Here is a 72,089-nt window from a genome sequence, read left to right on the forward strand (position 1 = left end):
AATTCTCTGCTATCAGTAGGATATTGTCCATCTTTGTAGTTACCTATTCTTATTGCATCAGCTTTAACTTGTTCATCTTCATTTTCAATTTCTGCAGGCAGAAGTGAATCACTATTAAATGCCATATAAACTACAAGGTTTTGTTTATTCCACCTCTTGCACGTTCGAAAAATGTAAAAGAAAAAAGAGATAGACATCCTAATTTTATTACTAGAAATGATTTCAGATTGGTTTTATTGAAAGATTTCAAAACACACAGAACTAAGAAAAAGTACTATATCGATGAAAGTCCAATTCTATAATCAATTCAATAATCATCTAATTATGTATCACCTATTAACCACCCTTCCATGAGATCCTTTTATTGGTGGTACTTAATAGAGGTTTGATTAATGGTGAGTTGAATAGTATGCTTGTTCCTAAGGCTAAACCACAAAAAATGCACCCAAATTATTTTAGCGCTAACAAAAATGTTTTTGAATTTTGTTATCAACAAAAATGCCCTCAAAATATTTAAAAATATGCCAAAATGCCCAATCATGATCAAAGGCCTGTTCCGTTAATAGGAAAAATGTGACGTGCCTAATGGAGCATTCAACATGGCAAGTGAGACCCTGACATTCTCCGTTTGTCACATCGTTCTTTTCCATTAATGTAGAACATTTCAGTTCAAAGATGTGCATTTTTTTGTAACATTTTTAAATAATTTGAGGATATTTTTGTCAATAATAAATTTTGAAGACATTTTTGTCGGTGATAAAATACTTTGGGTGCATTTTTGGTGGTTTACTCTTGTTCCTAAATAAGCAGTATTTGTTTGTATGCACTATTAACATAGCTTCTACATATTGCCACAAGTTGGGCAGGTGATAGAACTTTGAAGGTATATCAGAATCTAACAGCACTTGACATTAATCTAAATGTACCTTTAACAGCCAGCTGACATATGCACCCAACGATTGCAGCAACTGATGAACTGTCTGCTCCACCAAAAAGGGGAAGCAGAAAATCAGATGCTCCACTTCTTTTTAAATAGTCCCATAACCAGCAATCAAGTCCAAATGCTATTTCCTCCTTAGGAGAGTGATACTTGATGTATAAAGCATATATCATATTCAATTAGCAACTTGGCAGCCTGAGCAATTGAAGGAATAATATTGTGACATTATCTAAAAGTTGCAACTCAAAATGGTAATAACGTGCATTACCTTTAGTGGAGTGGAAAGACAATGTTTAAAATTAAAACGTACACAAAGACTATATGGTACTTCCACTGAATGAACCTTAGTTTTATAGCTTGCTTGCTTTTGAAAGCTATTTACAGATCCTCTTAGGCTTGCCACCTACCAATACAAAAAATGGAGTTATGGAACCAAATCTAATATCAACAGTTGAGGATTAAAATGGCATTGCATGAATTATAGGTGGGAGGTCATGCAACAAATACCATGTCTAGATCCATTTGTGCAACCACAACCTCAACATCCTTTAAAGAAAATTGTGACCCTTGTGCAATGAGATCACCATTGACCACAACACAAGCACAACCATTTATTACGAGTAAATTTTAAGAAATGAACAAAAAGGCCACATAAGTAAAATCTTCTAAAGCTAGAAAAGAAGCTAAAATAACAGTTAACGTGTCCATATATCAACTTGCATATATTTGAAGATATTCATTCTCCAGAATATGCATTAGACACTAACTTCAAAACATTATATCATTGTATTAAGAGAAACATATTCTACCATAGTAAAAACGGTCACCATTACATCCTTGGTGATTGCTATACATGTATACTCCATCACGAGTGTAAGTGGCATCTATAAAAGCACGAAGATGAATATCAAGCTTTCTAAGTTGGTGGTGACTTTCACTGGCATTCATAAATACTTCAACCCCATTCAATGCAAGCTCGGAATGTGGGGGAGTTGGAGTAAACAGCTCTTCACAAACTTCATCCAAAATAGCTCTACAATTTTAAAATAAACATCATATCAGAAGTTAGAATGAGAATAAATAAATTATACATACACAAACACACAGCAGTTGGAACATACTAGTTCTAAACATGCATTTACACATTATCTAGAATTTGTAAGTAAACACACTAAATAACCCTTAAAAAAAACTAAACTAATAAACACTTTAAAAATATAGCTTGTGGTTATGCAACATACGTGTCCTTAAACTTCAGAAATCCATAACCAAATGGAATTGATGTCTGACCTAACGCCTCAGCTATCTCGCCAGGAAGTTGAAAATGGATAAGATAATCTCTCGGCTTCCACACCGTGAACTGTCGAAGTTATCTATAATTGCCATCGTTCGCAAGCCACATCTTTGGGCGTATCATGAAAATCTTGCGATTCAAACAAAGAACCTGACAATTGTAGTGCTCAGAGTCCTTGATAATAGGCATTCTAATGCTACACACAATTTCATCTATCAAATTACATACTAAGATATTGTTCAAACATTCCCATCTGAAAACTAAAACCACAGCATACTTCACAACGTAATCAAATCAATTTTCATCATTTTCTAATTGAAAAGAAAGAAAAATAGAAAAAAAAAATACACGAGTGAAGTTATTACGTGTGTGACGATGTCGAGTTTCAAGAAGTGGTCTTCATAGCCATAGCCAGTAAGCTCGAGCTCAGGGCTGAGTCTAATGACGGCTGATGAGCGGATATTTTATATCCTTTTTGGCACTGTTTTTACATAGTTTTTAGTATGTTTTAATTACTTTTTATTACATTTTTATTAGTTTTTATTCAAAAATCATATTTCTGGGCTTTACTATGAGTTTGTGTGTTTTTCTATGATTTCAGGTATTTTCTGGTTGAAATTGAGGGACTTGAGTAAAAATCTGATTCAGAGGCTAAGAAAGGACTGCAGATGCTGTTGGATTCTGACACTGCTGCACTCAAAATGGATTTTTTGGAGCTACAGAAGCTCAATTGGCGCGCTCTTAATTGCGTTAGAAAGTAGAAATCCTGGGCTTTCCAGCAATATATAATAGTCTATACTTTGCTCGAGATTTGATGGTCCAAACTGACGTTCAAACGCCCACCTAAAAATTCTAGCGTAAAACGCCAGAACTGGCACTAAAACCGGCGTTTAACGCCCAAACTGGTACCCAAGCTGGCGTTTAACTCCAAGAATGGCCTATGCACATGTAAAGCTCAATGCTCAGCCCAATCACACACCAAGTGGGCCCCGAAAGTGGATTTCTACAACATCTGCACTTAGTTACCTTAATTTCTGTAACCCTAGTAACTAGTTTAGTATAAATAGCACTTCTTAATATTGTAATCGCAGCGAGGAGGCTGGCCACACGGCCATGCCTAGAGTTTTTAGCTCTTTGAGACTGATCATCATCAAGAGGCTATTGTACACATTTGGAGGCTGGCCTCACGGCCATGCCTAGATCTTTCACTTATGTATTTTCTACGGTGGAGTTTCTATACCTCATAGATTAAGGTGAGGAGCTCTGCTGTTCTTCATGAATTAATGCAAAGTACTATGGTTTTTCTTTCAATTCATGCCTACTTCTTCTCCAAGATATACTCTTGTACTTAATTCAGTTAAGTCAGACTGAAGGGGTGACCCGTGACAATCACCCACTATCTTCAGTACTCGCTTAGCCAAGATCCGCGTGCCTGACAACCACAAGCAGTCTACATGATGTTCAACGTAGTCATTGGACGATAGCCGGAGTATATTCTCTTGGGTATCTAATACACGGACCGAGTCCGTGAGATTAGTATCTTCGTGGTATAGGCTAGAATAATGGCAGCATTCCTGGGATCCGGAAAGTCTAAACCTTGTATGTGGTATTCCGAGTAGGATCCGGGAAGGGATGACTGTAAAGAGCTTCAAAACTGCGAATGTTGGGCGCAAGTGACAATGTGCAAAAGAATCAATGGATCCTATTCTGACGCTAGTGGGAACCGACAGATGATTAGCCCTGCGGTAGCTGTGCCTGGTATTTTTCATCCAAGACGAGAAATCCGACAATTGATTAGCCGTGTAGAAACCGTAGTTGGACCATTTTCACTGAGAGGATCATACAGCTTGCCATGGAAGGAAGCACGCATGGTTGGAAGAAGGCAATAGGAAAGCAGAGGTTCGGAAGCAACAAAGCATCTCCAAACGCTTATCTGAAATTCCCTCCAATGAGTTTACATAAGTAACTTTATCTTATTTTATGTTTTATTTATCTTTTAATTATCAAAACCTCATAACCATTTGAATCCGCCTGACTAAGATTTAGAAGGTGACCATAGCTTGCTTCAAGCCGACAATCTCAGTGGGATTGACCCTTACTCACATAAGGTATTACTTGGACGACCCAGTGCACTTGCTGGTTAGTCGCGTAGAGTTGTGAGAAAAGTGTGGATCGCAATTCCGCGTACCAAGTTTTTGGCGCCAGATTATTTAGTGACAGCTTTGAAGTCCTTGATTCGCTGAGTGTTTGAATCGAAGTCCATGGCTCATTGATTGAGATTACAAATGGCAACCTTCAACAGCCTCATCCTCACGAACTTGAAACGGAAATAAAAAAAAATGTTTATTTGTAATAGAATGTAGCAAGTTGTTGTTATCGAATGTGTGAATTTTGTTTATTCTATTCTTTTTAGATAGAGTGTACATGTTAATATTTAATTTGGTCAACTAAACTTACATATAAATCAGTCACCACTCAGCAAAACTTAAAAAAAACTTACATATAAATCTTAATTTAGTCTCTTAAATTTTATTTGCATTAATTTAGTCTTTAAATTTTATAAATATGACTCAGTATTTATTTGAGTATCATTAAATTAATAAAAAAGTTTAATGAAAAAAGATTTTTTTTATTTTTTAATATTGACAAATTTCTAATAACAAAATAGAAGAACTAAAATATTAAAAAAAATATTTTTTTAAAAGTTACAATTTACATCTTTTTAAAAAGATCTTTTTTTTCTAAAAAAAATATTTTTACATAATAAATATACAAAAAAATATTTTTATATTATTATACCCAAATATAATTGATAGATAAAAATATTTTTGATATGAGATATTTAAACATAAAACTTTTTATTTTTTTAAAAAAGCTATTAAAAAAATAACTAAAAAAAATATTTTCGTAGAAACCAAGGTTCTAAATGCTCCAGACACCTAATCCTAATAGAAATTGAGTAGGGCATCAAGTGGATAGTGGATAGTGGAAAAGTGAAGAAGGAGGAAAAATCCATTTTTTAAGGTGGAGAGCAGTGGGGAATGAATCCCTAATAAAGATAGATTCATCGTCTAACCTTCTTTTAAAGCTCACTTCAAACTCTATACCTATTGTGTGATAGGGCCAAGAGTCCTCCGCCTTCAGCAGCTCATCAGACTTTATGGAACTAGCTAATGCTTCTGGTTATACACTGGCTCTTATGCCATCAGCTAAAGGACTTGTTCTGGAGCCCAACATCCCATGTCGGAATGGACACTGGTCTGACCCGCACCTTCCAATTGACTTTAGACGTGATGTTTTAGACACATAAACGGGTCTTACGTGGTGGATCGCAGAGTACTTTTTACTTTAGCCATGACCTTTTTCTCTTTCATGCCGTTAAACGGAAGAATGGAGCAGCGTCTCGCAGAAATGAATTGACCAGATCGATGGAATTGCATGCACGATGCTGACTCCTTGTCCACTACTTCTGATGGACGAAAGCGCTTATTTTATCCTTAAGGATAGGGAAGTCTACCTCAATCTAGGGGGGAGATATCGGAGTAAAGTGCCCTGCCTCTGGATTCCTTGATTGATCTTGTCTTATGAATAGATAGGAAGAGAATCTAATCAATAACCCATCATTTCTACCCGAAAATGGGACTACATATCAGATATTTTCAGGTGGGGCTGAGCGAGGATCAGATTCTGAGACTCGAAACAACTCAGCACTTGTAAGAGTTCTATCAACCAATAGCCTCATAGAGAAAGGAGTCCCCATTTGGATTATCTACAGTGGCAGCGTCCACTCTAAGAGATTGAAGCTTGGCCGATGGCAGTAGGAAAACTGTTGCAGATCAACGATTTTGGTGAGAAGGAAGCGTTATTCTCATTCATGAATGGACTCAAGCCTTGGGCCAAACTCGAACTTCATTGACATGGAGTCAAAACCATCACTGAAGCAATGAGGGAGGCTAATCCTTAGGGGATTGGAGGAAGTTTGGCAACCCATAATCTTTTTCAAAGAAGCTAAACCCTTTTTTATCCTGTCTCTGGGAAGGAATACCAGAAGCAAATGATTCTGCTGCATTGTGTAAGCAAGCAGACAGGCAGGAAGGTGGAAGAAGGAAGGGAGAATACTATCTTTTATGAGTTCAACGATGTGATCCCATTCCGACTTGCCTAAGAAGCTACCACCTTTGTTGAAAGAGGGGGGAGGGGTTGATCATAAAATGGAGTTGGAGCCTCTAGCTAAGCCACTAGCGAAGTCACCCATTGGAGTGAGCCGAGAGAGAAGCTCTTCCTTTGTTCAAGTTCTTAGTAGCAAGAAAAAAGATTATTGTGTGAAATTCATAACAAATTATAAGGCATTAACTATTCTCTCTTCTCTCTGAAGGCTTTTCCTATTCATATTCCAATCCGTTATCTTTCTTATATCTCCCTCTTTGGTTCTTGAGGTTCTCAAGTTTTAATCCCGATGTAATGGATTGGATTTCACCCTCGCGATAATAGCTATATGGGTAAATTGATTGACGATCTATCCAGGGTCTCCGGGCACTATGGTAGGACATGGATCAATCATGACGAAAATGGACTTCTCCTTAATGGTTTAGAAGAGTCCCCTTCTTCTGTGAGCCAGTTCCCTTGGCTTTTTCCCTTCTCGACAAAAGCCAAAGCGACGTGCCTACCGAATTCCATGACTTTGCCAGCCAAGCATTATGTTCCAACACCGAACCCCATGCTCTTCCAGCTCCCGGCGCAGCCTCAGACCTATATAAAGGGATTTCGAACTAAGCTAACGAAAGCTAATCTAAACATGCGGAGGGCTAGCTCTTCTGCCTTCAAAGTAAACCGGCCCATATTGAGAAAGGACAAGAAGGCTGCAATTGGAATGTGCAGGCAGAATACTGGGCTGCTGATGCCATTTCACTGAATGGGAGTGAGGACCCCATTCAGCATGCATGTGACCGTGTACTGTCACACTTGACCAAGCAGTTAGCTTGGAGGCTTTCATAGACCCTCTAGTTTATTGCCAAACATGGTACACTCCTAAAGTAGACTTGTCTACTTACTTTCTTTTAGGTTGTGTGTCATGTTTCAGGTATATGACGAATCTCTTACTCAGAATCTCCCTCACCTTTTTTACAAAAAGCCCACTTATTATTACCCAACTCATTAGAAGCTGCTCATCTGGTCCTTATTTTCCCCTACCTTCTGTAGGCATGTTCGAGGAGTAGCATGATTGATAAAGTATCAACCCAGGGCCCTTAGTCGACAAATCGGAATGAATTCTCACCATTCTTTGATTCCTATACCTACTTAGGTTAGGGGGCTAGATTATCAAAACTCTCCTTGTAGGGTTCAAATCACTTCCGAATGTCTTCTGAATCCTCCAAATGAATTTTGTTATCCTTGAATATGTCAGTTAGCTCTTTGAATATGTTTTCTTCCAGAATTAAGTAGGGTCTATTATTTTTTCCATCATTTTTAGAAAAGTCGACAAATTGGGTGGATAGGCAAAAGATATTCTTTCTTTTCTATCATTTTAACATGTATCAAAAAAGAATTGTGACATATCATTTCGTACGACATTTTCAAATCGAGCATTTTTTTATATATCTTAACGGCTGCTTCCATCATCTAAAATAAAAAAATGCCACACATGGAGACATCTTAAATAGGTAAATTGGTTTGGGAAGCCTGTTTTTGTGATCATTGAAAAACATCCATCGTTTAGGTTTCTGAGTAGCTAAAGTTAAGATAAAATACTTCATTCTGGAGTGACGGAAGGATCGTATCATTCGAGCTATTTTTTTTCATGCTTTTCCTGAAGGTCTGGAGAAAGCTGAAATCAATAGGATTTACCTAATCCTCCCTTCCCAAAAGGAAGAGCGTGAAATTATTTTTCCTTTCTGCAGAGCTGGTCAGAATGTGGAGATTGGATCTAGCCATAAGAAAAATACTTGGTTGTAAATCTGCCTTGTTGGCACTTGCTTCCACTTAGTCAATTACCTTCACAAGGGCTTAAGACGAAAAAGACAGGAGAACAGGGAGGACCTCGAAGAGTATCCATTTCCTTTAACAGATCTTGGTTTGGGTACTCTTTCTTCTTCCACTACTCTTACCTCGTTCATCATTGTGATGCTCCTTATCCTTAGACTTTCTCTTTGTTCTTTCAAGAAGATTGTGGGTTGTCAAACTTCCTCCAATCCCCTAAGGATTGGCCTCCCTCATTTCTTCAGTGATGGTCTTGACTCTACGTCTATGAAGTTTGAGTCTGGCCCAAGGCTTAAGTCCATTCATGAATGAGAATAACCCTTCCTTCTCACCAAAATTGTTGACCTGCAAGGGGGGTTATGTAACGATCCAATTTTCAATATGTCTAAATCATGCCGGAAACTGAGCACTACCAATTTGTCTTCCTAATTATTATCTATTATTTATCATATGAGCCTGATTCGTTGTTAAAAGCGTAGTTAATTTGCGAGGTATATTTTTTTAAAAACGTTTGGATTAATAGACAGAATCATTCATAATCAACTCACAACTAATAACAGATAAAACAGTTATAAACAACCACACATAAATACATCACAAGCAGCTAACAACATTCAGTGATCCAGCCTTTATTAGAGTATAGACTTTTAGTTAGAACAACCCTAGATATAGTTAGATAATAACTATATACATATACATACAGACAACATCCCAGGTCCTGACCTGTTCAAGAGGTCCCTAAGCTGGCACCTAGGCTAGCCTAGACTCTATACACACCTAGTCCCTCTAAACTACTAAAGTGAGGGAAAGTATGCTCTAAGTTTTCAAAACTCAAGTTAGGTGGAACTTTATCAAACGGTAGAACATCATTTGTTACTCCTCTGCACGATCAGATATTGCTATATGACGTCTCTCTGGTACCTCATCAAGTAGCCACACAACAGGAGTCTCGTACACAGGATTTAGGTTAAAGTTCATGTACAAACGGGGTGCAGACATTGGCTGGTCTTACAGTATATACATATAAACGGAGAACGATATTCACCCTAGCTTCAGAAGACTATCTAAAGCGGAATCCTCTTTGCAGAACCATCATCAACGAACTACGGTAAGGTACTCTTACTTCCATCTGAAGGGGGAAAGGAGAGAGAAGGGGTAAGAACTGGGGAGTTCTTAGTAGGGCCGGGGTTATTAGTTACGTTCATTAATTCTATGTTGTTTAGAAGACTAATAGCAGAATACAGAGAAGCAGTAAATAGAAAACACAGACAAATAGAGAAGATAGAGAAAACAAATAGCATAACACAAACATAAGGATACAAGAAAATAACACAAACACAGAGAATAGAATACAAACAAGGAGAGCATATATTCATACAACAATCATAACAAAGGAAATGCACAACCAAGTATGATGCATGTCTAGCCCTAGTGCAGGTAATGAGCTCATTTGTCAGTTTCTACCCGCTCCCGACGTAACCCGAAGCAGCTGAAACGGGTATAGTTTTCCAGTCAGCATAGGTACAGTTCTCACTAACTGACGTATGCGTCATATCCTTTGTAAGCAAACTCTGCCTTACAGGTGGCGGCATGCCAGCCGTGTATGAAATAATATCCTCTGCAAGTGATCCCAAGTTATCAGTTATAGGTATAGCTCTCAATAGCTGTGTAGCACTGGAAAACGTTATGTGGTCGTACCACTATTTATCTGACTACCTCAATGCAGCAGATGAATAAACAAATAACTCTGGAGTTGCCTTAATGCAACAAATGAACAAACAAGCGTCTCTTGGGTTGCTTCAAGCAACAAATGACCCTTCAACAGATCCTCTGCTTTTTATCAAACTACTCTTTTCTCTTTGTCTCTTTACTTTGTTCTGATATCTCTGTTTAACGTATGTATTTAAAGCTTATGTAAATTTCGGTATGAATAGTTAGCCTGTCCCAAGTATAGGTTCATTAAGTCTATACTGAAACAATTTAACTTTTCATATAATACCTAACCCTAGTCACAACTCAAGGACTAACTATGTTGCCCTAGTTCGTTCACTAATCTCTGTTTGTTTTCTGTTATTAAAACTTTACAGACTTTTTCTTTGGTTTTTATCTTTTCTTTAACTTTATATCTTTCATTTATCTTTGCCTCACTAACATGTTGTTACCACTCCCTAAGTGTTTTATGAAGGTAATTATGAGATTCTGCGCTTAAAGTTGTCTTTCTAAAACTTTTACAGAAAACTACCTTTTTCTGCATTATTTTATTATTTTTAATTAAATATTATTATTTAATATTTTATTATTTTTTTATTATTTTATCATTAAATTTTCGAAAATTACCCCACTTTAACTTTTAACCTTCAAAATTCACGTTTTACCACCCGTAACTTTTAATATTTCTACTTTAACCACCCTAACTTTTAGAAATTACCAAATAACCCCTCAAACACCAAAATAATTACTTCCTTGCCCTTTCTAAGATCTAAAAGGTGTTCTTCAATGTTCTTCATCACACTCAAAGTGTTCGTGTTCTTCATAAATTCTTTAGATTCTTTCTCTGTTTTTACCCGTTTTTCAATCTTTTCAGCAACCGATTTTTACCATAATTCAAAATAAAATTGCAGCCACTAAAGCCCCTTATTTCTCACTTGATTTCAACACAAATTCAACCCCAATTTGAGTCCTAGGGTTCGAAATTCCAGCAGCCACAAGAACATGTATTCATAGCTTGAATATCATCAAATTTCATCAAATTTTCACCAAAATTTCAACAAGAATCACTCATATAAACAATCAATTTCAAGCACAGCCAAATCATATCATAATTACACAACTCAAACACAATCAATAAAGATTAAATTCGTCAAACCCTACCTTGATTTGCTGCTCCAAATCCGATTACTCTTTGAAGTGTTCTTAAAGCACTTTTTCCTCCTAAAACACATCAAGAACAACTTTAAAACTCTAAACCATCAACTAAACGAACTTCAGAAGCATCTTAGGAAGGTTATCCTCACCTTAAAAGTGCAGGAAATCAAAGATCTTTGGCCCACAAGTCAAGTTAAGCATGATTCCTAAGGAAGAACATCAAGAAAACACATGTTTAAGCATGTTTCCTTGAAAACCGAATTGAAGAGGGAGGGAGACAGCCATCTCACCTTATTTCCAGCCTTGATAAGTTACATGGTTATGTAGAGGAAGAAGAGAGGATCATTTTGGTGAAATCGGAGTTTTGATTTGAGTTTTATTTCAGAAGAAATCAAGCTTTGAAGATTTAAGTGTCATGAAAGTTTCTTTCTTTTCTCTCCTCATTTTCGGCCAAAGGGAGTAAATGATCAGACTTGGAGTGTCTTGGGGGTGTAGGGTAAGTTGTGATTGGTTGGCTTGGAGGTGGGTTAAAATAATATTAAAATATCTCTGGTGTATAACTCCTAAAACTAGGTGTATCGGAACACTTGTAAAAACATCTCTAAAAATTATTTTTTGAGCTACTAGCATAAATTACACTAGTAACATATTTATTATGAGAATAGAACATGTATGATGAGGCCTTAGCATTGCTAAAGTCATCAGAGAGTGCTGGTGCTAAGCTGTACCAGTAAACTGTGAACCCTGTTAAACCGATTTTCTGTTTTTAACTAAAACAGACCAGGTAACCTTATAATATCATTCAATCATCTTCTAATACTAATATAATACTAATATTATATTATTATCTCTCTTCTATCATGAATCAAGTCCGGTTCGTCAAACTGAGACTATTTACAAAAACTAGAATAAAAACTCCTAACCGATATGGTTAAAAAACTAGGTTCCTCGTGATTGCGTTTTCGAGTTTGCCTCAGAAAAGGTTCTAGCTTAAGGATGACATAATGACAATGAGGATTGAGATGCTTGATGATACAGCAGAGGTGTTCCCTTTACTGATCTTCCGGAGAAATCCGTACTTTCAGAAAAGATCTCATGTACTCGAAAATCAGGGTTGTTACAGGTTACTCTTAACTAACTAAGCCTACAGGCTATCTAGCTTAAGGATGAAATTCTTTAGAAGGCGGGCGGTCAACTGCCTTATTATATTCCTTCCTATGAAAGAACTCAAGCTTAAGCAAGTCTAGTCCATTTCTTTTTAGCTCTCTCGTATAGTGTATAGCACTACTTTCTCCTATCATTCTCAAATCGGCTAAGTCTCATTATACGAAAGTAAAGTGCTTCTCTCTTTCAAACTTTCTAATTTCTTAGTCGATATTTACTCTTAGGAAATTCGTGAAGTATGATAGTTGTGGTACATAACGTCCTTACTAGATGCTATGTACATAGGTATACGCCTATCTTCTATGCGAGTCTTTCCTCCGCTGTTAGCCGCTATTGCCCGTAAAGACTCTATCTCTACAGCCGCCCTCTCCTTCTCCCTTTCATTACGAACAAAGCGATCCATTTTCGACATAGTCAAGCCATTGTCCCACCCAAGCCCTCATCAAAGAATAATCGGTAAACCAAGCTGAAACCTCTGATCTACTGTCAGCCATTTCATTTGGACAACACTTGATTAGTCTTTTTCTAGCTTGATTTCAAAGTAGAAAAACTAAAATGGTATATCTTAAAAAGCTTATTCCTTTGTTGACCAAGGAGATAAGCGCATAGTGGTTAAGGAAGATATGCAGCATGTTGATATAAGGGATGCAGTCAGTGGTAGCGTTGAGCCGATGGTTGTTAAATAGAAAGATATGGTGGAGAAACAATTGGATGATGAATAGGACAAGGGCAAAGTTGTGATTTTTTTCTCCAAATTGAATGAATGGAATATTCAGTATTCAAATTATCATTATGAGAGCGATGATTATGTGATTACAAAGGGGAAATAGATCTTGGTGGGTCCAGCTGCAATTGTCCAGGAAGTTGATTCGGATTGCTCACTATTGTGCGATTATGAGGGGTTTCAAAATGAGGATTCAAATGTTTATGGAAGGGAGCTTATTAGGCTTATTGCAAGTAGGCCCAATGTCTTGAAACTTAAGGATAGCAAATATAAGAAGAATAAGGCCCATTTGACAGAAGGTGGCCTTGGGCTCCCCAAACTGGTTAGGTCTGACTTGGTTGAGGACTTGACCCGGTTGAACGAAGAAGTAGTGAATTCAACGTGTCTCCAAGCTATTTCATGACGGCTGTGGAAGAGAAAAGATGAGGTGATTTGGGGAGAAAGTGCAGCCGCACAAGGTCGATGTTCTGCAGCGCAAGGTGCCGGGGGGTGCGGCAAGCGACGAGTAGGCTATCGGCATTGACGCAGCGGATCTGTGCCCTACAGCTGAGAGGTCTGGACGCAGTTGTGAGGAGCATGAATGGGACCATGGGAGGGTCACAACAGTACATCATTTTGAGGATAGTGAATGATGGAGAATAAATCTGAAATGGAATGAGATGAAAGGAAGAGAACCGATTGAAGAACACCAGGAGGGATGGGAACCCAGTGACGCGGAGGGTAGGACATTGGCGGCGAGGTTGGAAGAAGCATACGGTGATGGGGAAGGAATAGAAAATGAAGACCAAGTAATAGAAGAGACTGACACAGGGGTGGATATGAAGGAAGGTTCAGCATTGTACAGAGGCAACCAAGTCCAGAGTCGAGAAGAGGAAATGGCAGAGAATAAAGAGGCTTGGAAATTGGCTCTAGAATCAGAAGCGATCCCATACAATGATGAGGAGGACATTATGGCGATTCTCTGAGAGCAAAATGAAGCAATATCTATGAAACGGAGACAGTCGATGCAAAAAGAGAAAATCAAAATAAGTCACCCAAAAATTTGTAAACAGGTGTGTAATAAAATTTATAAATGATTTTATGTTCTTGAAATGTTAGGGGATTGGGAGGAGTTAAAAAGTTAAATATAATAAAAAGCTTCAAAAATAAGTATAGATTAGATATATTGGGTTTGATAGAAACAGAAAAAGAGGTGGTGAATAAATTTGATGTAGCAAGCATTTGGAATAATCATAAAGCTAGTTGGGAGTGCGTTAATTCAAATAGAGCATCGGGAGGTTTACTGTTAATATGGGATGAATTTGTTTTTAAATTGATAAATTGCTATAAAGGAGATAGGTGGTTATGTGTAGAAGGAGTGATAACTAAATATAATTTTTCCTGTGCGATTTGTCTGGTATATGGACCGAATGTGAGAGATGAAAAACTTTTACTATGGGAGGAATTAAGTTATATTATAGGGCTGTGTCAAATTCCTTTTATTACATGGGGAATTTAAATGAAATCGTGCATATAGAGAAAAGAAAAGGGTCAACTAGCTTGTCAACGTCTACTGAAGACTTCAGAGCATGGATAAATGATATGGAGTTAGTGGACTTGACACTTAATGATTGCAAGTATACATGGTTTAGTGGTCAATCTTGTAGTCGTATTGATAGAAGCCTGGTTAGCTTGGAATGGTTATACGGGTAGCCAGATACTCAACTTAGAGAAGGGACAAGAGGTTTATCATATCATTGCCCGTTGATAGTGGAAGATAGAAGAATAATTCAGGGTCCAAGACTATTCAGCAGCCTAGACTCGTGGTTCACAGATGAAGGCTTCCTAAGGATGGTGAAGGAAGAATGGAGGGGTTTGGGAGATGCACAGTTTCTGGATAAGCTGAAGGCGCTGTCAAAATCGCTGGGTAGATGGCACAAGCAGCACTTTGGGAATATACCTGAGAAGATAAAAAGTTTGAGGACGAGATCAAGAAAGTGGATGATATGGTTAGCAACAGGGTATATGATGGTACAGTATAAGCAAGAAGAAAGGCGCTAGTAAGATGTTGTGAGACATGGTATTTTAGACAAGATATACACTGAAAATAAATGTCCAGATCTAGACATGCCAAGGAGATGGACAGGAACACAAGATATTTCCACAATATCGCATCAGTAAGAAGAAGGAATAACTGGATTGAGTCTTTAGTGATTATTGGGAGATTGGTAAGGAATCATGCAAGAATTAAGGTCACTACTAGAGATTTCTATAAGAAACTGTACCAACAGAAAGCTTCGCCAAATATTAGCTTTCGAGACGGATATAACATGAACTTTATAAGAAAGTGTAGGGAGGAGATTGGAGTGGAATTTACTAAAGCTGTGATGACCTTCTTTGACACGGCAAGGCTACCAGCAGATTTAATGTTACTTGGGTAGCACTGGCACCAAAATTTATGGGCGCAAAGGAGATAGATGATCTTACCAATCAGTATGGTTGAATGCATTTATAGGGTGATATCAAAAGTGTTAACAAGAAGAATGAGGAGCGTAATGCCAAGCTTAGTTGGGGAATCACTGAGTGTTTTTGTCGAGGGCAGGAGGATACATGATGGAGCGTTAATAGCATGTGAAACTGTACATTGGCTAAAACTAAAGAGGAAGGCACCAGCAATTATCAAATTGGACTTCCAGAAAGCCTATGACAGAGTCAAGTGGATCTCTGTTGATATCGTGCTAGAAAAGATGGTGGGTTCGGTAGAAGATGGAGGGCATGGAACTCCATGTTGTTGTAAAGATATATTCCACCATTACCACCTCCACTTGACAAAAATCTCATATGACAACAAAACACATACCAAATATGGTTTGCAATTAAAAAAAAACAACTGAAAGGGTTCTTCAAGAGATTCAAGATCAATGCTGGAAGATATAAGACAACAAAGCATTACCTAAGTGTAGTTAGAACGTATAGGCTCCAGTTCAGCAGTAGGCGGAGCTGCTTCAATTTCTGCTAGAGATGAGTAACCAAGATGGACGGTTGCCCATCGCAAGAATGTCCTAAGGTCCTGTTTACTTATGCTATCAATAGGATTTATATCTGCCGCACTGTAATCATACTATAAAAGAGATAAACTTTGGTAACTGATGTGTAATGGACCACAAAAATGAGAAATAATAGCAAGCTATTCAAAAAATAATAATCAAAATCTGTGTAGACCTTTGTCAAGTAACCACGTAATCCTTCATCCACATTTGAGCTCCCCAAGACAAGATAAAACCCTGGTTTGTTGTGAACCCATGGCAATAGTGATGCTAACATGAACGCAGACACCATCCTGATTCAAGTTTGTATGCTTTCCAAGCTTAGATTCTCAACGTTAGATCCTCCATCTACCTGTAAAGGCATACAAAGAAATTATTTGACCTATAACAGCATGAAAACATAAACAATTAAACAGATCAGATTTCCAAGCTTTTAGTTAGGATAAAAATGGTTAGATTCCCCGCAATGAAACTAAGTTTCTGCCAGTTTGACCAATCAGTAGCTTGGTCATAATATCAATATGGAGATCTACATATGACTATTTATATTTGTAACACTTATTTATCTCATTATCAATATACTCTTGGGCAGAAGTCCAAGTGTATGAAAAGACAAAGTTCTCGTACTTGCAAGCTATGATTAAAATAAATCACTAATCCATACTTCATTTACCTTATAGCGTGGTCTCTTTCCTGTAAGTGTTTGGATCAATGACAAAAACACAGATACAACTCCATCAATGGAAAGATCAAGGTGCCATGAACCAATTTCATCAGCCAACACCTTGGTCCATGACCTTGTCATGTCCAAATTACAAGGAAATTTTTGTTTTATCATTAGGATAACATGTGAGGGAGGAAGTAGACTGATCTTTATAAACATTGATGATTATCTATAGAAATAGCAGATATAAAGTCAGTTGTACAGACAAAGACTGAAAAACAGAAGGACATTAAATTTATTACTTACCTGTTTTCAGATCCCATAAAAATAATATAGAATATTCGCTTGGAAAATTCTCTGTTATCAGTAGGATATTGTCTATCTTTGTAGTTTCCTATTCTTATTGCATCAGTTTTAACTTGTTCATCTCCATTTGGAATTTTTGCAGGCAGAAGTGAATCACTAGTGAATGCCACATAAACTACAAGATTTTGTTTATTCCACCTCTTCCATGTTTGAAAAATGTAAAAGAAAAAAGAGATAGAAATTCTGATTTTATTACTAGAAATTGTTTCAGATTGATTTCAATGAAAAAATTCAAAACACACAGAACTAAGAAAAAGTACTATATCAATGAAAGTCCAATTCCATAATAAATTCAATAATCATCTAATTATGTATCACCTCTTAACCACCTTTCCTTGAGATCCTTTTATTGGTGGTACTTAACAGAGGTTTGATTAGTGGTCAGTTGAATAGTATGCTTGTTCCTAAGGGTAAACCACAAAAAATGCATCCAAATTATTGTAGCACTAATGATGAGTGGATAATTTATACGCTTTTAAGCATTGTTTTTAGGTAGTTTTTAGTAGGATCTAGTTACTTTTAGGGATGTTTTTATTAGTTTTTATGCTAAATTTACATTTCTGGACTTTACTATGAGTTTGTGTGTTTTTCTGTAATTTCAGGTAATTTCTGGCTGAAATCGAAGGACCTGAGCAAAACTCTGATAAAAGGCTGACAAAAGGACTTGTGATGCTGTTAGATTCTGACCTCCCTGCACTCGAAATGGATTTTCTGGGGCTACAGAACTCCAAATGGCGCACTCTCAACGGTTTCAGAAAGTAGACATCTAGGGCTTTCCAGCAATATATAATAGTCCATACTTTATTCGAGATTAGATGATGCAAACTGGTGCTCAACGCCAGTTCTATGTTGCATTCTGGAGTCAAACGCCAGAAACACGTCACGAACCAGAGTTGAACGCCAAAAACACGTTACAACTTGGCATTCAACTCCAAAAGAAGCCTCTGCACATGTAAAGTTCAAGCTCAGCCCAACACACACCAAGTGGGTCCCGGAAGTGGATTTCTGCATCAATTACTTACTTCTGTAAACCCTAGTAGCTAGTCTAGTATATATAGGACATTTTACTATTGTATTAGGCGTCTTTGGACCAAATCCTGGATTGTATTTTTGATCCTGTGATCACGTTTTGGTGGCTGGCCAGTCGGCCATGCCTGAACCTTCATAACTTATGTATTCTTGATGAGCGGATAATTTGTATGCTTTTTGGCATTGTTTTTAGTATGTTTTTGGTATGATCTAGTTAGTTTTTAGTATATTTTTATTAGTTTTTAGTTAAAATTCACTTTTTTGGACTTTACTATGAGTTTTTGTGTTTTTCTGTGATTTCAGGTATTTTCTGGCTGAAATTGAGGGACCTGAGCAAAGATCTGATTCAGAGACTGAAAAGGACTGCAGATGCTGTTGGATTCTGACCTCCCTGCACTCGAAGTGGATTTTCTGGAGCTATAGAAGCCCAATTGGCGCGCTCTCAACGGCGTTGGAAAGTAGACATCCTGGGCTTTCCAGCAATATATGATAGTCCATACTTTGCCCAAGATTTGATGGACCAAACCGGCGTTCAAATTCACCCTCAGGAATTCCAGCGTTAAACGCCGGAACTGGCACCAAAATGGGAGTTAAACGCCCAAACTGGCATAAAAGCTGGCGTTTAACTCCAAGAGAAGTCTCTGCACGAAAATGCTTCATTGTTCAGCCCAAGCACACACCAAGTGGGCCCGGAAGTGGATTTTTATGTCATTTACTCATTTCTGTAAACCTTAGGCTACTAGTTTTCTATAAATAGGACCTTTTACTATTGTATTTTCATCTTTGGACATCTAGTTCTTAGATCATGATAGAGAGCTTTTGATCATGTTTTTATGATTGAACCCTCATTGGGAGGATGGCCATTCGGCCATGCCTAGACCTTGTTCTTATGTATTTTCAACGGTGGAGTTTCTACACACCATAGATTAAGGTGTGGAGCTCTGCTGTACCTCGAGTATTAATGCAATCACTATTGTTCTTCTATTCAATTCCGCTTGTTCTTGTTCTAAGATATCACTTGTTCTTCAACTTGATGAATGTGATGATCCGTGACACTCATCATCATTCTCACCTATGAACGTGTGACTGACAACCACCTCCGTTCTACCTTCGATTGGGTGAATATCTCTTGGATTCCTGATTGCACGATGCATGGTTGATCGCCTGACAACCGAGTGCTCGCCTGACAACCGAGCCAACCATTCCGTGAGATCAGAGTCTTCGTGGTTTAGGCTAGAACTGATGGCGGCATTCAAGAGAATCCGGAAGGTCTAACCTTGTCTGTGGTATTCTGAGTAGGATTCAATGATTGAATGACTGTGACGTGCTTCAAACTCCTGAGGGTGGGGCGTTAGTGACAGACGCAAAAGAATCACTGGATTCTATTCCGGCCTGATCGAGAACCGACAGATGGATAGCCGTGCCGTGACAGGGTGCGTTGAACATTTCCACTGAGAGGATGGGAGGTAGCCACTGACAACGGTGAAACCCTTGCTTAAGCTTGCCATGGAAAGGAGTAAGAAGGATTGGATGAAGACAGTAGGAAAGCAGAGAGACGGAAGGGAAGGCATCTTCATACGCTTATCTGAAGTTCCTACCAATGAATTACATAAGTATCTCTATCTTTATCTTTATGTTTTATGCGTCCATCACCATATCATTTGAGTTTGCCTGACTAAGATTTACAAGATGACCATAGCTTGCTTCATACTAACAATCTCCGTGGGATCGACCCTTACTCGCGTAAGGTTTATTACTTGGACGACCCAGTGCACTTGCTGGTTAGTTGTGCGAGGTTGTGTTAATGCCATGGTATTGAACACCAAGTTTTTTTTGGGGTTCATGACCGGGGATTATGAGAGTTGTGAAAAGTATTGTTCACAATTTCGCGCACCAAGTTTTTGGCGCCGTTGCCGGGGATTGTTCAAGTTTTGAGCAAGCTTTTGGTCCGGTAACATCAGTGCCAAAGTTCTGATCCGGCAACAGCACCAAGTTTTTGGCGCCGTTGCCGGGGATTGTTGAGTTTGGACAACTGACGGTTCATCTTGTTGCTTAGATTAGGTATTTTTTTTTCGAAATTCTTGAAGATGAATTCTAGAGTTTCATGATGATTTGTTGAAGTCTGGCTGGCTGTGAAGCCATGTCTAATTTCATTGGACCGAGGTTTCAACTTATCATCACAAGAGCTTGTTGATTTTTATCAATCTTGCTTTTGGAGCAGTGATCTGCTAAGGCTTGGCTGGCCATTGGCCATGTCTAGTGTTTTGGACCGAAGCTTTCTTTGAAAGCTTGGCTGGCTGTGAAGCCATGTCTAATTCCTGGACCGGAGTCTTAGACTAGCATTGCACTGATTCCTGGAATTCTCATTAAGAATTTTGATATCTTTTTCCACTTAATTTTCGAAAAACACAAAAAAATCAAAAAAATCATAAAATCCAAAAATTTCTTGTTTGAGTCTAGTGTCTCATCTTAAGTTTGGTGTCAACTGCATGCATTCATTCATGTGTCTTAAAGGATCTTCAAGTAATTCTTGATGATTTTCGTGCTCTGATCTTTGAATTCAATTGACTTGAGTGTTTTGTGTGTCTCATATGCATTCTCATTAGTGTCAGTAGTATACAAACTGCTAAGTTTGGTGTCTTGCATGCATTGTTATTTGATTTTAGTTACATTTTGATTATTCCTTATTATTAAAAATCCAAAAATATTTTTAATTTGTGTCTTCTCAAGTCAATAATACAGAGAATTGAAGATTCAGAACATTCAGCAGAGGAATTGCACAGAAAAAGCTGGGCGTTCAAAACGCCCAGTGAAGAAGGACAGACTGGCGTTTAAACGCCAGCCAGGATACCTGGTTGGGCGTTTAACGCCCAAAAAGGTAGTATTTTGGGCGTTAAACGCCAGAATGTGCACCATTCTGGGCGTTTAACGCCAGGATGGCACAAGGGGGAAGATTTTGTTTTCAAATCAAATTTTTTTCAAGTTTTCAAAGTTTTTCAAAATCAAATCTTTTTCAAATCATATATTTTCAATCAAATCTTTTTCAAAATCAATTTCTTTCTATTTTGAAAGATACTTGCTATCAATTAATGATTTGACTCAACATTTCAAGTATGTTGCCTTTTCTGTTGAGAAAGGTTTAATGTTTGAATCATATCTTTTCTTGTTAGCCAAGTTTTTAATTTTCAAAATCAAATCTTTTTAAAATGTTTTTCAAATCATATCTTCTCAATCACATCTTTTTAAAACCAATCATATCTTCTTAACTACATCTTTTTCAAAATAGTTTTCAATCAAATCTCTTTGATTTATAATTTCAAAATCCTTTTCAAAAAAATCACTTGATTTCTTTTCCACTTTCATTTTCGAAAATCAATTAGTGTTTTTCAAAAATGTTTTCAAAAATCTTTACTTAATTTTCGAAAATCACTTCCCTTCTTCTCACATCCTTCTATTTATGGACTAACACTATCCCTTAATGTAAAATTCGAACTCCATCTTCTTTGATAAGTTCGAATTTTCTACTTCTGTCTTCTACTTTTCTTTTCCTTTGACACTTCAAGGAATCTCTATACTGTGACATAGAGGATTCCACATATTCTTGTTCTCTTCTCTTTCTTATGAGCAGGAGCAAAGACAAAAGCATTCTTGTTGAGGCTGACCCTGAACCTGAAAGGACCTTGAAGAGAAAGCTAAGAGAAGCCAAAGCACAACTCTCTTTAGAGGACCTGACCAAATTCTTCAAGGAAGAAGAACACATGGCAGCCGAAAACAACAACAATGCCAACAATGCAAGGAAGGTGCTGGGTGACTTTACTGCACCTACTCCCAACTTCTATGGGAGAAGCATCTCTATCCCTGCCATTGGAGCAAACAACTTTAAGCTTAAGCCTCAATTAGTTTCTCTAATGCAACAGAATTGCAAGTTCCATGGACTTCCATTGGAAGATCCTCATCAGTTTTTAGATGAGTTCTTACAAATCTGTGACACTGTCAAGACTAATGGGGTTGACCCTGAGGTCTACAAACTTATGCTATTCCCTTTTGCTGTAAGAGACAGAGCTAGGACATGGTTGGACTCACAACCTAAAGAAAGCCTGGACTCTTGGGAAAAGCTAGTCAATGCCTTCCTGGCAAAGTTCTTTCCACCTCAAAAATTAAGTAAGCTTAGAGTGGAAGTCCAAACCTTCAGACAGAAGGATGGAGAATCCCTCTATGAAGCTTGGGAAAGATACAAACAATTAATCAGAAAGTGTCCTTCTGATATGCTTTCTGAATGGAGCATCATAGGTATTTTCTATGATGGTCTCTCTGAACTGTCCAAGATGTCTTTGGATAGCTCTGCTGGAGGATCTCTTCATCTGAAGAAGACGCCTACTGAAGCTCAAGAACTGATTGAAATGGTTGCAAATAACCAATTCATGTATACTTCTGAAAGAAATCCTGTGAACAATGGGACTAGTCAGAAGAAAGGAGTTCTTGAGATTGACACTCTGAATGCCATATTGGATCAGAACAAAATATTGACTCAACAAGTCAATATGATTTCTCAAAGTCTGTCTGGAATGCAAAACGCACCAAGCAGTACTAAGGAAGCTTCATCTGAGGAAGAAGCTTATGATCTTGAGAACCCTTCAATGGAAGAGGTGAATTACATGGGAGAACCCTATGGAAACACCTATAATCCTTCATGGAGGAATCATCCAAATCTTTCATGGAAGGATCAACAGAGACCTCAACAAGGTTTCAATAACAATAATGGTGGAAGAAACAGGTTTAGCAATAGCAAACCTTTTCCATCATCTTCTCAGCAACAGACAGAGAGCTCTAAGTAGAATACCTCTGACTTAGCAACCATGGTCTCTGATCTAATCAAAACCACTCAAAGTTTCATGACTGAAACAAGGTCCTCCATCAGAAATTTGGAAGGACAAGTGGGTCAGCTGAGCAAGAAAATTACTGAACTCCCTCCTAGTACTCTTCCAAGCAATACAGAAGAAAATCCAAAAGGAGAGTGCAAGGCCATCAACATGGCCGAAATTTGGGAGTAAGAAGAGGCAGTGAACGCCACTGAGGAAGGCCTCACTGGACGTCCACTGGCCTCCAATGAGTTCCCCAATGAGGAACCATGGGAATCTGAGGCTCAAAATGAGACCATAAAGATTCCATTGGACTTACTTCTGCCATTCATGAGCTCTGATGAGTATTCCTCCTCTGAAGAGGATGAGTATGTAACTGAAGAGCAAGTTGCTAAATACCTTGGAGCAATCATGAAGCTAAATGACAAGTTATTTGGAAATGAGACTTGGGAGGATGAACCCCCTTTGCTCACCAAGGAACTGGATGACTTGTCTAGGCAGAAATTACCTCAAAAGAGACAAGATCCTGGGAAGTTTTCAATACCTTGTACCATAGGCACCATGACCTTCAAGAAGGCCTTGTGTGACCTGGGGTCAAGTGTAAACCTCATGCCTCTCTCTGTAATGGAGAAGCTAGGGATCTTTGAGGTGCAAGCTGCAAAAATCTCACTAGAGATGGCAGACAATTCAAGAAAACAAGCTTATGGACTTGTAGAGGATATTCTGGTAAAAGTTGAAGATCATTACATCCCTACTGATTTCATAGTCCTAGAGACTGGGAAGTGCATGGATGAATCCATCATCCTTGGCAGACCCTTCCTAGCCACAGCAAAGGCTGTGATTGATGTTGATAGAGGAGAGTTGATCATTCAAGTGAATGAAGAATCCTTGGTGTTTAAGGCCCAAGGATATCCCTCTGTCATCATGGAGAGGAAGCATGAAGAGCTCCTCTCAAAACAAAGCCAAACAGAGCCCCCACAGTCAAACTCTAAGTTTGGTGTTGGGAGGCCACAACCAAACTCTAAGTTTGGTGTTGAACCCCCACATTCAAACTCTAAGTTTGGTGTTGGGAGGTTCCAACATTGCTCTGAGCATCTGTGAGGCTCCATGAGAGACCTCTGTCAAGCTATTGACATTAAAGAAGCGCTTGTTGGGAGGCAACCCAATGTTATATTTTATATATCTTTCTTTTGTTATTTTATATTTTTTGTAGGTTGATGATCATGAGAAGTCACAAAATCAATGAAAAAAGCAAAAACAGAATGAAAAACAGAAAGAAAAATAGCACACCCTGGAGGACGCACCTACTGGCGTTTAAACGCCAGTGAGGCTAGCTGTTGGGCGTTTAACGCCCAGTCTGGCACCATTCTGGGCGTTTAACGCCAGAAAGGGGCACCAGACTGGCGTTAAACGCCAGAAAAGGGCAAGAAGCTGGCGTTAAACGCCAGAAATGGGCACCAGTCCGGCGTTTAACGCCAGAAATGGCTAAAAACACATTTTTGCTTGCCATTTGGTGCAGGGATGACTTTTCCTTGACACCTCAGGATCTGTGGACCCCACAGGATCCCCACCTACCCTACCACTCTCTCTCTTCTTCACCCATTCACCAATCACCTCAACACCTCTTCCCCAAAAACCCCTCACCTATCAAATCCCTTCTTTCTCTTTACCACTCACATCCATCCTTCATAAAACCTCACCTACCTCACCATTCAAATTCAAACCACTTTCCCACCCAAACCCACCCTCAAATGACCGAACCCTACCCTTCCCCTCTCCTATATAAACCCTCCTTCACTCCTTCATTTCCACACAACCTAAACACCACTTCTCCCCCCTTTGGCCGAACACTAAAGCCATTCCCTTCTTCCTCATTTCTACTTCTTCTACTCTCTTCTTTCTTCTTTTGCTCGAGGACGAGCAAACATTTTAAGTTTGGTGTGGTAAAAGCATTGCTTTTTGTTTTTCCATAACCATTTATGGCATCCAAGGCCGGAGAAACCTCTAGAAAGAGGAAAGGGAAGGCAAAAGCTTCCACCTCCGAGTCATGGGAGATGGAGAGATTCATCTCAAGGGTGCATCAAGACCACTTCTATGAAGTTGTGGCCTTGAAGAAGGTGATCCCCGAGGTCCCTTTTTCACTCAAAAAGGGTGAATATCCGGAGATCCGACATGAGATCCGAAGAAGAGGTTGGGAAGTTCTTACCAACCCCATTCAACAAGTCAGAATCTTGATGGTTCAAGAGTTCTATGCCAATGCATGGATCACCAAGAACCATGATCAAAGTGTGAACCCAAATCCAAAGAATTATCTTACTATGGTTCGGGGGAAATACTTGGATTTTAGTCCGGAAAATGTAAGGTTAGCATTCAACTTGCCTATGATGCAAGGAGATGAACATCCTTACACTAGAAGGGTCAACTTTGATCAAAGGTTGGACCAAGTCCTCACAGTCATATGTGAAGAGGGCGCCCAATGGAAGAGAGATTCAAGAGGAAAGCCGGTTCAATTGAGAAGGCATGACCTCAAGCCCGTGGCTAGAGGATGGTTAGAGTATATACAACGCTCAATCATTCCCACTAGCAACCGGTCCGAAGTTACCATAGACCGGGCTATCATGATCCATAGTATCATGATTGGAGAAGAAATAGAGGTTCATGAGGTTATAGCCCAAGAACTTTATAAGGTGGCGGACAAGTCCTCTACCTTGGCAAGGTTAGCCTTTCCTCATCTCATTTGTCACCTCTGTTATTCAGTTGGAGTTGACATAGAAGGAGACATCCCCATTGATGAGGACAAGCCCATCACTAAGAAGAGGATGGAGCACACAAGAGACCCCACTCATCATGAGATCCCTGAGATTCCTCAAGGGATGCACTTTCCTCCACAAAACTATTGGGAGCAACTAAACACCTCCCTAGGAGAGTTGAGTTCCAACATGGGACAACTAAGGATGGAGCATCAAGAACACTCCATCATCCTCCATGAAATCAGAGAAGATCAAAGAATCATGAGGGAGGAGCAACAAAGACAAGGAAGAGACATTGAGGAGCTCAAGCACTCCATAGGATCTTCAAGAGAAAGAAAGAGCCGCCATCACTAAGGTGGACCCGTTCTTTGATTTCCTTGTTCTTTATTTCTCTGTTTTTCGAATTTTAGTGCTTATGTTTATCTATGTTTATGTCTTGTGATCATTAGTGTCTTAGTGTTTATGCCTAAAAGTTATGAATGTCCTATGAATCCATCACCTCTCTTGAATAAAAAAACGTTCTTAATTGAAAAAGGAAGAATTGCATGAATTTTGAATTTTATAACAGTTTAATTATTTTGATGTGGTGGCAATATTTTTGTTTTCTGAATGTATGCTTAAACAGTGCATATGTATCTTGAATTTGTGGTTCATGAATGTTGGCTCTTGAAAGAATGATGAAAAAGGAGACATGTTACTGAGGATCTGAAAAATCATAAAAATTATTCTTGAAGCAAGAAAAAGCATTTCTATTCAAAAAAAAGAAAAAAAAAGAGAAAAAGAAAAGAAAACGAAAAAAAAGAAAAGAGAAAAAGAAAGAAATAAAAGTTGTGATCCAAGGCAAATAAGAGTGTGCTTAAGAACCCTGGACACCTCTAATTGGGGACTCTAGCAAAGCTGAGTCACAATCTGAAAAGGTTCACCCAATTATGTGTCTGTGGCATGTATGTATCCGGTGGTAATACTGGAAGACAGAGTGCTTTGGCCACGGCCAAGACTCAATAAGTAGCTATGTTCAAGAATCATCATACTCTACTAGGAGAATCAATAACACTATCTGGATTCTAAGTTCCTAAAGAAGCCAATCATTCTGAATTTCAAAGGATAGAGTGAGATGCCAAAACTATTCAGAGGCAAAAAGCTAAAAGCCCCGCTCATCTAATTAATACTGATCTTCATAGATGTTTTTGGAATTCATTGCATATTCTCTTCTTTTTATCTTATTTGATTTTCAGTTGCTTGAGGACAAGCAACAATTTAAGTTTGGTGTTGTGATGAGCGGATAATTTGTACGCTTTTTGGCATTGTTTTTAGTATGTTTTTGGTATGATCTAGTTAGTTTTTAGTATATTTTTATTAGTTTTTAGTTAAAATTCACTTTTCTGGACTTTACTATGAGTTTGTGTGTTTTTCTGTGATTTCAGGTATTTTCTGGCTGAAATTGAGGGACCTGAGCAAAGATCTGATTCAGAGACTGAAAAGGACTGCAGATGCTGTTGGATTCTGACCTCCCTGCACTCGAAGTGGATTTTCTGGAGCTACAGAAGCCCAATTGACGCGCTCTCAACGGCTTTGGAAAGTAGACATCCTGGGCTTTCCAGCAATATATGATAGTCCATACTTTGCCCAAGATTTGATGGCCCAAACCAGCGTTCAAAGTCACCCTTAGGAATTCCAGCGTTAAACGCCGGAACTAGCACCAAAATGGGAGTTAAACGCCCAAACTGGCATAAAAGCTGGCGTTTAACTCCAAGAGAAGTCTCTGCACGAAAATGCTTCATTGCTCAGCCCAAGCACACACCAAGTGGGCCCGGAAGTGGATTTTTATGTCATTTACTCATTTCTGTAAACCTTAGGCTACTAGTTTTCTATAAATAGGACCTTTTACTATTGTATTTTCATCTTTGGACATCTAGTTCTTAGATCATGATAGAGAGCTTTTGATCATGTTTTTATGATTGAACCCTCATTGGGAGGATGGCCATTCGGCCATGCCTAGACCTTGTTCTTATGTATTTTCAACGGTGGAGTTTCTACACACCATAGATTAAGGTGTGGAGCTCTGCTGTACCTCGAGTATTAATACAATTACTATTGTTCTTCTATTCAATTCCGCTTGTTCTTGTTCTAAGATATCACTTGTTCTTCAACTTGATGAATGTGATGATCCGTGACACTCATCATCATTCTCACCTATGAACGTGTGACTGACAACCACCTCCGTTCTACCTTCGATTGGGTTAATATCTCTTGGATTCCTGATTGCACGATGCATGGTTGATCGCCTGACAATCGAGTGCTCGCCTGACAACCGAGCCAACCATTCCGTGAGATCAGAGTCTTCGTGGTTTAGGCTAGAACTGATGGCGGCATTCAAGAGAATCCGGAAGGTCTAACCTTGTCTGTGGTATTCTGAGTAGGATTCAATGATTGAATGACTGTGACGTGCTTCAAACTCCTGAGGGCGGGGCGTTAGTGACAGACGCAAAAGAATCACTGGATTCTATTCCGGCCTGATCGAGAACCGACAGATGGATAGCCGTGCCGTGACAGGGTGCGTTGAACATTTCCACTGAGAGGATGGGAGGTAGCCACTGACAACGGTGAAACCCTTGCTTAAGCTTGCCATGGAAAGGAGTAAGAAGGATTGGATGAAGACAGTAGGAAAGCAGAGAGACGGAAGGGAAGGCATCTTCATATGCTTATCTGAAGTTCCTACCAATGAATTACATAAGTATCTCTATCTTTATCTTTATGTTTTATGCGTCCATCACCATATCATTTGAGTTTGCCTGACTAAGATTTACAAGATGACCATAGCTTGCTTCATACTAACAATCTCCGTGGGATCGACCCTTACTCGCGTAAGGTTTATTACTTGGACGACCCAGTGCACTTGCTGGTTAGTTGTGCGAAGTTGTGTTAATGCCATGGTATTGAACACCAAGTTTTTTTTTGGGTTCATGACCGGGGATTATGAGAGTTGTGAAAAGTATTGTTCACAATTTCGCGCACCAATTCTCAACGGTGGAGTTTTTACACACCAAAGATTAAGGGTGTAGAGCTCTGCTGTACCTCGAGTTTCAATGCAATTACTACTATTTTCTATTCAATTCAACTTATTCTTATTCTAAGATATTTGTTGCACTTCAACATGATGAATGTGATGATCTGTGACACTCATTATCATTCTCACCTATGAACGCGTGATTGATAACCACTTCCGTTCTACTTAGGCCGGGCGCATATCTCTTGGATTCCTTAATCAGAATCATCGTGGTATAAGCTAGAATTGATGGTGGCATTCATGAGAATCCGAAAAGTCTAAACCTTGTCTGTGGTATTCCAAGTAGGATTCAAGGATTGAATGACTGTGACGAGCTTCAAACTCGCGAGTACTGGGCGTAGTGACAGACGCAAAAGGATAGTAAATCCTATTCCGGTATGATCGAGAACCGAAAGATGATTAGCCGTGCTGTGACAGAGCATTTGGACCATTTTCACTGAGAGGATGGGATGTAGCCATTGACAATGGTGATGCCCTACATACAGCTTGCCATGGAAAGGAGTAAGAAGAATTAGATGAAAGCAGTAGTAAAGCAGACGTTCTAGAGCCATACAGCATCTCCAAACGCTTATCTGAAATTTCCACCAATGAATTTACATAAGTATTTTTATCCTTATTTTCTGTTTATTTACTATTATTATTCGAAAACTCCATAACCAATTATTATCCGCCTAACTGAGATTTACAAGATGATCACAGCTTGCTTCATACCAACAATCTCCGTGGGATCGACCCTTACTCACGTAAGGTATTACTTGGATGACCCAGTGCACTTGCTGGTTAGTTGTGCAAAGTTGTGAAGTTATGTTTGGACCATGGTATTGTGCACCAAGTTTTTGGCGCCATTGCCGGGGATTGTTCGAACAACAAATTTTACATATGAATAACAATTTCGGCTACCAACTAACAAAAATGTTTTTGAATTATGTTATCAACAAAAATAACCTCAATATTTAAAAACATGCCAAAATGCCCAATCATGATCAAAGGCCTGTTTCATTAATAGAAAAAATGTGACGTGCTTAACGGAGCATTCAACGTGGAAAGTGAGACTCTGACATTCTCCGTTTGTCACATCGTTCTTTTCTATTAACGTAGAACATTTCAGTTCATACATGTGAATTTTTTGTCACATTTTTAAATAATTTAAGGATATTTTTGTCAATAATAAATTTCGGAGACATTTTTGTCACTGATAAAATACTTTGGGTGCTTTTTTGGTGGTTTACTCTTGTTTCTAAATAAGCAGTATTTGTTTGTATGCACTATTAACATAGCTTCTACATACTGCCACAAATTGGGTAGGTGATAGAACCTTGAAGGTATATCAGAATCTAACAGCAGTTGATATCAATTCAAATGTACATTTAACAACCAGCTAACACATGCACCCAACTATTGCAGCAACTAATGAACTGTCTGCTCCACTAGAAAGGGGAAGCAAAAAACCAGATGCTCCGCTTCTTCTTAAATAGTCCCATAACCAGCAACTAGGTCCAAATGCTATTTCCTCCTCAGGAGAGTGATACTTGATCTGTAAAGCATATATCATATTCAATTAGCAACTTAGCAGTCTGAGCAATTGAAGGAATAATATTGTGACATTATCTAAAAGTTGCAACTCAAAATGGTAACAACGTGCATTACCTTTAGTGTAATGGAAAGACGATGTTTAAGATTAAAAGTTACACATAGACTATATGGTACTTCCACTGAAGGAACATTAGTTTTACAACTTGATTGCTCTTGAAAGCTACTTATAGATCTTCTTAGGCTTGCCACCACCCAATAGAAAAAATGGAGTTATGGAACCAAATCTAATATCAACAGTTGAGGATTAAAATGGCATTGCATGCATTGTTATAGGTGGGAGGTCATGCAACAAATACGATGTCTAGATCTATTTGTGCAACCACAACCTCAACATCCTTTAAAGAAAATTGTGACCCTTGTGCAATGAGATCACCATTGACCACAACACAAGCACAACCATCTGTTACGAGTAAATTTTAAGAAATGAACAAAAAGGCCACATAAGTAAAATCTCCAAAAGCTGGAAAAGATGCTAAAATAACAGTTAACGTGTCCATATATCAACTTGCATATATTTGAAGGTATTCATTCTCAAGAATATGTGTTAGACACCAACTTCAAAGCATTATATAATTGTATTAAGAGAAACATATTCTACCATGGTAAAGACGGCCAACATCGCATCCTTGGTGATTGCTATACATGTATACTCTGTCACGAGTGTGAGTGGCATCTATAAAAGCACGAAGATGAATATCAAGCTTTCTAAGTTGGTGATGACTTCCACTGGCATTTCATAAATACTTCAAGCCCATTCAATGAAAGCTCAGAATGTGGGGGAATTGGAGTAAACAGCTCTTCACAAACATCAGTTGAAATAGCTCTACAATTTTGAAATAAACATCGAATCAAAAGTTAGAATGACAATGAATAAATTAAGCATACACAAACACACAATAGTTGGAACACACTTGTTCTTAACTTGCATTTACACATTATTTAGAATTCGTAAGTAAACACACTAAATAACCCTTAAAATAAACTAAACTAATAAACACTTTAAAAATATAGCTTGTGATTATGCAACATACGTGTCCTTAAACTTCAGAAATTCATAGCCAAAGGGAATCGATGTCTGGCCTAACGCCTCAGCTATCTCTCCAGGAAGCTGAAAATGGACAAGATGATCTCTCGGCTTCCACACCGTGAACCATCGAAGTTCTCTATAATTGCCATCGTTCGCAAGCACATCTTTGGATGCATCATGTAACGACCCAATTCCCAGTACGTTATTATCATACTGGAAATCAAGTGTCACTAATTTGTTCACCTAACGCTTTAGCTATTTATTATTAAGCCTATAATCGTATTAGCGCACTATCGAATTTTTGGAGAAAAACTTTTATTTTATAAAAGTATTTGCGAGGACAGCTAATTAAACATACACAAGCCATAATAGGGAATCAAATAAAACATACACAACGCCAACATTATATATAAACACAACATATAGCATAGATCATACATACATATAAAGGTATATATATATATATATATATATATATATATATATATATATATATATCGTAAGTTAGCATACAACCCATCGCCTCTTGCTACTGTGTACAAATCAACACTCTGGGCCCTGGTCTATATAGGAAACCCTTAAGCTGGCGCCCGAAACTAGCCTAGTCAACTATGTACACCCTATTCTCTCAGTGAATCTAATCAAAAGTGAGAGACTAACACAAAAGCTAGGCTAACACAAAAAAACTATCAAAAGGCTCAAAATCATCTCCCAAGTATCATCGTTAGAGGAGATCACAATCACGTCAGAACACTCCATAGGATCCTTGTCCTTGTCATCGGTAATCTCTATAATCTCAGGAGGGGCACTGACACTCGTGCTACTGGTCTGACCAACACTCGTCGGTCTAGTAATAGAGGCAGAGAGTGGCTCCTCAGAAGATGGCTCGGATGAAGATACCGAGATCTGATTTACTAGGATATCATCCTTCGGTACAGGCTCTGGAATATGCTCCTCCATGGGCTCAGGCTCAGGGTCCACCTAATCAGTAGGCTGATCAGGATGCTGATGAGGCACTGACCTGTCATAGAATGGGTGAAATGGCGCATCTGGGTGGAGTCACTGCAATGGGAACTTGTAGGGCATATCGGGGTTAAACTGTGGAGTGTTAATCAGATGATGTAAGAACTGGAGTTTTCACGAACAAAATCATTTAAATGCCCAAATTAAATTTCGGAAAGTTTAAATGAGAATTTGGGGATTTAAATATGATTTTTGGACTCAGTAGGTCTTTCTGAGTCAGAAAATGTGTTTCTGCGAAAAACCGTGAAAAACCGCGAACCGACAGTTGAACCGGTTGAACCGGTTCAAGTTTGCTCGATGCTGCGCGAGAAGCAGTGAAAACAGCCGAAAATCTTAGAAAAATATTAGAGATGGAAAACCGGGCGTTAGTGTTAAAGGTTTGGCCCAAAGTTCCGAACGGGCTAAAAACGCTAACGGGTTGGACCGGGCTCAAGTTGGGCCCGAGCCCAACATATAAATGGGTTCATTAAGTGAACCCACCAGCCATAACTCTCTCAAAACACAACACTCACGCAGCTGCTAAGGAGGAGAAGAGAACCTCTATTTTCACTATTCACACCTCTCTTCTTTTCGCAATATCTTGAGCTACGAAGCTCCGATCGCCGCACCGTTTACGGCTACGCGTTCCTTGTGAATAGCTCTACAAAATCCATCCAAGAAACTAGAGAGGTAAGCACGAAATCCTCTCAGTTCTACTCTCCAAAACTTTGGGTTTTATTAGGGTTTTTGGTTAAATGGGTTTTTGTGATTTTGGATGTTTAGATTCACTCAAATCCTTGCTTAGCATTGGGTTTTGATATCCAAATCTGTTGGAAAAGGTAAGAGACATTAAACCCTTGTAATTTTATGTTTAAATGAAACCCTAGGTTGATTTGTGATGGTTTATATATATATATATATATATATATATATATATATATATATATATATATAGTTTGATTATTGTGAGTTTGGAGCTTGTTGGTGCTTGTTGGAGTTGCATTGGTGGCTTACTTGTGGTTTGAAGCTCATTTGGTGCTCAATTTTGAGTTTTGGTTCATATAAGGAATCGGCCAAGGTATGGTTTTGGTTTTCTCTAGGTAGTATATAATATTCATGGACACTTAGGCTAGTGACCTATATGATAGGTTTGAATTAAAATGGTTGATGAGTGTAGAATGTTGTTGTATGTTGATTTATGATGAAATGATGATGGTTGGGTTTAATTATAATGATTGATAATGATATGAAGAGGATAAATGATTTGTAAAGTTGAAGAGTGAATTGTATTGATATATGTGATGATAATGTTGATGATTTGTTAATGTAATTGGAAAAATGTTAAAGAGGAATTGATTATAAGGTGATATGTTGATGTTGAGGTTGAGGATGATGAATGGTAGAGGAAAATGTGGTAAACTTGGTGTAATGTGAAGTAAAGTGTGGATTTTGATGAGAAATGGAGTTTGGAATAATTTGGTATTGTTTTGGTTGGTTTGAGATATGAAAGTTGGGAAAATTGGTAATTTTGGAACATTTGGTAAAAGTGAATTTTCGGTGAACTGTCTAATATTAACTTTTGTCTCGGTTTTCAAAATCTGATGAAACTTGTATAAAACTATAGATCTTTGAAAACCCTTTAAATCGATATAAACTTTGTGAAATTTGGAATTTTGTAGAGGAAGTTATGATCATTTAAAGTTGGTGTTGAAAATTGATAAACCCCAATTTTGTGGTTTATCTTGTGCTTATTTTGGGGGATTTTTTCACCTTTTCCCACATTTATCCAATGAAATAGCATGGTTTTGTAATTCTCCCTTAATTTGCACTTAAGTGTAAAAACATGCTTTTTAGGCCCTTAAATTGGTAATTTTAATTCATTTTAATTCCATTCGATGCCTTGATATGTTTGTTGAGTGATTTCAGGTTCATAAGGCAAGTATTGGATGGAAGAAATGGAGAGAAAAGCATACAAAGTGGAGAATGCATGAGGAAACAAGGATTTGGAGTACATCAATCCACGCGTACGCGTCGATGCTCGCATGTGACTCACTTAAAGGCAAAATGCTGGGGGCAATTTCTGAGCTGCCCAGGCCCAAATCCAACTTGTTTCTGAGGGTATTTGATGCAGAATTGAAGATTGAGCAAAGAGGGAGCAATTGTTTGTAGCTTAGCATCATGTAGAGTAGTTTCTAGAGAGAGAAGCTCCCTCTTCTCTCTAGAATTAGGGTTCCTAGGGCTAATTGCATCTTAGATTCATGTTTAATTCCTTGTTTGCATCTTGTTTCTTCTACATTTCCATGCTCTAGTAGTGTAATTCTCTTGTTCTCTCTTGTTAATTTTGCTTTTCATGCCTCTTTGCTTAGGATTGATGAACACTTGTTGGATTGGATTTTCTTTTAATGCAATTGATGTTTCTTTTATGCTCTTATGGTTAATTGTTCTATTTATTGTTGATTTCTTGCTTGTGATAATCACGGATCTTGTTAATTCTTGCAATTTGTGATGTTTACTTTTATTGCACTCTAGATGTTTGATAAAATGTTTCCTCTAGTTTTTGAGTAGTTCTCTTGACTCTTGGCCTAGTCTAAGGGAATTGAGTGACCTTGAGTCATTGGGTCTCATTGAATTGGTGATTTGAGAACCCTTGGTGATCAATTTGATACCCATTGACACTAACCCACTACTAAGTTAATTAGTAGCTAGGTTGGGACTTATGGGTTGATGTGATCAAAGCCATTTGACGTACCTCAAGCTTAGGAGTAGATATTACGTACTTAAAGCTTTTGGAGGTAGACTTAATAAGCTTGGTCCCTCATAATTATCAATATTTGGTTTGTTAACAAGGGTGGTGATCTCAATTTCCCATGTCTTAGCCAAGAGTTCTTTACCTTGCTTTCTTTAATTACTTACTTGATTTACTTTTCTTGTCATTTACTTCCCTTGAACCTTCATAAATCAAACCCCCTTGCATCTTCATAGCCAATAATCATTCACTTCATTGCAATTTCTTATGAGACGACCCAGAGTATAAATACTTCAGTTAATTTTCATTGGGGTTTGTACCTGTGACAAAACCAATTTTTTTGACGTGAGAATTGTTTGTTGGTGTAGAACTATACTTGCAACGAGGTTTCAATTGAGAAATTCTATATCAACAAAAGTTCGAACATCAAATGGCGCCGTTGCCGGGGAGTTGCAATGGTGCTATGTTATTGGCTATTGTATATATTGTGAATAGCTTAATTTTTGGTTTGTTTGTTGGTTTTTGCTAGTTGTAGGACTTAGTTTTCTTTATTTCTTGTTAACTTTTGTTTTTATTTTCTCTTTCACTATGAATTCTCACCCTTTTGGCTATGAGTTTGGTTCAAACTATGTTGTAGGAAATGGAATTTACAATGATAACATGCATTAAGGATTTGGAGATCAAAGGAGTGAGGAGCCCCAAGGTTATGAACAACCTTTTTGGCAACAACCTCCTCCCGAATCAAGTTTGACAAGAGTGCTTGGGGATATGACCACTCTCCTCATGGAGATGCACAAGGACCAAAAAGCATTTTATTCCACCCGAGCCGTTCAAGCGTCACCCCAACGTAACTACTCTCTGGATTCTTATGGGTATAATCCTAATCATAATGCATACCAATCTAATGTATGTGATAATCCTTATTGTGATTGTCAACCACAACCACCATATACATATGACCCCGTCCCTCAACATGGTTTTGAACCACCTTACTCACAAGCCCCTTACCACTAAACACCTCCATATGACCCTAATCCTTATCCACCATACCAACCACCTTTTGAGTCATATGAATCATACATGGAACCACAACAATTCCCACATAATTACTCCCAAGAACCAACGCAATATGCACCATCTCCATACCCTTACCAAGATGAACCACCTTCTAATTTTGAGCCCTCTCTCCCAAATAATGAACCCTCTCTTCCACCACTGCCCCCCGATGAAGCCCTCATGCAAGAACTAAGGGATCTTGAGTCTCATATCCTAAGGCAACAAGAGGGGACGAAAAAGGAGTTTAAGGAGCTAGAAGCCAAGATGGCTATCATGGTAGAAGCCATTAGCAACATGGTCTCCTCCCGACTAAGCCTAAGCAACCAAGGCACTCCCATTGACGAGTGTGGAGAGGCAATTAAGGAGCATAGTGAGGGAGTGAATTTGGAGCTCCAAGGTGAAGAAGAGGAGTTGAAGCAAGGATTGCCACAAGGGGAGGAAGTTGAGATAATTGAGCCGGAAGAAGTGGTTGAAAACATAGGAGATGTTGGAAGTCCATGGGGATGTAGCATTATGGAGCCCTTTTTCAAGAAGCTTGATATTGATGTTGAGGAGGGTGTACAATCTCCAAGACATACCACGGTTGAAGATCTTGAAGAGGTTGATCAAGAGATGGATTCAATCATTAAGGAGTTCCTATCTACAATTGAATCATCTCTAATTGGGCTTGACATAGAGGGTAAGGAAGAAGATACCTCACCTCCCATACCCTTGGTAAGAAATGAAGAAGATATTGAATTGGAAGGAAGCCACCAAGAGGAGGAGGTTGAGCAAGAAGCAAGCTCTATCATCAAAGATGCGTCCACACCAACCAATGTGTCTTTTACTCCCTTATTGTGTTATGAAATTGATGACAAGGAGGACCGTGCACAACCTCCAACACATGGTTTGAGCAATGAAAGGTGTATAGAAAAAGTTGGTGGGCAAGGAATTGAAATTAAGGAAGCTCGCGAAGAGGTGGGAGTTACAAAGGAAGACCACAAGGGAATGGATCTCGCATTGGCTAAGTGTGGGGAGGTCCCCCTTCCTAAGTCACCATCATCCAACACAACATTCAAGTGGGTAAAATTCCTATCTCTAAACTTTACTTTCTCACTTGAATATGGTTTGCTTGAAATAATGGTCAAATTAGAGCCCTTTGTGGAGTTAAGAGTAGGAGAGAATTGTGTAGTGGTTGGAGACATCACTCTAAGTTCATAATGGTTGCATGTTCAAAGTTGAATAGCAATGGTTGGTGTAAAACCAAATTGCATGGGTCTAGGAGAATGTTTGGATGCTTAATTGAGAATTCACAAGCCATGTCACCCAAATTTAACTATGGTAGTCAACGGGAAGATGGGTGCAAGAACAAGGTTTGGGACCCTGGTATTCATTTCAACAATCAGAACTCTTGGGGCCTTTCCATCTACCTACGCTTACTTGAAGGTTTTATGCGCCTAATTTGAGATCCCGGCGGACATTGGAGATGCAAACATTGGTAGGGATTCAAGGATGAATTCAAGCATAAACCACCATAGCAAGGACCCCACCAAATGTCCAACTTAAGGACAATAACCAAAAGTGCTAGGTGGGAGACACCCCACCATGGTAAACTCTTTTCATTTTCTCTTTTGTAAATATTGGTAAAATAGGTTTAATTCCTTGTTTTGATTGCTCAGTTGAGTTTATTTGGGAGTCTAGTAGGTTAAATAAGGTTTTATGATGTTTTGGTAGCTATTTGGAGGTTTGGAATGCTTATTTTGGTACAAAAACATATAAAAATTTTGAAAAATAGAGCACCATCCACGTGTGTGCGTGCTTCACGCGTACGAGTGACCCAAGTATTTTCAACCATCCACGCGCGCGTGTCATGTACGCGTACGCGTGGATTGCATATTTTCACCTCCCAGCCATTTTCCCGAGAGTTGTGCCTACACTGTGCACGTTTTGTGCGAAATGCGCAAGCCAACTCACGCGTACGCGCACCTCACGCGTGCGTGTCGCTCTCAAAATAACCCATTGACGTGCACGCGTGCCTTACGCGTATCCGTCGCTTCCATTTCACCACTCCACGTGCACGCGTGATAGACGCGTACGGGTGGGCGTCTTTACTTCATACACTTCTTTTTTCATCTTCTTTCCATTTCTTTCTTTCTTCTTTCTTCTTCCCTTCTTTTACTCCTCATCCAACGCTCCCAAACACCATCAACCATTAGTCAGTTAGTTAATTAGTGTTTGGTTAGTTTAATTTTTGTTTAATTTTCTATTTTTCATAATTAGTGTTGGATTGTTCATCTTGTTTGCCATCTTTTGCTGCTGATTATTGATGCGATGTTAGTTTAACATCATTGTTGTTAATCTTCATTGTTGGACTCTATTGTTAAGGTTATAATAATTACTTGGTTTTGAGCTTTTCATGCTTAATTTTGTGAACGCCAAGCACATGTGACATTGCCTTCAAAGTACTTTAACTCTTCTTGAATTGCATGATTTGGCCGCCATGTGATTTGCATCATCTCCTTTATTAGGCAATTTCTTGATGGATGATTATGTGAATTTATCTTAATATATTGTGCTTCTTGATCATATGCATCCTTATGTCTTTGGCTTGAATGCTTTCATGCTTCTTTATTGCTTGTTTGGTTGTCTTAACTGCAAGTTTAAAGTATCTCAAGCACACTAGGATGAGTGAAGTGCATGTTCCTTTTGGTGTAATTGTGACATAATTCTTTTTATGCTAGTGTGTGTTCTAGACCGCATGCATCTTAGAACCCACACACCCGGTCCATTAATGTCACACATTGGGTCACTCACTTCATTCTAGTGATTTACCTCATTCCAACAATTTATGCTTCCTTGCTTTTGCATTTACTTTTCTTACTATTCTCCTTTTTATTTTTCATGGAAAAGTCATTATAAGTACAAACGGAAGCAAAAGGAAGAGCACGCAGCACCGGTTGACCCACCAGCTGAAAGTGGCAACTCGGAAAGTCGTCGTATCCCCTTGTTCATCTTTGAGTGCACCGAGGATGGTGCAAACTTTTAAGTGTGGTGAGGTCGTCTGACCATTCGGCATTTTTGGGTGAGAAGTTTCTAATCCTAACACTTTTGCATTCCATTTTTAGGTCTTTTAGGATTTTTAGTTGCATTTTCTTGTTTCGCATATATATACACAATAAGCTTAGTCAAATAATGAAAATTTTCAAGGATTTTATCTATAGGGCACCCTAATTAATTAAAAAAATTTTTTCTAGAACTTGCTTGAGCTACATATTATGGAACATGATTTTTGTGCTAAGAACACAAGCATGTGAGACTTGAGCCTAATTGTGTTGTTACATCATATAACCACTTATTTTCATTCTTGTGTGCATTATTCTCTTCCTATGATTGTAATCTTTGATTTGTTTGATTCTTTGTATCCATTATTTTGTGTATACATGCATTTATATGATTGAGGCCGTTGTTTCAAATAGCTCACTTACCCAAATAGCCTTACCTTTTATTTTCCATTGTTAGCCAACTTTGAGCCTACGCTAAACCCATTTGTTCTCAAATTTAGCACATTACAAGCCTAAGTGAAAAAAAATAAATGTCCCTTGTTTGGATTTTTGATTAGCTTAAGCTAGTGAGAGTGTTCATCAATTGATTTTGGGAGAGTTGGGAACATTGGGTAGAGATAACAGTATATTTTGTATTTGTGTTGAAAATCTTGGGAATTGGGTACATACTCATGTGTTAATCAAATGTAAAACCATATGTATTGATGTTCTTGTATATATTTTAGTTTGAAAAAAAAAGAAAGGAATAAAGAAAAAGAAAAGCAATAAAAAGGGGACAAAATGCCCCAAGGTTCAAAGTCCAATAAGAATAAATGCATATGTGTGGTGATCAAAAAGAAAATGCATGAGTGTGTAAAAAAGTGAAGAATGGGTAGTTAGGTTTGTTTAGAATTGTATAGGTTGTCATTGGTTAGGTGGGAAGTTTAAGTTAATCAAAGATTCAAATTTTCAAGCTCACTTGACCATATGCATCCTACCTTAACCCTAGCCCCCATTACAACCTATGAGAAAGTCCTCATGATATTTGTATGCATGCATGAAATAATTGTTGATTGTTAGATGAAAAACAAATCTTAGAAAGCATGATTAGGAGAGGATTGAGTGAATCAACCCCATACACTTGAACGACTAGAGCGGATACACATCTGGTGAGGGTTCGATTGCTCAATTACATGTTTCCACCCATGATCATCTTTTCTTGCAAGTTTGTAAAATCTTTCAATGATTCAACTCAATTGTGGGTTTGCTTTGGTTGCTATTGCTTTAGCCCTTGTACTTGTATATGTATTCTTGGGAATTGATTTATTTTGACCAAGCAATTGCATTCATTTAGATAGATTGCATGTAGGTAGTTGTATTTAGTTAGTTCGCATTGAATAAATGTTGATACCCTTTGCTTCTTTCTTGATTTTAGCATGAGGACATGCTTAGTTTAAGTGTGGGGAGGTTTGATAAACCCCAATTTTGTGGTTTATCTTGTGCTTATTTTGGGGGATTTTTTCACCTTTTCCCACATTTATCCAATGAAATAGCATGGTTTTGTAATTCTCCCTTAATTTGCGCTTAAGTGTAAAAACATGCTTTTTAAGCTCTTAAATTGGTGATTTTAATTCATTTTAATTCCATTCGATGCCTTGCTGTGTTTGTTGAGTGATTTCAGGTTCATAAGGCAAGTATTAGATGGAAGAAATGGAGAGAAAAGCATACAAAGTGGAGAATGTATGAGGAAACAAGGATTTGGAGTACATCAATCCACGCGTACGTGTCGATGCTCGCATGTGACTCACTTAAAGGCAAAGCGCTGGGGACAATTTCTGAGCTGCACAGGCCCAAATCCAACTTGTTTCTGAGGGTATTAGATGCAGAATTGAAGATTAAGCAAAGGGGGAGCTAGCATACCGTGTGCGAGCGCAGAGACCTTATAAAATTTGATACCTGTGCATACCCATACCCCTGTGCGTACACACACTTTAAAAATTCTTTTTGGGTGTGCGCACACATACCCCTGTGCCGACGCACACGCCCTGATTCACAAATTCTTACTTGTTTTCAACTATTTCACTTTCCCAACAAGGTTGTAAGCTTCTCTAACACCATTTTAAGGCTTTTAGGCTTAATTTTGAGTATAGGAATATGGGAAACAAGCTAAGAGTTTTAGTTGATGATTATTATGAAAAACTAGAATACAGAGGTTTAGGTTTCTGGTGTACTAGGGATGGGCTTGGTGGAGTTAGAAAGAGGAATGGAGATGCTGGATTGACAGTGGTTGAGATGAGTCGAGGACTCAGAATGAGATGATGGATCCATGGCATACTGATAAATGTTTTCTGAAAACCACTGATGCATCATTGATATTTTGAGATTATGAGACGCTATGCGCCCGGCAGGGACGGCGGTTGATCCCGCCTGTCGAGGTAGTGGCGGCAACGTAAGGGCGGTGGTTCGTTCCGCTTGCGTTGAGATGCGAGGTCGGTGGCAATAATATCCCGCTCGCATCCCTTCGGATCAATAGAGTGTACAGGTACAAAACCCTGGATAGTGATCCGAGCACTATATCTCGGGGGTTCCCATATAATGATTTCAAAGGGCGACATCTCCATGGAGATGTGTCGGGTTGGCAGTTGAACCGACAATGTGATATCACAGCCAATAGGACAGGCATTCATCATGTGCATCTTCTATCTGTTTGTATGCTTTGTCGACTTGTAATGGTTTGCCTATTTGTATAACATGCCTAAATGTTACTTGTATTCCTTGCCTTATATGCTTTTACTTGTGATTTACTTGCGTTGTAATTAATTGTGATTTCTACGGGGATTGAGGTGATATGGAAGGCGGTGGCAATGGGATCGCACAGAGGATAGGTTGGTGAAGGCTGTGGGACAGCAGCGTTTGGTTAGAGTAGAAATCATTTAAGATAGATTACCCTTTTGATATGCTAAGGTCTTAAGTTTTGTTAAGGTTTTATATATTTTTGTTTTATTGTTTAGTATACCTTAGGATTGAATCTTGTGATGGATATGAAGTCTAGGATTGCCTTTGGCGTCCCGGGGTCTTATATCCTACATCACTGGGCACTGTTACCATACTGAGAACCTCCAGTTCTCATACCATATTTCTGTTGTGTTTTTTAGATGCAGGTTGTAACCCACCTCGGTGAGTTGTTTGGATGGTGACAGAAGCGGAGGATCCGGATTCCTTATTGGAGTCTTTTGTCTATTTTGTTTATATTTCTCTCATCTTTTGTATTTTATTTTGCCTAGAGACATGTATTTGAGAGAACAAAACTTGTATAAGCTCTTTAAAAACTTCAGTTTCTGGTCGTCTGTATATGGCTAGTCGGTTTAAACTCCGCGAGTCGTGGCTAGTTAAATATGATTATCAGATACTTATCTATATATTCTTATATATGTTTCTTGTGCCTTAAACGAGTAGCTTCGTTAGTATATTTTGCGCTTTTCAAATCCTGCTTTGAACTATATCCTTCATTGGGCTTCTAGGATATATATTAATTCCTCCTATATATAAATATGTATAAGCATTAGGATTGTCGTAACATCTGATTAATTCCTCCTATTAGAGCGGTTCGTCCTCGTGAGCCTGACGGATGGACCGATTGTGCTTCATTGCATACTCTGTGTGTCTTTTCTTTCATGCTATTTAAGTTATCTACTTGATATTTTATAGCATGCTTGTTTGTGAGTGCCTGTTTGGGGATAATTAAAATACTAGGCTTTTGATATTGAGACTGATCACCTTGATATCGACTGTTTGGTGTAGACAGGAAACCTAATGGCCACTCGCGGACGAGGTCGAGCATGTTCACGAGAGAGTAGGAATGAGCAACTAGCTGATAACCATGTCGAGTTCATGGCAGCGATGGCGAATCTGGTGAACACCATGGAAGCGAATGCTGCTGTGACTCTGCAAGCTGTGCAGAGGTTAGCCCAACCGGCTGGAAGCGGAAACAAAAATGGAGAAGGTGCTGAGGACAACTTGAGAGGTGTTTCAAGAACTCTAGCTACTTTTCGGAAAGCTGACCCGCCAGTTTTTAATGGTTCGACAAACCATACTGAAGCAAACAACTGGTTCTAAGCTGTGGAGCATGCATTGTTAACTCAACATGTACCGTATGACCAGTTCGTAGAGCATGCGACTTATCAACTAGTGGGAGAAGCTCAGCAATGGTGGCAAGGAGAACGCCGACTACTACACCAATAGAATGTGAACATTACCTGGGCGTTATTCGAGGAAGCTTTCTACAAGAAGTACTTTCTTGAGTCAATAAAGGAGGTCAGAGAGTTGGAGTTCTTACAGCTAAAGCAAGGGTCCATGACTATAGCAGAGTATACCAGCAAGTTCGAGGAACTCTGTAGGTTCTCAAGAATAAGTCAGGGTACTCCTGAGTTTTATGAGGGATGGAAATGCGTCAAATACAAAGTAGGGCTAAGAGAAGATATCAGGCGTGCTGTGGCTCCATTGGAGATTAGGAGATTCTCTGAATTGGTGGACCATGCGAAGGTTGTTGAAGAATACGTAAAGATGGTAGCCTCATCAAGGGACACTCGTGGAGAAAACACTAGTAGGGAACGCAATGATTACCTCGGACCAAGGGGACAGAACTTCAAGAAAGATGGACATACTCCTCAATATCTGCAAGGTCAAGGGAACATCAGAAGGGACAACAATGCCCAATTTCACCATATGAAGGGGAGCCGTCTATGCTATGCTTGTGGACTACCTGGGCACCTAGCCAAGAACTGCCATCGTAAGAAAAACCATAACACAGGTCAGAATCATCAGTCCGATTGTGTGCTTACCTTGGATGCATGTGATGCGACGGGGTCGGACCCTGCGACGAGAGGTAAGCGTATGCTTTGAATATTCTATATTGCTTGGATTTGAGGGTAGCCTAGTTCTATATCTGCAAAGTCGCCGTTAAGGTTACAAGGGCTTAGAGTTGTGTTGAGAGTAAACCATGGGAAAAGAAGGACTCTAACGGCAGTAGCTGAGGATTTCAGACTTGTGATGATGAACGATCAGAGTGGACGTGCTGGTTACCAGGCATGACTAGAAGTCTTATCGGTACCCTGTATGGGTGATGGGTGCGGTTTAGCACTAGTGGCAACGGAAGTACCGACTGATGCCTTGCGGTTTTTAAAACTATGATTTTGTGGTTTTAAAGTTTAGAATGATTTTCAAATCTGGGTTGGAGCTTTGGTTTAAATAATTTGGTTTTGAAACTAGGATTGGAACTTTCGATCAAATGATACGGTTTAAAAAGGAAGGTGAGTCCTAAGATTTTGTTAATTTGTGATTTTGGTTTGCAAAATTTAACTTATCCAAAAAGAATTCAAATGGAAAGGTTTTGATTAAGGGTTTCAATGAATTTAGGAAAATCATGCTTTAAGATGATTGATTTACAAATAAAATATTTTTGACTCTTTTGATAAGATTTTAACAATAGACTCATTTAGGATGAACTTGTTTAAAGGTTTTGAAAATTACTACAAAATCGGTATTTTGGTTTAAGGAAAAAAATTTTGGATTCTTAACGACGATAATCAGAGTGACGCAGCGGAAGGTGAGAGAGTTTTCAAATTTTGAAGCAGAAGTTAACTTCAGCACCTGTTTTGATCTTGCCGGAATCGCATGAATCGTTCGAAGTGTACTGTGATGCTTCCTTGAAGGGTTTGGGTTGCGTGTTGATGCAACACCGAAATGTAGTGGCTTAGCATCGCGTCAACTAAGACCGCATGAGGTGAATTACCCAACTCATGACTTGGAATTAGTGGCGATTATGTTTGCATTAAAGATTTGGAGGCACCACTTATACGGAGTGAGGTTTAATGTCTTTTCTGATCATAAGAGTCTCAAGTAAATCTTTGATTAGAAAGAGCTAAATATGCGTCAGAGGAGGTGGATGGAGTTGTTAAAGGATTTTGATTTTGACCTGAGTTATCACCCTGGGAAGGCGAATGTGGTAGCAGATGCATTGAGCCGAAAGTCCTTAACAATAGCTTGGATGAGAATCAAGGATGAGGAGTTAGTGGATAAGTTTATGGATCTTAAGTTGGACATTGGTGAAGTTGCCAGAAGAGCTTGTTTGAACCAGTTGCATATTTCAAGTACGTTTAAGACGGAGTTCCAAAGGGCTCAGCAGAATGAGCAAAAGCTTCAGCCGTTGTTTCGACCAGTTGGTGAGAAGAGACTTGGAGAATTCATTAAGGATGATGAAGGGTTGTGGAGATATAAGGGGAGAATTTGCATACCAGATGTCGGGAGTTTGAGGTAAGACTTATTGTCGAAAGCTCACATCAGTGGGTTTTCTATTCATCTAGGAAGCACGAAGATGTATTAAGACTTAAAGAAGATGTTATGGTGGCCTGGGATGAAAGGTGATGTATCTTCAACGGTATCCAAGTGTTTGACGTATTAGAAGGTGAAGGTAGAGCATCAAAAACCATCGGGGATGCTACAGTCTCTTGAAATTCCTCAATGGAAGTCGGAAGGAATTGCAATGGATTTTGTGACCGGTCTACCGAGGACTAGGTCGGGATTTGATGCGATTTGGGTGATCATGGATCGCTTAACCAAATCCACTCATTTTCTACTTAACCGAGTGAACTGTTCTATGGAGGAGTTAGCGAGGTTGTATATAAAGGAGATAGTAAGGTTGCATGGTGTGCCGTCGAGCATAGTGTCGGACCGTGATCCCCGATTCACTTCAAGGTTTGGGGAGCTTTTTAAAGAGCTTTTGGTACGAGGCTATGTCTCATTACCGCATATCATCCGCAAATAGGTGGACAGTCAGAAAGGACCATTCAGACGTTAGAAGATATGCTGAGAGCATGTGTTTTGGATGTACCTGGAAGTTGGGACCGTTACTTACCATTGGTGGAGTTTGCGTACAACAATAGCTTTCATGCGAGCATTTTGGATGACTCTGTATGAGGCCTTGAATGGACGGAAGTGCCAGTCTCTACTTTGTTGGTATGAATCTGGTGAAGCAAGTGTATTAGGTCCAGATTTAGTGACAGAGACTATGGAGAAGATTAAGAAGATTCGGGAGAGAATTCTAACTGCCCAGAGTCGATAGAAGAGTTATATGGACCAGAGAAAAAAACCGTTAGAGTTTGAAGTGGGAGAACATGTATTTCTGAGGGTTATACCGACAACGGGGATTGGGAAAGTAATCAAGATCAAGAAGTTGAATCCGAGATTCATAGGACCGTTTAAGATTCTAAGGCGATTCGGGCCGGTGGCGTATCAAGTTGTTTTGTGACTTTACCTATTTAACTTACATGACGTATTCCACGTGTCACGACTCCGTAAGTACACGTCGGATGCGGCTCATGTGTTAGAGCCTGAGTCAGTCGAGTTGAGAGAGAACTTGACATTCCAAGTGACACCAGTAAGAATCGACGACACCAGTGTGAAAAAGCTACGAGGAAAGCAAGTTTCATTGGTTAAGGTTGCTTGGAAAAGAGCAGGAGTTGGAGAGCACGCTTGGGAATTAGGAAACGAGATGCGTTGGCAACTTGTTGGGTTGGTAACATTGAAAGTAGGATGCTTCGTGGAGAATATGTAATATATATATCTTTTACATCGCGTGAATCGGATTTTCGAGGGCGAAAATCTTTTTAAGGAGGGGAGAATGTAAGAACCGGAGTTTTCATGAACAAAATCATTTAAATGTCCAAATTAAATTCTGGAAAGTTAGAATGAGAATTTGGAGATTTAAATATGATTTTTGGACTCAGTAGGTCTTTTTGAGTCAGAAAACGTGTTTTCTGCGAAAAACCGTGAAAAATTGCGAACCGGCAGTTGAACCGACTGAATCGGTTCAAGTCTGCTCAGTGCTGCACGAGAAGTAGTGAAAACAGCCGAAAACCTTAGAAAATATTAGAGATGGAAAATCGGGCGTTAGTGTTAAAGGTTTGGCCCAAAGTTGGGCCGAACGGGCTAAAAACGCTATCGGGTTGGACCGAGCCCAAGTTGGGCCCGAGCCCAACATATAAATGGGTGAACTCACCAGCCATAACTCTCTCAAAACACAACACTCACGCAGCTGCTAAGGAGGAGAAGAGAACCTCCATTTTTACTATTCACACCTCTCTTCTTTTCGCGATATCTTGAGCTATGGATCTCCGATCGCCGCACCGTTTGCAGCTACGTGTTCCTTGTGAAGAGCTCTACAAAACTCATCCAATAAAATAGAGAGGCAACCACGAAATCCTCTTAGTTCTGCTCTCCAAAATTTCGGGTTTTATTAAGGTTTTTGGTTAAATGGGTTTTTGTGATTTTGGATGTTTAGGTTCATTCAAATCCTTGCTTAGCATTGGGTTTTGACATCCAAATCTATTGGAAAAGGTAAGGGACATTAAACCCTTGTGATTTTATGTTTAAATGAAACCCTAGGTTGATTTGTGATGGTTTATGTATATATAGTTTGATTATTGTGAGTTTGGAGCTTGTTGGTGCTTGTTGGAGTTGCATTGGTGGCTTACTTGTGGTTGGAAGCTCATTTGGTGCTCAATTTTGAGTTTTGGTTCATATTGGCCAAGGTATGGTTTCGGTTTTCTCTATGTAGTATATAATATTCATGGACACTTAGGCTAGTGACCTATAGGATAGGTTTGAATTAAAATGGTTGATGAGTGTATAATGTTGTTGTATGTTGATTTATGATGAAATGATGATGGTTGGGTTTAATTATAATGATTGATAATGATATGATGAGGATAAATGATTTGTAAAGTTGAAGAGTGAATTGTATTGATATATGTGATGATAATGTTGATGATTTGTTAATGTAATTGGAAAAATGTTAAAGGGAAATTGATTATAAGGTGATATGTTGATGTTGAGGTTGAGGATGATGAACGGTAGAGAAAAATGTGGTAAACTTGGTGTAATGTAAGATAAAGTGTGGATTTTGATGAGAAAGGGAGTTTAGAATGATTTGGTATTGTTTTGGTTGGTTTGAGATATGAAAGTTGGGAAAATTGGTAATTTGGGAATATTTGGTAAAAGTGAATTTTTTGTGAACTTTGTCTGATCATAACTTTTGTCTCGGTTTTCAAAATCTGATGAAACTTATATAGAACTAAAGATCTTTGAAAACCCTTTAAATCAATATAAACTTTGTGAAATTTGGAATTTTGTAGAGGAAGTTATGATCATTCAAAGTTGTTGTTGAAAATCCGGAATTTTGCAGAGTTGCAGAATTCTGTATTTTCTGGTGTGTGCGCACGCACAGCCTTGTGCGAACGCACACCTCTGTGAAAATTTTGACCTGTGCGTATGCACATGCAGAGGCAGACATTCTGCTTGCAGCGCTAGCATAGTTTTTGCGTGCGCACATCAAGGAGAAATTGCAACATGTGCGTACACACAGACCTGTGCGCACGCACAAATTGGGATGGCCAGTCTTTTGGGGGCGCTAGCACACCTTGTGCGAGTGCACAGACCTTATAAAATTTGATACCTGTGCGTACGCACACCCCTGTGCGGACGCACACGCCCTGTTTCACAAATTCTTACTTGTTTTCAACTATTTCACCTTCCCAACAAGGTTGTAAGCTTCTCTAACACCATTTTAAGGATTTTGGGCTTAATTATATGGGAAACAAGCTAAGGGTTTTAGTTGATGATTATTATGGAAAACTAGAAAACGGAGGTTTAGGTTTCTGGTGTACTAGGGATGGGCTTGGTGGAGTGAGAAAGAGGAATGGAGATGTTGGATTGACAGTGGTTGAGATGAGTCAAGGACTCAGAATGAGATGATAGATCCATGGCATACTGATAAATGTTTTTTGAAAACCACTGATGCATCATTGATATATTGAGATTATGAGATGCTATGCGCCCGGCAGGGACGGCGGTTGGATCCCACCTGTCGAGGTAGCGGCGGCGGCGTAAGGGCGGTGGTTCGTTCCGCTTGTGTTGAGATGCGAAGTCGGTAGCAATAGTATCCCGCTCGCATCCCTTCGGATCAATAGAGCGTACAGGCACAAAACCCTGGATAGTGATCCGAGCACTATATCTCGGGGGTTCCCATATAATGATTCCGAAGGGCGACGTCTCCATGGAGATGTGTCGGGTTAGCAGTTGAACCGACAATGTGATATCACAGCTAATAGGGCAAGCATTCATCATGTGCATCTTCTATCTGTTTGTATGCTTTGCCGACTTGTAATGTTTTGCTTATTTGTATAACATGCCTAAATGTTACTTGTATTCCTTGCCTTATATGCTTTTACTTGTGATTTACTTGCATTGTAATTAATTGTGATTTCTATTGGGATTGAGGAGGTCCGGAAGGCGGTGGCGATGGGATCGCACGGAGAATAGGTTGGTGAAGGCTGTGGGATAGCAGTGTTTGGTTAGAGTAGAAATCTCTTAAGATAGATTACCCTTTTGATATGCTAAGGTCTTAAGTTTTGTTAAGGTTTTATATATTTATGTTTTATTGTTTAGTATACCTTAGGATTGAATCTTGTGATGGATATGAAGTCTAGGATTGCCTTTGGCGTCCCGGGGTCTTATATCCTACATCACTGGCACTGTTACCATACTGAGAACCTCCGGTTCTCATACCATATTTTTGTTGTGTTTTTCAGATGCAGGTTGCAACCCACCTCGGTGAGTTGTTTGGATGGTGACAGAAGCAGAAGATCCGGATATCTTTTTGGAGTCTTTTGTCTATTTTGTTTATACTTCTCTCATCTTTTGTATTTTATTTTGCCTAGAGGCATGTATTTGAGAGAACAAAACTTGTATAAGCTCTTTAAAAACTTCAGCTTCTGGTCGTCTGTATATGGCTAGTCGGCTTAAACTCCGTGAGTCGTGGCTAGTTAAATATGATTATTATATACTTATCTATGTATTCTTATATCTGTTTCTTGTGCCTTAAACGAGTAGCTTCGTTAGTATGTTTTGCGCTTTTCAAATCTTGCTTTGAACTATATCCTTCATCGGACTTCTAGGATATATATTAATTCCTCATATATATAAATATGTATAAGTATTAGGGCTGTCGTAACTTCTGATTAACCTTTGCTTTATGGCTAGAGGTAAGGCTTAGGTTAATTGGGGTGTTACAGTTGACGGAAGGGGTGATCACGCAGAATGTACATACGAGTCCTAATCTCCACACCTACTACATAAAACCTATGCTGTACAATATCGTCATATATATAGGGAGGGTCCATCTCATAAAATAGAACTCTGGTCTCCATCTGAAGGGGAGGAAGAAAAAGGGTAAGAATTGGGGGGTTCTTAGTAGGATTGGGGGTAGTTAGTTTAGTCAGGATTATCACAGTTCAAGTAATTCATAATGAAATATACAAGAATCACAGAGAAGTATCTAATTACCACAATTCAGAGTAACTGTAAGGAATGCATAAACACAGGAAGACAATCACAACAATTTTACCGTATCAACTAAAATGCAAATGCACAACAAAGATGATGCTGTCTAGCCCTATTGCAGGTAATGAGCTCATTTGTCAGTTTCGATGACGCAATCCGACTCGCAAGTCAGATAAGGCATTCCAACGACATAACCTCTGCAAGTTACTACTTCTTGCAGGCGCTGATTCTCCAACTGAAGTATGTCGAACATGATCTCTACAATTACTTGCAGGCGCTAATTCTCCATCTGAAGCATGTGCCCCTTTCTCCTAGAAGCCATTCCATATACACAGGCATCCCCGTATAGTCATTCACACATAAAGCCCACGGCTTAACATGTTCGCATCAACACTATATGTCACCCTCTCGTGACCTTTTAATCATTTCCTAATCACACGTGCTGATTTATCTTCTCTTTTTCTTTTAAAACCAAAACCAATCCCCATTTCATCCTTAAAACTAATTCTTTAACTTTTTCCAAGATATCACAAAATGAAATTATTCAATAAAAATTCAATTACTTTTAGGGTTCACTAAAACTCCTCCAAATAAAAATCCTTGAGTCAAATTCAAAACATAAGCCCTTTTCATTTTTAAATCAAACTTAAACATAATACTTTTCTTAAATAATTTAAAATCGTAAAATAATTCTTTTCTAAATAAACCGAACTCAGGATATATACTTTTCTTAAATGAATTAAATCTAACATATAACTATTTTCTAAATAAATCAAAAATCAAATAATACAATTTATCAAATCCAATCTTTTCTTCTAAATAAAATTTCAAATAAATCCTTAAGGTTTATAACAAAATTTCGGCGGTATTTTCTCTAAAACCCGGACTCTGCCACCCTTCTCGAGTTCCATCCAAACCATTTTCCATACTCTTTTCAAATCATTTCCAATAAATCAAACCAAACAAATTCTAACATTTTCAAATTATCCTATCGTAATCCTGAAATCAAATTCATCAGAATAACTCAGTTTCTGGCTGCACTAAAACCCTCCGAACCTCAAACTTATCACAAATATCAATATATCACAAAAATTCAATATAAATCCAATCAAATTCAATCGACAAGTAAATATGACATCAATTCACTTATCAAATACCAATTTAACCGGTGAAAATTTACCAAAATCTTACCTTCGCACGAAATCAAAATATTCGAAGCTCCGGAGAAGTCTTCTGATCGAGCTGCCGAAGAAAAAAACGTTCGGAATCGTCTGTGCCTCCTAGAACTCCAGTTGGCCGAATTCAAGGGGTAGGGGAGTTACGTCACCATCGACTTCCACCAATAAAAAATGATACCAACACGTAAAGAAGGAAGATATGAATACTTTTACCGGATTAAATTTTTTATTAGAGTTAAGGATCGCAAAAAATCAAAACTTGGAAGTTCGGTGGGAGTTACAGTTCTCTCTCTCGGTCACTCTTCTCTCTTCCTCACCGTTTGCATGCAATGAATAATGAGGCTGGATGATGAAGATTGATATGAAGTGAATGATTAAGTGTCGTCATGCCTAATTATATATATATATATAAAAGCCATCTTATTTCTTTCTTTGGCTTCGGTCATATATATACATATATGTATATGCATGCATAAGTTTTATTTAGTTTTTCTTTCTTGCCTTTTGTTTCTTTAATGAAACCGACAATGAAACTAAGGATAATAATAATAATAACAATATACTAATGATAATATGGTAAGAATAGTAATGTTAATATAATAATGATAGTAGTAATAATAGTAATAATAATAATAATATAAGGTTAAATGTATATGAGTTATTAATATAAATGACATTAGTAATTTAGAAATTAAAAGATATTTGATGAAATTTTAACAACTCTAAGTTCATCGAAAAATACCGATAATTATTTATATCAGCAAAAGTCAAATTTGATAATAATAATAACATTATTATCTAGGCTCCATTATAATTAGGGCAAGTAAAATAGATAAATAAGATAATAATAAAATTATATTACCATCTATTTTATTTTGGGGTTCGAAATCGACTCGACAAAATAAAACTAATCGTTTCAAAATATTATTTTAAAAAAACTCGTGTTAATGCAAAAATTAGAGTTGTTATATATCATGAGAATCTTGCGATTCAAAAAAAGAACCTGAGAATTGTAACGCTTAGAGTCTTTGATAATAGGCATTCCAATGTTACACACAATTTCATCCATCAAATCACATATTAAAATATCTTTCAAACATTCCCATCTGAAACCAAAACCACTGTATACTTCACAACGTAATCAAATAAATTTCTATCATTTTCTAATTGAAAAGAAAGAAAAATAGAAAAAAGGAACGAGTGAAGTTATTACACGTGTGTGACGGTGTCGAGTTCTAAGAAATGGTATTCACAGCCAAAGCTAGTAAGCTCGAGCTCAAGGCCGAGCCTAATGACGGCGTCGGATTGTTTAACGATAACGATGGAGTTCTAGATTCGCTTAGTGTTTGAATCGAAGTCCATGACCCATTGGTTGAGATTACAAGTGACAACCTTTAACAGCCTCATCCTCACGAACTTAGAACGAAAACCAAAAAGAAAGGTTTATTTCTAATAGAATGTAGCAAGTTGTTGTTATCGAATGTGTAAATTTTGTTTATTCTATTCTCTTTAGATAAAGTATACATGCTAATGTTTAATTTGATCAACTAAACTTACATATAAATCAGTCACAAAAAAAAACTTACATATAAATCTTAATTTAGTCTCTTAAACTTTGTTTACATTAATTTAGGCTTTAAATTTTATAAATATGACTCAGTATTTATTTGAGTATCATTAAATTAATAAAAAAATTATTAAAAAATAATATTTTTTTATATTTTAATATTGACAAATTTCTAACAACAAAATAAAAGAACTAAATTATAAAAAAAATTTACAAGTTACAATTTACACCTTTTTTAAAAAAAAATTCTTAAAAAAAATATTTTTTACATAATAAATACACAAAAAAATATTTTTATATTATCATACCCAAATATAATTGATGGATAAAAATATTTTTATGAGATATTTAAACATAAAATTTTTTATTTTTTTAAAAAATTTATTAAAAAAAGATAACTAAAAAAATCTTTTGAACCGGCCGGTCGAACCAATTGAACCGCGAATCGATAAAAATTCCAGTTCGGAGTAATGTCAAAACCGCAGAATTAAAAAACTGACTTTGAACCGCCAAACCGGCAATAAATCGGTCAGTCGAACCGATCCTTGAACCGGCCAATTTTTAGAATTTTACCAAAATGCCGCCGTTTGGCCTTTCCATCTAACACAACAACCCTATATCAATAACCCACTAACCCTTGCTCCCAATGTTCTGAAAACCGGACCAGCACTACAACAATTCCGGCAGATAGTGGTGAAAATTGTGCGACGGTTAGGGGTTGGGACTGCAATCAGCCTTGCATTTAGCGGCGGTTTTCCTAGAACAGCCACTAATGTACCATCGAGTGAGTTATCGTTTAACATTTTGCGGCGGTTTTCTTTCAACCACCGCAAAATACGTATTACCATATATTACAATGTTTTCTTTAGTAATAACCATCTGGGTATAATCTAGTTAAGTAAATACTACTATTTTAAACTACATATGTTTAAATCATTGTTACATAAACTCGTAACACTTTTTCTAGATTCGTTTTACGTAAAAAAGTTCACAAGTTAAATAAGCTATATATGTTAGAGGGATTCAGAAGAAGGATTCCGAATGAGAAGGATTTAGAAGGCGGCAAAGGTGGAAACAAACATGGACAACAAGGGAAGGCATCAGAGGGAGAAGAACGAGCTAGCGAATCGCCTTGCGAAATTGAGTCGCAGCGTGGCGTGATGAAGAGTTCTGATAAATCCAAGGTTCTAAAAACCGTTTTGAACCGGCCGATCGAACCGATTGAACCGCAAACCGAAGAGAAAATCAAATCGGTCAAATGCTAAAACTAAAAAAATTCAAAAACCGCTCTTGAACTGTCAAACCGGCAGGGAACCGATCGGTCGAACCGAACTGTGAGCGGGTCAGTTTAGTTTTTTGAATTAAGCTTAGACGGTGTGTTTTGTAGCACATTAGGGCACGTGAGGTAACCCTTACCATTCGGCTTTTCCTACATTCCTTCGCCTCCATTCCCTTTCCTCATCGCTCTTCCTTTTTTTCCGTTGGCACTCTCCCTTTTCCATTTCTCTTCTCTTTCCCATTCACTGTTGCCTCAGATCCAGTAACTATCTAACTAACTACTCTCCAATTTTATCCCACTTATTTATTTATTTATTATCATAATTTGATTGCATGATTGTATTCTGATATTATTTAATTGAAGCTAAACTATGCTTTTGGATTGTTCGGATTCTTAATTTGATATGGAATTAGGTGAAATTTGTGTTGATTTTTTTCCTTTATTCTATTTGCTACTGCAGCTTCTGCAGATGGAGATATTGGGGTTGAATTACCTGGTGATCAGGCAGAGATTATATTCATGGGGACTAGAACTAGTGAAGGGATACCTAGAGTTAGCTGGTTGACTAATTCTCTAAAAAAATGTTTGGTACAATGAAGAAAAAAACAATCTTTTTGGAAAAAATAATTAAGATTTTGCTACAATGGAAGTGAATGTTTAGGATTTTGTTAAGATTTCTATATTTCATGATTGTTGTAGGTATGTTCAAACTTCAAAGGCTGCTCAGCCGAGCAATAAGAATAGAAGACTTAACACGAGCATCCTCGTTCGTCACCCGAGCTCCTCAAGAACTCACAACATTCTTATAGATGCTGGAAAGTAAGTTTGTTGTCTGTGTGTGATCTGCAATTATGTTAGATTAGGGATTAGGATGAGCTTTTTACTTATTTTGTTTTGATGTTAGTCCAAGTATATGATTTCATGATGGCGTTACATTTGTCCCATCACCAAAATTTAGAATATTTTTTAACATATAAAGACTTGTTAGAACACGTACTGGATTACAGTAAGCGGACAATAGATGATTTAGTTAAATTGTTTGGGATATTTTGATGCAGCGATGAATCATAATAAAACTTTAGACCTATGTAGGTAGTAATTAGAATAAGTGAGGTAACGGTTGAGAACTTAGGTTGGGAATATAAGGTGCTCCCAATGGCCTTCAGGGACGTGTAATTATAACTTTAAGGTTTATACTTTGCAGATTAGAAACTTGGATCTGGAATGATTGATAGGTCATTACGATTAACCAGTTGGGGTTTGGACTTATGGTATTTATTTCTGAGGCTTTCTGTTTTCATTTTTTCTTTGAAAAAATATAAGTGGATGCCTATAAACTTCTTGTTAAGCATAATAAGGAATTTAAACGTGCCCTGTTAAATACTTGTTGATTGATCCCATACAAATGAGGAATGGAATTTCATAATGACGGTTTAAGAATGAAATACATTGATGAGCGGATAATTTGTACCCTTTTTGGCATTGTTTTTAGTATATTTTTGGTATCTTTGAGTTAGTTTTTATTATATTTTTGTTAGTTTTTAGTTAAAATTCACTTTTCTGGACTTTACTATGAGTTTGTGTGTTTTTCTGTGATTTCAGGTATTTTCTGGCTGAAATTGAGGGACCTGAGCAAAAATCTGATTCAGAGACTGAAAAGGACTGCAGATGCTGTTGGATTCTGACTTCCCTGCACTCGAAGTGGATTTTCTGGAGCTACAGAAGCCCAATTGGCGCGCTCTCAACGGCGTTGGAAAGTAGACATCCTGGGCTTTCCAGCAATATATGATAGTCCATACTTTGCCCAAGATTTGATGGCCCAAACCGGCATTCAAAGTCACCTCAGAAATCCCAGCGTTAAACGCCGGAACTGGCACCAAAATGGGAGTTAAACGCCCAAACTGGCATAAAAGCTGGCGTTTAACTCCAAGGAGAGTCTCTACACGAAAATGCTTCAATGCTCGGCCCAAGCACACACCAAGTGGGCCCGGAAGTGGATTTTTATGTCATTTACTCATCTCTGTACACCCTAGGCTACTAGCTCTCTATAAGTAGGACCTTTTACTATTGTATTTTCATCTTGGTAGCTATCTTTGAGTTTCATGCTATCTTAGATCATTTGGGAGGCTGGCCATTCGGCCATGCCTAGACCTTGTTCTTATGTATTTTCAACGGTGGAGTTTCTACACACCATAGATTAAGGTGTGGAGCTCTGCTGTACCTCGAGTATTAATGCAATTACTATTGTTCTTCTATTCAATTCCGCTTGTTCTTTGTCCAAGATATCACTTGTTCTTCAACTTGATGAATGTGATGATCCGTGACACCCATCATCATTCTCACTCATGAACAAAGTGACTGACAACCACTCTTGTTCTACAAGCATACGAGGCTCTAGTGTTTATCTCTTGGATTTCTGATACACGATGCATGGTTGATCGCCTGACAACCGAGTGCTCGCCTGACAAACGAGCCAGCCATTCCGTGAGATCAGAGTCTTCGTGGTATAGGCGAGAACTGATGGCGGCATTCAAGAGAATCCGGAAGGTCTAACCTTGTCTGTGGTATTCTGAGTAGGATTCAATGATTGAATGACTGTAACGTGTTTCAAACTCCTAGCAGGCGGGGCGTTAGTGACAGACGCAAAAGAATCGCTGGATTCTATTCCGGCCTGACCGTGAACCGACAGCTGATTAGCCATATGCTGTGACAGAGCATAGGAACATTTTCACTGAGAGGATGGGAGGTAGCCACTGACAACGGTGAAACCCTTGCATAAGCTTGCCATGGAAAGGAGTAAGAAGGATTGGATGAAGACAGTAGGAAAGCAGAGAGACGGAAGGGAAAGCATCTTCATACGCTTATCTGAAGCTCTCACCAATGATATACATAAGTATCTCTATCTTTATTTTTATGCTTTATTCATCATCTATACCTATTTGAGTCTGCCTGACTGAGATCTAAAAGGTGACCATAGCTTGCTTCATACCAACAATCTCCGTGGGATCGACCCTTACTCACGTAAGGTTTATTACTTGGACGACCCAGTGCACTTGCTGGTTAGTTGTGCAAAGTTGTGTAGTGATCACAATTTCGCGCACCAAGTTTTTGGCGCCGTTGCCGGGGATTGTTCGAGTTTTGAGCAAGCTTTTGGTCCGGTGACATCAGTGCCAAAATCCGGCAACAGCACCAAGTTTTTGGCGCCGTTGCCGGGGATTGTTTTGAGTATGGACAACTGACGGTTCATCTTGTTGCTTAGATTAGGTATTTTTCTTCAGAGTTCTTGAGAATAAATTCTAGTGTTTCATGATGATCTGTTGAAGTCTGGCTGGCTGAGAAGCCATGTCTAATCTTATTGGACCGAGGTTTCAACTGATCATCACAATAGCTTGTTGATTTCTATCAATCTTGCTATTGGAGCAATGATCTGCTAAGGCTTGGCTGGCCATTGGCCATGTCTAGTGTTTTGGACCGAAGCTTTCTTTGAAAGCTTGGCTGGCTGTGAAGCCATGTCTAATTCCTGGACCGGAGTCTTAGACTAACATTGCAATGATTCCTGGAATCCAAATTGAGAATTCTAAAACCTTTATTTTCTAGTTTCATATAATTTTCGAAAAAGCACAAAAAAAATTTATAAAAATCATAAAAACCAAAAATATTTTATGTTTCTTGTTTGAGTCTAGTGTCTAATTGTAAGTTTGGTGTCTTGCATGCCTTGTTTATTTGACCTTGGTTCTATTTTCAAGTCAATAGTACAGGGAACTGAAGATTCAGAACATGCAGCAGAGGAATTACACAGAAAAAGCTGGGCGTTCAAAACGCCCAGTGAAGAAGGACAGACTGGCGTTTAAACGCCAGCCAGGGTACCTGGTTGGGCGTTTAACGCCCAAAAAGGTAGCATTTTGGGCGTTAAACGCCAGAATGGATACCATTCTGGGCGTTTAACGCCAGGATGGCACCAGGGGGAGGATTTTGTTTTCAAATCAATTTTTTCAAGTTTTCAAAGTTTTTCAAAAATCAAATCTTTTTCAAATCAAATCTTTTCAATCAAATGTTTTCAAAATCAATTTCTTTCCTTTTTCAAAGATACTTCCTAACAATTAATGATTTGATTGAACATCTCAAGTATATTGCCTTTTCTGTTGAGAAAGGTTTAATGTTTGAATCATATCTTTTCTTGTTAGGCAAGCCATTAAATTTTTTTTTAAATCATATCTTTTAAAAATTGTTTTCAAATCAAATCTTTTTAAATTGTTTTCAAAATCATATCTTTTCAATCATATCATTTTAAAACTATAACTTTTCAATCATATCTTTTTAATCACATCTTTTTCAAAATGGTTTTCAAATCATATCTTTTTGATTTCTAATTTCAAAATCTTTTTCAAAAATTACTTGATTTCTTCTCCACTCTTGATTTTCGAAAATTAATTAATTTTTTTAAAAATGATTTCAAAATATTTCACTTGATTTTCGAAAATTTCTTCCTCTCTTCCCACATCCTTCTATTTATGGAGTATCACTCCTTCTCAATGCACAATTCGAACTCTATCTAATTAAGTTCGAATTCTTCTACCTCTTCTTTCTATTTTTCTGTTCCTCTGACACCTCAAGGAATCTCTATACTGTGACATAGAGGATTCCACATTTTCTTGTTCTCTTCTCTTTCATATGAGCAGGAACAAAGACAAAGGCATTCTTGTTGAAGCTGACCCTGAACCTGAAAGGACTTTGAAGCGAAAGCTAAGAGAAGCTAAGGCACAACTCTCTGTAGAGGACCTAACCGAATTCTTCAAAGAAGAAGGACCTATGGCAGCCGAAAACAACAACAATGCCAACAATGCAAGGAAGGTGCTGGGTGACTTTACTGCACCTACTCCCGACTTCTATGGGAGAAGCATCTCTATCCCTGCCATTGGAGCAAACAACTTTGAGCTTAAGCCTCAATTAGTTTCTCTAATGCAACAGAATTGCAAGTTCCATGGACTTCCATTGGAAGATCCTCATCAGTTTTTAGCTGAATTCTTGCAAATCTGTGACACTGTCAAGACTAATGGGGTTGACCCTGAGGTCTACAGACTGATGCTATTCCCTTTTGCTGTAAGAGACAGAGCTAGAATATGGTTGGACTCTCAACCTAAAGAAAGCCTGGACTCTTGGGAAAAGCTAGTCAATGCCTTCTTGGCAAAGTTCTTTCCACCTCAAAAATTGAGTAAGCTTAGAGTGGAAGTCCAAACCTTCAGACAGAAGGATGGAGAATCCCTCTATGAAGCTTGGGAAAGATACAAACAATTGATCAGAAAATGTCCATCTGACATGCTTTCTGAATGGAGCATCATAGGTATTTTCTATGATGGTCTGTCTGAACTATCCAAGATGTCTTTGGATAGCTCTGCTGGAGGATCTCTTCATCTGAAGAAGACGCCTACAGAAGCTCAAGAACTCATTGAAATGGTTGCAAATAACCAATTCATGTACACTTCTGAAAGGAATCCTGTGAACAATGGGACAAGTCAGAAGAAAGGAGTTCTTGAGATTGATGCTCTGAATGCCATACTGGCTCAGAATAAGATATTGACTCAACAAGTCAATTTGATTTCTCAAAGTCTGTCTGGAATGCAAAATGCACCAAGCAGTACTAAGGATGCTTCATCTGAAGAAGAAGCTTATGATCCTGAGAACCCTTCAATGGAAGAGGTGAATTACCTAGGAGAACCCTATGGAAACACCTATAATTCTTCATGGAGAAATCACCCAAATTTCTCATGGAAGAATCAAGAGAGACCTCAACAAGGTTTCAACAACAATAATGGTGGAAGAAACAGGTTTAGCAATGGCAAGCCTTTTCCATCATCTTCTCAGCAACAGACAGAGAATTTTAAGCAGAACCCCTCTGACTTAGCAACCATGGTCTCTGATCTAATCAAAACCACTCAAAGTTTCATGACTGAATGATGAGCGGATAATTTGTACGCTTTTTGGCATTGTTTTTAGTATGTTTTTAGTATCTTTTAGTTAGTTTTTAGTATATTTTTATTAGTTTTTAGTTAAAATTCACTTTTCTGGACTTTACTATGAGTTTGTGTGTTTTTCTGTGATTTCAGGTATTTTCTGACTGAAATTGAAGGTTCTGAGCAAAAATCTGATCCAGAGACCAAAAAGGACTGCAGATGCTGTTGGATTCTGACCTCCCTGCACTCAAAGTGGATTTTCTGGAGCTACAGAAGCCCAATTGGCGCGCTCTCAACGGCGTTAGAAAGTAGACATCCTGGGCTTTCCAGCAATATATGATAGTCCATACTTTGCCCAAGATTTGATGGCCCAAACCGGCGTAGCAATTTGGCCTCAGAAATTCCAGCGTTAAACGCCGGAACTGGCATAAAACTTGGAGTTAAACGCCCAAACTGGCATGAAAGCTGGCGTTTAACTCCAGAAAAGGTCTCTACACGAAAATGCTTCATTGCTCAGCCCAAGCACACACCAAGTGGGCCCGGAAGTGGATTTTTCTATCATTTACTCATTTCTGTAAACCTTAGGATACTAGTTTACTATTAATAGAACCTTTTGACATTGTATCTGTACCTTATGACCTCATGACATTTTTTACACGTTTCTTGTGTACTTTCCACAGCATGAGTCTCTAAACCCCATGGTTGGGGGTGAGGAGCTCTGCTGTGTCTTGATGGATTAATGCAATTACTACTGTTTCTTATTCAATCATGCTTGCTTCCATTCTAAGATAACACTTGTTCTTAATCCGGATGAATGTGATGATCCGTGACAATCATCATCATTCTCAACTATGAACGTGTGCTTGACAACCACCTCCGTTCTACCTTAGATTGAGTAGTTATCTCTTGGATTCTTTAATCGGAATCTTCGTGGTATAAGCTAGAACTGATGGCGGCATTCAAGAGAATCCGGAAGGTCTAAACCTTGTCTGTGGTATTCTGAGTAGGATTCAATGACTGAATGACTGTGACGTGCTTCAAACTCCTGAAGGCGGGGCGTTAGTGATAGACGTAAAAGAATCACTGGATTCTATTCCGGCCTGATTGAGAACCGACAGATGGATAGCCGTGCCGTGACAGGGTGCGTTGAACATTTCCAATGAGAGGATGGGAGGTAGCCACTGACAACGGTGAAACCCTACATACAGCTTACCATGGAAGGAGCCTTGCGTGTTTGATGAAGAAGACAGTAGGAAAGCAGAGATTCAGAAGATGGAGCATCTCCAAAACCCCAGCCTATTCTCCATTACTGCATTACAAGTAACCATTTCATGTTCTTTTGCTTTTTACAATCAATCCTGATAATTTCTGATCTCCTGACTAAGATTTACAAGATAACCATAGCTTGCTTCAAGCTGACAATCTCCGTTGGATCGACCCTTGCTCACGCAAGGTATTACTTGGACGACCCAGTGCACTTGCTGGTTAGTTGTGCGGGGTTGCAAAAGTGTGATTGCAATTTCGTGCACCAAATTTTTGGCGCCGTTGCCGGGGATTGTTCGAGTTTGGACAACTGACGGCTTATCTTGTTGCTTAGATTAGGACTGTTTATTTTTGTTGGTTTAGAGTCTTTTAGTTGAGTCTAGTTTCATATTCTAAGTTTGGTGTCAATTGCATGCTTTTATTTTTCTTTTAAAATTTTCGTTTTTGCATGTTCTTAGTCCCTTTTTTATTCATAAAAATTCTAAGTTTGGTGTCCTCTTTGTGTTTTTCCTTTAAAATTTTCGAAAAAGTAGTATTAGATTTTCTAAAATTTTAAGTTTGGTGTCTTTTTGTGTTTTTCTCTTTCCTCTTTTCAAAAATCAAATCTTTTTCATAAAATTTTTTCAATCATATCTTTTTAATTGCTATTTTCAAAATCTTTTTAATTAACTAATTGATTCAGTTCTCAATTTGCTTTGATTTTATTTTCCTTTTGATTTTCGAATTTTTTTTTCTTTTTGTTTTATTTTATTTTATTTTATTTTTTTCGGTTATTTCAAAAAAATAAAAATAAACAAAATTTATCTCTTTGCAATCATTATCATTTCCCTTTTGTCCAGCATGGACTTAAGTGGAATTAATCAGTCCAAAAGGACTCTGGGGTCATATGCTAACCCCATTACAGCTGCATATGGGAGTAGCATCTGCACACCTCCCATCAAAGCAAGCAGCTTTGAGCTAAACCCTCAACTCATTATCATAGTGCAGCAAAATTGCCAGTATTTCGGTCTTCCACAGGAAGAACCTACTGAGTTTCTGGCACAGTTCTTACAAATTGCTGACACAGTACATGATAAAGAGGTGGATCAGGATGTCTACAGACTATTACTGTTTCCATTTGCTGTAAAAGATCAAGCTAAAAGGTAGTTGAATAACCAGCCTACAGCAAGCATAAAGACATGGAAACAGTTGTCAGACAAATTCCTGAATCATTTTTACCCTCCAAAGAGGATGACACAGCTAAGGCTGGACATCCAAGGCTTTAAACAAGAGGATAATGAATCCCTTTACAATGCCTGGGAGAGGTATAGAGGTATGCTAAGGAAATGTCCCTCTGAAATGTTTTCAGAGTGGGTGCAGTTAGATATTTTCTACTATGGGCTTACAGAAAAAGCTCAGATGTCCTTAGACCACTCAGCTGGTGGATCTATACACATGAGGAAGACAATTGAAGAAGCTCAAGAGCTTACAGACACTGTTGCTAGAAACTAATACTTATATTCTAGCAATGAGTTCGTTCCAAATGAGGAAGTCATGACAGTAGTCACTGACCCTAATCCTCAAGAACAGATAATTGAGCTTAATCAACAATTACTCCTGATGACAGAACAGTTAGCAGAATTTAAAGAGATGCTCCATGAAACTAAAGTTGCTAATAAAAGCATAGAATTACAGTTGAATCAAGCAAAACAGCAAATATCTAAACAGATAACAGAGGAGTGTCAAGCAGTTCAATTGAGGAGTGGGAAGACCTTGAATAACACTGCTCAAAAGAGCAAAAGGCCAAACAAGGAACAAATGACAGAGGATAACCAAACCACTGTTCAAAATCCCTCTGAGGACAGTAAGAGCCCAGAGAGGAATTTTATTGGCGTTCAAACGCCAGAAAGGGAAGGAAAGCTGGCGTTAAACGCCCATTCCTTGCCCAGTTCTGGCGTTCAAACGCCAGAAAAGGGAGAGAAGTTGGCGTTTAACGCCCAAACTTCACCCATTCCTGGCGTTCAAACGCCAAGGGAAAATCAGACACCTGAGAGTGCTGACAGTAATCCCTCTAAAAAGACTTCTTCAACCACTTCTGTAAGGAATAAACCTGCAGCATCTAAGGTTGAAGAATATCAAGCCAAGATGCCTTATCCTCAGAAACTCCGCAAAGCGGAACAGGATAAGCAATTTTCCCACTTTGCAGACTATTTAAGGACTCTTGAAATAAAGATTCCGTTTGCAGAGGCACTTGAGCAAATACCTTCTTATGCTAAGTTCATGAAGGAAATCTTAAGTCATAAGAAGGATTGGAGAGAAACTGAAAAAGTGTTTCTCACTGAAGAATGCAGTGCAGTCATTCTAAAAAGCTTACCAGAAAAGCTTCAAGATCCTGGAAGCTTTCTGATACCATGCACATTAGAAGGCACTTGCACCAAGACAGCCCTATGTGATCTTAGAGCAAGCATCAATTTAATACCTGCATCCACTATCAGAAAGCTTGGGTTGACTGGAGAAGTCAAACCAACCAGGATATGCCTCCAACTTGCTGATGGCTCCATTAAGCACCCATCAGGCATAATAGAGGACATGATTGTCAAGGTTGGGCCATTTGCCTTTCCAACTGACTTTGTAGTGCTGGAAATGGAGGAGCACAAGAGTGCAACTCTCATTCTAGGAAGACCTTTCCTAGCAACTAGACGAACTCTTATTGATGTACAAAAAGGAGAAGTAACCTTGAGAGTCAATGAAGATGAGTTCAAGTTAAATGCTGTAAAAGCTATGCAGCATCCAGACACACCAAATGACTGCATGGGCGCTGACATTATTGACTCTCTGGTAGAAGAGATCAATATGGCTGAAAGCCTAGAATCAGAGCTTGAGGACATCTTCAAAGATGCTCAACCTGATCAAGAAGAACCAGAGGAGGCAAAGGAATTTTCGAAAATTCCTCAGGAAGAGGATAAGCCTCCTAAGCCTGAACTCAAACCACTACCACCATCCCTGAAATATGCATTTCTGGGAGAGGGTGACACTTTTCCAGTAATTATAAGCTCTGCTTTAAATTCACAGGAAGAGGAAGCACTGATTCAAGTGCTAAGGACACACAAGACAGCTCTTGGGTGGTCCATAAGTGATCTCAATGGTATTAGCCCAGCTAGATGCATGCACAAGATCCTGTTGGAGGATAATGCCAAACCAGTGGTCCAACCACAGAGGAGGCTAAATCCTGCCATGAAGGAGGTGGTGCAGAAAGAGGTCACTAAGTTACTAGAGGCTGGGATTATTTATCCTATTTCTGATAGCCCCTGGGTGAGCCCTGTCCAAGTTGTTCCCAAAAAGGGAGGCATGACAGTGGTTCATAATGAAAAAAATGAACTGGTTCCTACAAGAACAGTCACAGGGTGGCGCATGTGTATTGACTACAGAAGACTCAATACAGCCACCAGAAAGGATCATTTTCCTTTACCATTCATAGACCAAATGCTAGAAAGACTAGCTGGTCATGATTATTACTGCTTTTTGGATGGCTATTCAGGCTACAACCAAATTGCAGTAGATCCCCAGGACCAAGAGAAAACAGCATTTACTTGTCCTTCTGGCGTGTTTGCCTACAGGAGGATGCCTTTTGGTCTGTGCAATGCACCTGCAACCTTTCAAAGGTGCATGCTCTCTATCTTCTCAGATATGGTAGAGAAATTTCTGGAAGTCTTCATGGATGACTTTTCAGTATATGGAGACTCATTTAGCTCCTGTCTTAATCACCTAGTACTTGTCTTGAAAAGGTACCAAGAGACTAACCTGGTTTTAAACTGGGAAAAATGTCACTTTATGGTGACTGAAAGGAATTGTCCTTGGGCACAAAATTTCAAGCAGGGGAATAGAGGTGGATAAGGCAAAGGTAGAGGTAATTGAAAAATTACCACCACCTGCCAATGTTAAGGCAATCAGAAGCTTTCTGGGGCATGCAGGGTTTTATAGAAGGTTTATAAAGGATTTTTCGAAAATTGCAAAACCTCTAAGTAACCTGCTAGCTGCTGACACGCCATTTGTGTTTGACACACAGTGTCTGCAGGCATTTGAGACCCTGAAAGCTAAGCTGGTCACAGCACCAGTCATCTCTGCACCAGATTGGGCATTACCATTTGAATTAATGTGTGATGCCAGTGATCATGCCATTGGTGCAGTGTTGGGACAGAGGCATAACAAACTTCTGCATGTCATTTATTATGCTAGCCGTGTTCTAAATGATGCACAGAAGAATTACACAACCACAGAAAAAGAATTACTTGCAGTGGTCTATGCCATTGACAAGTTTAGATCTTACCTAGTGGGATCAAAGGTGATTGTGTACACTGACCATGCTGCTCTTAAATACTTACTCACAAAGCAGGATTCAAAACCCAGGCTTATAAGATGGGTGTTGCTTCTGCAAGAGTTTGATATCGAAATAAGAGACAGAAAAGGGACAGAGAACCAAGTAGCTGATCATCTGTCCCGAATAAAACCAGTAGCTGGGGCGTCCCTCCCTTCTACTGAGATCTCTGAGACTTTCCCAGATGAGCAACTCTTTGCCATTCAGGAAGCTCCATGGTTTGCAGATATTGCAAACTATAAAGCTGTGAGGTTCATACCCAAGGAGTACAGCAGAGTGCAAAGAAAGAAATTAATTTCAGATGCCAAGTACTACCTCTGGGATGAACCATATCTCTTTAAGAGATGTGCTGACGGAGTGATCCGCAGATGTGTACCCAGAGAAGAAGCACGAAGGATCCTATGGCACTGCCATGGATCACAGTATGGAGGACATTTTGGAAGTGAGCGAACAGCCACTAAAGTTCTCCAGTGCGGCTTCTACTGGCCTACTCTCTATAAAGATTCCCGAGAGTTTGTGCGTAACTGTGACAGTTGCCAAAGAGCTGGTAACCTGCCTCACGGATATGCCATGCCTCAACAGGGGATATTAGAGATAGAGTTGTTTGATGTATGGGGAATTGATTTCATGGGACCATTCCCACCATCATACTCAAACACTTACATTCTGGTGGCAGTGGACTATGTATCTAAGTGGGTAGAAGCAATTGCTACACCCACTAATGATACCAAGACCGTGCTCAAATTTCTCCAGAAACACATTTTCAGCAGATTTGGTGTTCCCAGAGTACTAATCAGTGATGGGGGCTCTCATTTCTGCAACAAACAGCTATACTCTGCTATGGTTAGATATGGAATTAGCCATAAAGTGGCAACTCCGTATCATCCACAGACAAATGGGCAAGCTGAAGTCTCTAACAGAGAGCTAAAAAGAATCCTAGAACGGACTGTGATAGCCCGGAGAAAGGATTGGGCAAAGAGCTTGGATGATGCTCTGTGGGCATACAGAACAGCATTCAAGACTCTTATAGGAACTTCTCCATACCAATTGGTGTATGGGAAGGCCTGTCATTTGCCTGTGGAACTGGAACATAAAGCCTACTGGGCAACCAGATTCCTAAACATGGATGCACAGTTAGCTGGTGAAAAAAGATTGCTCCAGCTAAACGAGCTAGAGGAGTTCAGACTCAATGCCTTTGAAAATGCAAAAATTTATAAGGAAAAGGCAAAGAAATGGCATGACAAGAGATTGTCAACCAGAGTCTTTGAGCCAGGACAAAAAGTTCTGCTCTTTAACTCTAGGCTCAAGTTGTTTCCAGGAAAACTCAAATCCCGGTGGAGGGGTCCGTATGTGATCACAGGAGTCTCACCATATGGGTATGTTGAGCTTCAGGATACAGATTCTGACAAAAAGTTCCTTGTTAATGGATAGAGAATCAAGCATTATCTTGAAGGAAATTTTGAGCAGGAGTGCTCAAAACTGAGACTTGAATGATTCTCAGTGAAAGTCCAGCTAAAGACAGTAAAGAAGCGCTTGCTGGGAGGCAACCCAGTCATTAGGAAGTTGTATGAATTGTTCTTATAGAGGCAAGTATCAAAAATGAAGGAATTCACAGAGTTACAGAAAGATTCAGCTCAAAAAGCAGAGAAAATGAGCTTACTGGCGAAAAAACGCCAGTAAGGGGCATTTTGGGCGTTAAACGCCAGAATGGGTATCATTCTGGGCGTTTAACGTCAGTAATGGTACCATTTGGGCGTTAAACGCCAGAATGGGCACCATTCTGGGCGTTTAACGCCAGTTGTGCAGCATCTTGGGCGTTTTGGAAAAACGCCCAGTGACAAAGGATTTCTGGCGTTTAACGCCAGCCAGGGCACCTGGCTGGGCGTTAAACGCCCAAAAAGGGCAACAAATGGGCGTTAAACGCCAGAATGGGTGCCATTCTGGGCGTTTAACGCCAGCAAGGTGGGGGGGACCACAATTTCGTTTTCAAATCAAATTTTTTTAAAACTTTCCCTTTCTTACCCATACTTTTCTACAAAATCACACTTCAATCATTCATCATTCACTTTCAAATCTTCAAAAATCAAAACCATTTTTCAAATTTATTTCAAATCAATTACAAACATTGTTCAAAAATCTCACCCTTTTTCTCAATTTCTTTTCATATCTTCTCAAATCTCCTTTCAAATTTCTCTTTTTTTTCGAAAACTCCCCTCCCCACCTTATAAATACACGTTTGTTCCTCCTCTTTCAACCACACCATTCGAATTTCCTCTTCCTCCCCCTCTCTTCTCTCTTTTCTTTTGCTTGAGGACAAGCAAACCTCTAAGTTTGGTGTGCTTTTCCGTGATCACTAAGCCAAGATTCATCAATATCATGGCTCCTAAGGGAAAACAAACCAATTTAAGAGGCAAGAAAGAGAACAATCCAAAGAATCTTTGGAATCAAGAGAAGTTCTTAACTAAAGAACATGAAGACCATTATCACAAAATAATGGGTCTGAGGTCAGTGATCCCGGAAGTTAAATTTGATCTGAAAGAAGATGAATATCCGGGGATCCAAGAGCAAATTCGAAACAGAGGATGGGAAGTTCTAACCAATCCTGAGACAAAGGTTGGAAGGAACATGGTTCAGGAATTCTACTCAAATCTGTGGCTGACAGATAAGCAGAGAATGACTGGAACTGCTTACCATACCTACAGAACTATGGTCAGAGGGAAAGTAATGCACTTCCATCTGGACAAAATAAGAGAAATCTTCAAACTACCTCAACTGCAAGATGATCCTGACTCTTTTAATAGGAGGATGGTGAGAGTAGATAAAGGGTTGGATCAAGTTCTAGAGGACATATGCCTCCCTGGAACTAAGTGGATAACCAATTCAAAGGGTGTCCCAAACCAACTCAAGAGGGGAGACCTCAAGCCAATTGCAAGAGGTTGGCTAGACTTCATTGGGCGTTCCATATTGCCCACTAGCAACCGTTCTGAGGTCACCATCAAGAGGGCAGTGATGATTCATTGCATTATGCTTGGAAAAGAAGTGGAGGTCCATCATGTAATTGCTTGTGAGATTTACACAATTGCAAATAAAAATTCCACTGAAGCCAAACTAGCTTACCCAAGCTTAATCTCTTTGCTCTGTAAAGAGGCTGGGGTGAAGATGGGAATAGATGAATTCATACCCATTGAACACCCAATCACCAAGAAGTCAATGGAAGGACAAGTGCAAGACAACTCTATCAAAAGGAGGGCGCAGGAGTTCCTCCCTGAATTTCCTAAAATTGGCTACTGGGCCAGCCTGGAAGCATCTATCACCAAGTTGCAAGAGACTATGGAGCAACTTAAGGAAGAACAGCAGAATCAGAACTGCATGCTCTGTAAATTGCTGAAGGAACAAGAGAAGCAGGGGCGTGAAATCCAAGAGATGAAACGCCAAAAGCTCTCATCTCAAGCTGAGGGGGGCATCCACTTCTCAAAATCAAGGTTGTTGAGTCCTAACTCTGTGAAAACCTCTATCATTAGGAGCCTATTTTTGCGTTTTTCTTTTGTTCTCTATTTTTATTTTTAGTCTTATCTTATATCTATATTTGAGTCTTGTTCTTAATTCATAATTAATAAAATTGAAATTTATGCCTTAAAGTTATGAATGTCCTATGAATCCATCACCTCTCTTAAATGAAAAATGCTTTAATCACAAAAGAACAAGAAGTACAGGATTTCGAAATTTATCTCTGAAACTAGTTGAATTAGCTTGATGTGGTGACAATACTTTTTGTTTTCTGAATGAATGCTTGAACAGTGCATATGTCTCTTGAATTTGTTGTTTTAAGAATGTTAAAATTATTGGCTCTTGAAAGAATGATGGAAAAGGAGAACTGTTATTGAGGATCTGAAAAATCATCAAAATGATTCTTGAAGCAAGAAAAAGCAGTGAATACAAAAAAAAAATTCGAAAAAAAAGAGAAGAAAAAGAAAAAAAAAGAAAAGGAAAGAAATAAAGTTGTGAACCAAAGCAAAAAGAGTGTGCTTAAGAACCCTGGACACCTCTAATTGGGGACTTTAGCAAAGCTGAGTCACAATCTAAAAAGGTTCACCCAATTATGTGTCTGTGGCATGTATGTATCCGGTGGTAATACTGGAAGACAGAGTGCTTTGGGCCACAGCCAAGACTCATACACTAGCTATGTTCAAGAATCAATATACTTAACTAGGAGAATCAATAACAATGTCTGATTTCTGAGTTCTTATAGATGCCAATCATTCTGAACTTCAAAGGATAGAGTGAGATGCCAAAACTGTTCGGAGGCAAAAAGCAACTAGTCCCGCTCATCTAATTGGAGCTATGTTTCTTTGATATTTTGGAGTCTATAGTATATTCTCTTCTTTTTATCCTATTTTGATTTTCAGTTGCTTGGGGACAAGCAACAATTTAAGTTTGGTGTTGTGATGAGCGGATAATTTGTACGCTTTTTGGCATTGTTTTTAGTATGTTTTTAGTATCTTTTAGTTAGTTTTTAGTATATTTTTATTAGTTTTTAGTTAAAATTCACTTTTCTGGACTTTACTATGAGTTTGTGTATTTTTCTGTGATTTCAGGTATTTTCTGACTGAAATTGAAGGTTCTGAGCAAAAATCTGATCCAGAGACCAAAAAGGACTGCAGATGCTGTTGGATTCTGACCTCCCTGCACTCGAAGTGGATTTTCTGGAGCTACAGAAGACCAATTGGCGCGCTCTCAATGGCGTTGGAAAGTAGACATTCTGGGCTTTCCAGCAATATATGATAGTCCATACTTTGCCCAAGATTTGATGGCCCAAACCGGCGTAGCAATTCGGCCTCAGAAATTCCAGCGTTAAACGCCGAAACTGGTATAAAACTTGGAGTTAAACGCCCAAACTGGCATGAAAGCTGGCGTTTAACTCCAGAAAAGGTCTCTACACGAAAATGCTTCATTGCTCAGCCCAAGCACACACCAAGTGGGCCCGGAAGTGGATTTTTCTGTCATTTACTCATTTCTGTAAACCTTAGGATACTAGTTTACTATTAATAGAACCTTTTGACATTGTATCTGTACCTTATGACCTCATGACATTTTTTACACGTTTCTTGTGTACTTTCCACAGCATGAGTCTCTAAACCCCATGGTTGGGGGTGAGGAGCTCTGCTGTGTCTTGATGGATTAATGCAATTACTACTGTTTCTTATTCAATCATGCTTGCTTCCATTCTAAGATAACACTTGTTCTTAATCCGGATGAATGTGATGATCCGTGACAATCATCATCATTCTCAACTATGAACGTGTGCTTGACAACCACCTCCGTTCTACCTTAGATTGAGTAGTTATCTCTTGGATTCTTTAATCGGAATCTTCGTGGTATAAGCTAGAACTGATGGCGGCATTCAAGAGAATCCGGAAGGTCTAAACCTTGTCTGTGGTATTCTGAGTAGGATTCAATGACTGAATGACTGTGACGTGCTTCAAACTCCTGAAGGCGGGGCGTTAGTGACAGACGCAAAAGAATCACTGGATTCTATTCCGGCCTGATTGAGAACCGACAGATGGATAGCCGTGCCGTGACAGGGTGCGTTGAACATTTCCAATGAGAGGATGGGAGGTAGCCACTGACAACGGTGAAACCCTACATACAGCTTGCCATGGAAGGAGCCTTGCGTGTTTGATGAAGAAGACAGTAGGAAAGCAGAGATTCAGAAGATGGAGCATCTCCAAAACCCCAGCCTATTCTCCATTACTGCATTACAAGTAACCATTTCATGTTCTTTTGCTTTTTACAATCAATCCTGATAATTTATGATCTCCTGACTAAGATTTACAAGATAACCATAGCTTGCTTCAAGCCGACAATCTCCGTGGAATCGACCCTTGCTCACGCAAGGTATTACTTGGACGACCCAGTGCACTTGCTGGTTAGT

The 72,089-nt window shown here is 38.7% G+C and overlaps 2 non-coding genes and 2 pseudogenes across 2 annotated transcripts; all 4 read right to left on the reverse strand.

The window, feature by feature from the left end:
- LOC130982727 (glutamine-dependent NAD(+) synthetase-like) overlaps positions 1-4,542 on the reverse strand; it is a 6,806-nt pseudogene extending 2,264 nt beyond the window's left edge.
- An 11,353-nt stretch (positions 4,543-15,895) lies between these two features.
- LOC130967446 (glutamine-dependent NAD(+) synthetase-like) lies at positions 15,896-53,150 on the reverse strand (annotated as a pseudogene).
- LOC130954816 (small nucleolar RNA R71) lies at positions 22,212-22,319 on the reverse strand. The gene has a single exon (XR_009076427.1). It is a non-coding gene; the product is annotated as a small nucleolar RNA R71 (small nucleolar RNA).
- A 6,653-nt stretch (positions 53,151-59,803) lies between the features above and the next one.
- Positions 59,804-59,907, reverse strand: LOC130948726 (small nucleolar RNA R71). The gene has a single exon (XR_009073178.1). It is a non-coding gene; the product is annotated as a small nucleolar RNA R71 (small nucleolar RNA).
- Positions 59,908-72,089: the final 12,182 nt, after the last annotated feature.

This window comes from Arachis stenosperma, chromosome 1 (genome assembly GCF_014773155.1).
Source record: "Arachis stenosperma cultivar V10309 chromosome 1, arast.V10309.gnm1.PFL2, whole genome shotgun sequence".
Taxonomy (NCBI): Eukaryota; Viridiplantae; Streptophyta; class Magnoliopsida; order Fabales; family Fabaceae; genus Arachis; species Arachis stenosperma.